The following is a 72,089-nucleotide window of genomic DNA, read 5'->3' on the forward strand; positions in this document are numbered from 1 at the left end:
CCCCAAGTAGCATTTTCACGACTTGCGACCACATGTTTACTAATCACAACGTTGGATTAGTTACAAAAAATAGTTAGCTCCCTACCTTGGGTATTAAAATAAATTTAAACGTTTTTATAACGTTGTGCCGACGTTGGACTAGTACTACAGCAAAGTAGGAAGCTTCTGCGACGTCGAATAAACGTTCTCTTGTAACCTTTTTTGCTTAAGTGATCTTTAGGTGATTCGGACAACGTAGTTACAACGTTGGACAATATAGAGTTTTCCGACGTCAGTTTCAGGACCTATTCCAACGTTATGCAAACGTCGTCTGTTTTACTAATTCCAACGTTGTTTAGATTTCCTTATTCTTACGTTGGTAGGACGTCGAGTCACTACCTTTTTGCAACTGTATTGAACCATAACCTTAAATTTTAAATTTTCATTTCATTGTTCTGTTCAGTCAGACAGTTCAGTGCTGTTTTTGTTTTTATAAAAAAAACTTAATTAAAATGGGACATAAGAAAGGTACATATAAAACTAAATTTAAATGAACAAAATTCTTACAGCTTTAGTGTATATTAATAAATAATATTTTCTTGCCTTTAGCTGTGTATTTTTTCTAATTTCGAAAAATCGAAAGTAGAGAAAAAATTAAAAAACTTTACTTTCGATTTTTCGAAATTAGAAAAAATACACAGCTAAAGGCAAGAAAATATTATTTATTAATATACACTAAAGCTGTAAGAATTTTGTTCATTTCATATATTTGAGCGGGCCGAAAAACGCTCTTTACCATCTTTTGACGAGAGATGCACTAATATCTCGCCGACACTTTACGACATCGTCTGCAGATATAGAAGAAGTTTTGCTTGCCGTATCGGTGAGAACCAGCCCTGGACAGCCCACCTGATGAAGGGTAGGCCCAGAAACCGGTTGTGGGAGTGGAGCTTGGTTCCCCTTTACGACAAGCAAAACAATTTTCTTTACTTTTATTTTTTTTAATTTTTTTCTCTACTTTCGATTTTTCGAAATTAGAAAAAATACACAGCTAAAGGCAAGAAAATATTATTTATTAATATACACTAAAGCTGTAAGAATTTTGTTCATTTCATATATTTGAGCGGGCCGAAAAACGCTCTTTACCATCTTTGACGAGAGATGCACTAATATCTCACCGACACTTTACGACATCGTCTGCAGATATAGAAGAAGTTTTGCTTGCCGTATCGGTGAGAACCAGCCCCTGGACAGCCCACCTGATGAAGGGTAGGCCCAGAAACCGGTTGTGGGAGTGGAGCTTGGTTCCCCCCTTTACGACAAGCAAAACAATTTTCTTTTTACTTTTTATTTTTTTTTTTTAATTTTTTCTCTACTTTCGATTTTTCGAAATTAGAAAAAATACACAGCTAAAGGCAAGAAAATATTATTTATTAACTAAATTTAAATATACATCGACATATATTACCGATAGTTTATCCACTCCCTCGTTTATTTATATTATAGAGGGCGGCACAAGCTAGACTCTAGGATGACTAAATTAGGCAATCTTGCGACTAGTATACTACCTGTTAAGGCCGAACTGCGACTTTATTAGTCCAGTATGCGACTACTCTAACTACTCCATCTTAATCTCCAAAACAACAAAGTGAAAGCCGCCATGTTGTTAAATAAGAAAATGTTTCGTTCCTAAAATAGCAATTCCTGCTTTTTGAATACATTAACTTGAAATATTTGACCCTAAAAACACGCGGAAACAATTTTTCAACTGCGAATAAATTATTCTCATTTTACTAAAAAAAATCAAGAAAATTTTTAAAACTTCTTTAATTTTAAGGCTCATTAGTATTTTTCAAAGTAGAAACAATACATTTATCAATAAAGTTGTTTGCGTTTAACTTTTTGCCTTGGGTAACGAGTTACAGAGTCGGTTAAAGTGTTTCAATAATTATGATCTTCAAACATCCTCCACACTTAAATACTTTTGTTTTGTTTTCCTTCACTGCCATCTGACATATGTCTCTAACTAAATCATAAAAGTAATATTTTTACTAAAATTATCCCAATTTAGGATAAAACGCGACTTAGACGCCATATTAGTTTTGTATTTCTGTGAATTAGGATTTTAAACAACGTTGCAGTTTGTACTAAATTAGGCTGCTAGCCAACGTCGGTATCCAACGTCGTTTCGACCCAAAAATTATTCTCCAAACTAGTGCAGACTAGGGTTGGCACGAGGTTGTGCCGACGTTGCGCCCCGACGTTTGGTCGCGTGACACAACGTTGTCCCGACGTCCAAATGCTGCTTAGGTCTGCTGATGATGCTAACATGGTTAGCGAAACGCGCGTCCAGTGTAAAAGTAAAAGTGTTTTGGTGTATTGTGGTGATTTAGTGTTTTTATTTTGCTGTGTAACACCAAAGGTTCCAACCCTCAACTGTAAAATATACGTGTTTAAGAGTTTTTTTCCGAAAAACTCACCGGTTTTAAATAAAAAATATTTTAATATTTGAGGGATAGTTTCACCCCCTTAGAATTCGGGTTTCGAAAAATCCCTTCTTATCGAACCTCTACACCCTAAAGTCAATCTGTTTTCCAAAAATCAGCTTTTTACGTCAAGCGCTTTAAGCAGGATCATGATTAATCAATGACCAGAATTTTCAAAACACCCTGTATACATTTTTAAAAAATCTTAAAATATGTAAAAAAACAAAATAAAATATACGTGTTTAAGCGTTTTTTCGGAAACTTAACCGTATTTTAAATAAAAAATATTGGTATGGTTTCACCCTCTTGGAACTGGAATTTCGAAAAATCCCTTCTTATCGAACCTTTCCACCCTAGAATCAACCTGTATGCCAAAATTGAGCTTCTTACGTTGAGTGGTTTGAGCAGGATCGTGATTAATCAGTATGTCAGTCACTTAAAGATTTTATATATTAGTATAGATTATCCCCAAAAATACATTTTTTTTTCTAGAACAGAGAAAATACCCCAGAAATACAAAAATAAAAGAGATTCCAAATCGATGAATCTTCCAGGCTTCCGAAAAATCTCCATTTTCACACAAAAAAAAAGAGTCTAACCGCATCGGTAAAAAAAGAATATTTTTCTCCAATGCTTGGGTCCCGAAGCAATTTGTACTAAGCGGACCCGCAACTGTCGATCGACTGTTCGACGCCCGTCGAAGGGCGACGACGTCGACACGGCTTCGGCCTCCGCCCTTTTGCTGTCGTCGCCCAAGATCCAGGGGGTATCCGTCCCCCCCTTTCCCCAGTGTAGGACAGCAGAAAAATGGGGGTTCTGTGATTGTCCGGATTGGATATTTCGAGGTAGAGGTTTCTGTGGGTAGATTTTCTATTTTTCTTACTGATTGATCTTTTTAAACTATCATTGGAATATTAAAATTCACATTTATAATTTAATTCCATCCAAAATATAAAATATAGAAAATGCCAAGTCTCGAAACAAAGTTCTTCCACTAAAAAATGTTATCTGACCTCTATACAGGGTGCTACAAATTCGAGGTACGAGCATTGGTATCTCGGAAACCGTAATAGATACGAAATACCTGAATATAACCTGAAATAAAAAATGCAGATCCGTATTTAAAAAAAATAAGTTGGCCTCTGTATCTCACAAATTATCAGCTAATTTAAAAATCTAAAAATACTATCAAATAGTCCTAATAAAGTGGCTATGAGAATGTGTAATTAGTTTTTTGATTTTCTAAAAAGTAACGACAGGAAAAAATAAATTTGATTTTCAAAAAAATCCGTTTTTTCCAAAAAACTTAGCAATCCTTGAAATTTTTAATACTTTTTTAATGGTATCTTGGTGAAGATCCAAAGAAGCAAGTTTGTCCCAATTTAACTATATTCGTATCTATTACGGTTTCCGAGATACCAATGCTCGTACCTCGAATTTGTAACACCCTGTATACCACCCTGTGGTCCGAACTGTACTCTGAGAACTTCGACAGCATATTCTGTACATTAAAATAAGTAAAAAAGTTCCTATAAATGTTTGTCCTCAAATGCTTAGTTTCGGAGATACAGGGTGTAGAAGTTTCATTTTGATTTCGATTTTTTCCAAATAATTTCTGAATTAACGTTATTGTTATTATTTATTGACATCAAAATCAAATTTCTCATGTCAAAAACCTTCCAGTCACCAATTTTCACCCAAATATTGACGTTACTTCAGAAATTATTTGGGAAAAAATCGAAATAAAAATGAAACTTCTACACCCTGTACGAACTTTTTTACTTATTTTAACGTGCAGAATATGCTGCCGAAGTTTCCGGAATACAGTTCGGACCACCCTGTATATTAAGCCCAGAACCAATCTCTGGCTCTCTAAAAGAAGACTTTCCATTGACATATTTCTTTATATCCAAATAAAACCCATATACGACCACTTTATTTTTCTATTAAGGCAGGAAAAAGGTACCACCTAAAGCGACCCAGCTCTGCCAGACCAGGTGTCTCTATCTCGAGAACTTTCGCGCTAATAAAGACGCGTAGCCCACCCACCTATCCCCATATTTCCCATTCACAACTGTTCTGATTTATGGTCTCCTACCGTACTATGGTACCACTTTTACGGGGTCTCGAGCCTGAATAGCCGCGTTGGCCAAAATAGCCCGGGTCGTACCGGGCATTGTGGATCGAGGTCGCAGCCTGACAAAATAAGACATAAATTTGGACGATTGTGCTCGCGGATGGGAAGTACCGTACCATATATCACGGGTATTGTCGTCGTTCGATATTCTTAATGAAAAACGGTCGTTCTCCGGGTGAATAATGTTTATTTATGGTTTATATTGGGACGGATACAGGTTTTGGGGCATAATTCTTCTTAAATTCCTTTTGAATTTGAGGGGTTTTGAGAAATATATTATTGGTGGGAGATTAATGGATAGTACCACAGTACTACTCAGTGTGTCAGCGTTTTAATATATTAGTTCAAGGAAGTAGGCCTTCAAATACGAAGTTTTGGTATAAAGTTGAATTTTTGAATAAGTTATTTTGAAAGAGCTAAAAACGAACTGTGAAAGATTTTTTTAAATTCACGACTAGGAAAAAAAAGTTCAAATAAAAGTTGTAGAGCGTTCAATTTTACATAAAAATGGTCTCTACACTTTTTTTACTCAAATCAAAATTTACCGAGGAAAGAAGATATTGAAACATTTTTTCCAAACAAACGAAAAGTTATTATGGTGCGATTCGAACCTCCTGAGTCTCAACATTTCTAAAACTAAAGCTTTGTCGTATAAAAACTCGCTGCAGCCTTTTGTACTTAACAACACCACCATTGACGTCGTAAAATCTGTAAAATTCTTAGGGCTTGTAGACGATTCTCTGAAATGGGACATACATATCGAAGCTTTATCGAAAAAATTGAGCTCTGCCTGTTTTGCATTAAGATCTGTTTCTAAGGAGCTTAACTTGTCAGTGGCTAGAACTGTTTATTATGCACTTTTTGAGTCGCACCTCAGGTATGCTCTTCTATTCTGGGGTACGTGTTGTGCGACTCAATTTGACCGCATTTTCAAGCTCCAGAAGAGAGCTGTTCGATATTCACTGCGACTAAACAGCAGAACTCATTGCCAGGACTTTTTAAAAAATTAAAAATATTGACTCTTCCTTCCTTATTTATATTTGAATCCGTTTGCCTAATACGTAAACATGTATCAGCTTCTCAAGAAAGGCCATCTCACACTTATCCACTCTGGAACGCGGAGCAAGATCTTTATCTACCTACCCCACGCTCAAATTAGTTAAAAGTTCAATATTATACAACTCGAAAAAAATGCACAATCACCTGCCATTTGAAATCAAATCCATAACATCATTTTCTCTTGTTTACTAGACTAGGCTTTCTATGCCGTAAATGAATTATATTTTGAAAATCGAATTTGATCTTGTAAACGCTGGTCTAATGTTTGCTATTGCTATATTTACTAATAACATCGAAATAAATTTATTTAGAGGTCATTGATATTTACTACAAACTAAATATTTTTAAATATTATTTTTATTTTTTTTGTTCTTTGACATTGTAAACATTTATAAATGTTTATTTTAAACAATAAGACTGACAATATTATTTGTATAATGTTTTGTGTTATCTTTTGTTTGTTTGTTTGTGTACCTTGTTTGTTTACTTTTTGTTTAGTTTACCTTTGTCTACAAATTGATTTTTTTTTTGACAATAAAGGCATTTATTTATTTATTACTCTTCAAAACAGTTAAAACACATGTAGGAGGCGCCCTCTACAAGTATCAAAATCAAATTGGTCATGTCAAAATGAAACTTCTACACCCTTTTTCTCCGAAAATAAGCCTTTTAAGACATACATTTATACGAACTTTTTTAGTTATTTTTATCTCCAAAATATGCTGCCAAAGTTTCCGGAATACAGTTCGGACCACCCTGTATATTATAATCATACAAAGTACAATCTATACTATAAAATAGAATTGAAAAGTAATTCAGCCTAAAAAAATCTCAGTTTTTCTTTCAAAAAGTCTAAAAGCCAGAGAAAAAACCCTCTAAGGGTCGTGGAAACGGGTCACGTTTACTTTTCTTTCCCTCGAATTGACAAAAGACGTTTTTTCCGGGGTTTTTCCGGGATCTACGAACTAATCGAGAGGCAATAATTAATTCAAAGACTTAAAGAATCGTGGAATCCGAACCGCTTTGACCAAATCCACATCAATTACTGCTAATGACGTTCTTAAAATCCGCCGGAATTAGTTTAAATTGCCCCCCGGGTCGGTCTAATAATTACTTTTTTACAGTGACGGGCTCGGGAAGAATTTAGAGAGAATTCCACCGTAGAATTTGAGTGATTTTATTTATCTACTAGCGTGTACCCGCGACTTCGTTTTTGCCAAAAATAAGCTTTTTACTTCAAGCAGTTTAAGCAAAATCGTGGTTAATCAATTAACCAACTTTTTGGAACACTCTGTATCATTTGTATGTCTGACTCACTGATTAATCAAGATCCTGCTCAAACCACTCAACGTCAGAAGCTCAATTTTGGCATACAGTTTGATTCTAGGGTGTAGAGGTTCGATAAGAAGGGATTTTTCGAAATTCCACTTACAAGGGGGTGAACACTCCCTTCAAATATTACAATATTTTTTATTTAAAAAACGGTAAAGTTTCCGAAAAAACGCTTAAACACGTATCTTTTATTTTGTTTTTTTACAAATTTTAAGATTTTTTAAAAATGTATACAGGGTGTTTCAAAAGATCTGGTCATTGATCAATCACGATCCTGCTTAAAGCGCTCGATGCAAAAAGCTGATTTTTGGAAAACTGATTGACTTCAGGGTGTAGAGGTTCGATAAGAAGGGATTTTTCGAAACTCGAATTTTAAGGGGGTGAAACCACCCCTCAAATATTAGAATATTTTTTAATTAAAAAACCGGTGAGTTTTTCGGAAAAACTCTTAAACACGTATATTTTATTTTGATGTTTTATATATTTTAAGATTTTTTAAAAATTTATACAGGGTGTTTCATAAAATATGACCATTGAGTAATCACGATTCTGCTTAAACTGCTTGACGTTTAAAGCTGATTTTTGACAAATGGATTGACTGTGGGGGTAGAGGTTCGATAAGGAGGGGTTTCTCGAATCTCAAATTCCAAGAGGGTGAAAAAAACCCTCAAATATTACAATATTTGTTATTTAAAAAACGGTTAGTCTTTCGGGAAAATGCTTTGACAAGCATAATTTATTTTGTTTTTTTACATATTTTTAATTTTTTTTGAAAAATCATACAGGGTGTTCCAAAAAGTTGGGTAATTGATTAACCACGATTCTGCTTAAACTGCTTGACGTAAAAAGCTTATTTTTGGCAAACGGATTTTTCGAAAGTCAAATTCCAACGAGATGAAACTGCCCCTCAAATATTACCAAGTTATATAATAATATCGCCATATTGTTTTCTCTCATGCTGACATAAATGTGAGAAAATTTTATCCAGTTTGTATGTTAATGGAAATTCTTGTTTTGTTTTATCATCGCCATTACAAATGATTAATTCGACGCGAACGAAGTCGCGGGTACACGCTAGTAGAACAATAATTGTGTGTCGTATGTTTATATAAATCTAAATACAATATTGTAGTCTTTTATTTTTAAGCCGCTCCTGTAAAAACACTAAAACCAGTCCGACCCGTTTCAAAAATGAAAACTACCATTTCTTCGCGGTTTTCCCAAGCTTTCCGCGGGAAAAGCAGTCTCCCCTCCTTTTCCACCCCCACAGCTCCCTTTAATTTTTTCTCGGTTTGTTCTTTCATCCCCCCGAGGCGTCTTCGAAAAAGTATTTAGCGCGGGCATTAAGGCCAGCAATTAGGGGCATTTTTCCGAATTCTCGCTGCCATTAGACGGCTGTTTTTACGACCCATTTGATTTAGAAAAGTCCGTAAAAGGGGTAGCGAAGGGGGTGGGAGGGGGCGGTAAGTGACAGAAGAAAGAATGGGGAGCTCTTTAAGACAAACCGCCCCCCGGCAGCGGTTTTTTTGTTTGATCTTTTGTATTAGGGTTTTTTGTTCTTGCGATATAATTTAAGGGAGGTCTCTGCGAAGGGAATTAGGGACTAATGGGGGTTAAATAATTTTATTTTTTGAACGTCGTTGTAGAAAAGGGAGGTATTTTTTTTATTTAAATCTTTTTAAGAGGTGGAAACTTAAAGAAAGAAAAAAAAATAGCTGTCTCTTTAACTGTCAGTTTTGAGTCAATATTTTTTAATTGTCTTTCGTGTCGATTGCTGATTGAATTGGAACCAGAAATGGCTCAAAACGAAATAAGTAAATTACCAATAGATATTCAGGCTGAGGCGACAAACACCATATCCAAACTACTTCCATCTAAATCCCGAATAACTTATGAAAAGGAATACAAAAATGCAAGCAATTAAAAAACGTGCGAGAAGAAATAAAGTTTTTAACCTGTCCTCGCTGTTAAAGTATCATTTAATCTACCTTTGCGGTTAAAGTACTATTTTATCTACTATTTTTGATAGATATAAGGCAATTTTAACAGTTGCTGTGGAATTTTTTCTTTAGGTGCAACATATAAACTACTCAAAACAATTATCGCATATTTTCTAAAAAAATATATTAATTTGAAAATTCCCTAACTTACAGTTTTAATTAGATTGGTTTTTTATCCTTACCACTTTTTTGATCGTTATCACTAGCTCGTGTGTCACGGCCTTGAATTTTTATTCCCAGCGCGCGTACAGAAGAAAAGAAAATCATTCTTTTCCTTGAAACACGATTTAAACAAATAATTAATCAGTCACAACCTCACGACGCGTACAAGTCACAACAGGAAAATGATGATAAACAACTTGAAACTCTTGTACAGAATCCTACACCACAAACTGCGGTCCGGTCCTGGCTGATGGGGCGCCAAAAGGCGCCTGCGACGAGACACGCGAACGGTTTCATACGGAAAAATGCGTGTAGGCCCCACGGGGGGCCACTGTGGCCCCCCAACCGCACTTACAAGGCTCGGGCCCGTGGCGAGATTAGATGTTTTAATTGGGACTATTTCTTAGAACGAGACATTGCTGCATGTAGTGGGGCTTGTTTTCGAGATTGGTACAAGAGTTGGACATGGCTTTTTCTGAAAATGATATATAAAAATTGGATTAATATAATATGTGGTTTGGTTTGGTAAAATATACACTCAATAAAAATTACATTCAATTGCATTAAGGACAGAAGTTTTAACAACATCGATCTGTAGCTGATGTTCTTCACTGTAGCATATTTATTAATGCCCTAGGCCAATGATACAAAGTGAAAATATAAATAATAGGAAGATCCCCATATGATCAGTCAATAACTCAAGAAAGGGGGTCAGAATAGATCTATAAGATAGTATATCCCAAGTAGCAAAAAGAAATTCTAAAAGGATTGAATTATTTTATAACAGTCGAATAGCGTTGTCTTAAGGACTTCTTGATTTTATTAAGCGTTTGGTTTCGACCATTCTGTTTTCTAATAAAAGTTGTCATATTAAACTATATTCTAGTGGTTTTTACAACGTATCCTATAACGCATTAAACGATAATTTCTTTTAGTATGATATAACACTTAATAAGACATATATATGATAACAAACATATTATTTTATTAGACTCTTATACCCACCATGTAAGAGTTCTATAATATTCATATAACTAGTAGTCACAAGATCATATAACAGTTACTTAAACTTGTCTTATTAAATCTGTATTACATTGTATGATAGAATGTTTTATTGCGTTAAACTACGGTGCTGTATACCAGTTATATAGCCTTATATGATAAAATTGTGATTAACAAAATAAATTCGCTGTAATATCTGCATTATAAAACTGGTAATAAAACTCATTTTAAATTAAATGGTATACCTAGTTATTTATTTTGTTATTGTTGTTGTTGCAAAAGTAATATCTACGTACGAGTATAATCAATCAAATCTAATATGAATTCTGGACAAAGTTGGAAAAAAGTTAACAAACGCAAACGCTTGTGTTATAACACAAATGTTATAAAGAGCATGTAAGAAAAAACTCCTCGAAATTACGGCAAATAATCCCGAGAATTCCCTGGGTTCTCAAAAGCCAAAATCTCCGGGGTTGTCTGGCGTCTTCAAAGCATTGTTGCCACGTTGATGTAAAAGTTTTACTGTAGTAATGTTTGTATTGTTTTATTGTTGTTTTTCCAATTCCTTAGGTTGCCGCTCACTCGTCGGACATGCATGAAATGCATTGCGTGCATGAATCCATTAAAATCTGATCATGTTTTTTAGTTTAAATACTAATCAAATGAGATTTGGCAACATCTATTTGTCACAAATCTCAATATGTCCAAAATAGTTCTATAGTGCCTGGAAATTCTGCGTAATGATAGATATTTATCCTATACCGTTTTATTTTACAACAAAGACTTATTTAAGGGATTCATTTATAATAAAATGGTTGCATTATAATGCGCCATGTTCAAGGCAGAATTTTTGTATGGCCTATGGCCGCCATTATATGAAGCAAAATTAAAAACATGTAAAATGTTATTTTTGAGAACTATTTTGTGATAAGATCCCCACATACAGTAATAAAGTGTTTAATTAAATTAAAAACAAGAATTTTTGAAAATTTTATTTTATTTTATTGTTTAAATTTATATGTAAACTTTAATCGAAATTAAAGCGCCTTTAATTTTTTGCCAAATACATACCTATAATCTACCAGTAAAATTTTCGGCGCAACAAAAATTGTCCCTACTTTTCAAACCTCATTAATGATTTTTTATATTACATATTTGTTGGACCTTCTGGCTCTACCCGCCAATTTAGTTGTCGAGTAGTCTCCTTTTTAACAATCCAAATCCTCTAGATACGTTTTACGACACGCTTAAAATATAATTTGCTCCTAATATTCTTCGGTAAAAAATAAAATACTCTTCTATCTCGCTATATGATCAATTGTTTTTATTGTTCTGTTTCTTATATGTGACCACGTAATACACAATAAAATTAGTTTTATAATAGTCATATAATGCTGTGTAAAATAGTTGCATAAGAGTTGTATACCCTTTTTATAGAACTTCTATACTACTAAACGGTTGTATAAAAATGGGCTTTTTTTGGTTGTAAAGCTATCATATTACGGTCATATAGCACGTTATATGAATTGAGGTATCCTATAAAAATTATCACATAGCTGTTTATACAGCTTTATAAAATAAAATTTGCTACTTGGGTATCGTATAGAATAATCCGGCTTTTTGCAAAAAGACTAGGCATATTATAAAACGCCGTTTACAGTAATTTTTTTCCCTGTAGCTGATAAAATTACTCCCTTATCTAGAGGGGAGACACACACATTGAATTTTTTTTATTACTTTTCTGGTCCTCTAAACTACGATTGTTTTATGTAAAATTACAGTTTGGAAAATCGATGCGAAGCAAGTTCGCACAGAAGCTTATGTAAGCAAGTATATGTAATAATGTTCCGTTGGGGATAAAATTTGCCACTCGCAACAGTTCACAGTGCTACAAGGTGAAACAGAAAAGTTACAGGTTATTTTTAAATTATTTTTTTTATTTTTGTGTAACTTTTATTGTAATTTTTTGTGTGTTTCTTTTTTGGTTGATCAATGTTTCCTTTATTTTTCTCTCTAGCATAGGAAAAAAAAATCAATAATTATCCATTTACTTTTCGTCACACTAAAACAGGATAATAATAAAAAATATTGTAGTTCATCTCATTTTCCGGATAAATATAAAATACCATGTGATTGATTACTGGTGGATTTCAATTTTCACAACTATTAATCAAATTTTTCGGGTGCACCCGGTAAACGAAACGCCGCATTATGCAAAGAGGAGAGGGCGCAAAACAGGGAGAGAATGTGGATAAACATTTTTATCAGCTGCTTTATATTCATAGGTTACTGCGATGTCATAATAATCCGACCCCTGTGCCCCCGCGCCCCCTGCTTCGTCGGTCTTTATTAAAAAAGTGCTCTCAACGCCCTGACGTCCCCTAGCCGTGTTGGACGGGGATGAAAAAAATATATAGAAATCCTGTGAGTCAAAGCTGTTGGCTTAGTATTCAGCAGAAAATATATAAGTGATTTTTTTATAGGAAAAAATAGAAGAGAAATTATAATATAGAATCATCATCATAATTTTAAGCTTATTCAACCATTTCCAATTATAGTGTGTAAGAGCGAGTAAGAAAAGTATAATATATTTTTTTTAATTTATATAACATAATATATGAATGGTTTTAATATCAATTTAATATTCAAACAACATAAACAAAAGAAGCTAAACTCACCTTAGATGCCGGGACACTTAATGTGAATAAGTAAGTAATACTTGAGCATCACTGGAAAACGCACATGATCACATCACCATAATCGAGTATATAAAATAATTAAATATTTTTGTTGTTTCGTAGCTAAGCGACAAGGCGTCTGTCCCACACACAAAAGGGATGGCCACAAAGCGACATAGCATAATGTTGTTGTTCCGCAGCTAAGCGACAAGGCGTCTGTCCCACACGCAAAAGGGATGGCCACAAAGCGACATAGCATAATGTTGTTGTACCGCAGCTAAGCGACAAGGCGTCTGTCCTACGCATCAAAGGAATGGCCACAAAGCGACATAGGTTAATATTGCTGTTCCGTAGCTAAACGACAAGGCGTTTGTCCCACACGCAAAAGGGATGGCCACAAAGCGACATAGCATAATGTTGTTGTACCGCAGCTAAGCGACAAGGCGTCTGTCCTACGCACCAAAGGAATGGCCACAAAGCGACATAGCTTAATATTGCTGTTCCGTAGCTAAACGACAAGGCGTTTGTCCCACGCACAAAAGAGATGGCGTCTGTCCCACACGCAAAAGGAATGGCCACAAAGCGACATAGCTTAATATTGTTGTTCCGCAGCTAAGCGACAAGGCGTCTGTCCCACGCACAAAAGGGATGGCCACAAAGCGACATAGCATAATGTTGTTATTAAACAATCTGGATATTAAGTAAAAATATAAAACACCAAAATAATAATACTAAACACCATTTGATAATTTGCTAGGTATTATAAATCACGCCCAATAAATATTACTAAAGTACTCTTTGATAAATAGCTGTGCATTACGTATCTATAATAAATAACACTAAAGCACTCTTTGATAAACATCTATCTTTTAACTAAACAATAGTAAAACGCCCTTTGATAAATACTTGTCTACTATAAAACACACACACACAAAAGTAATACTAAAATACCCTTCTCTATCTACTACTAAAGCTCAGTAATAACTGTTAACTAAATAATATTAAGCTACTCTTACACAAATCCCAGTAATGCCCGTGAGTGAACAAATACACTCACCTGTATAATACTTCATTCCTTCTATTCAGTCCCAGAAATATTTTCCACGCAGTTATAATCTGAAATTAATATTTTTTGATAAATGGCGACGTCAGTCAAAATAATCATCAACGACAACTTTATAATTTCCATTGTGATGCGGTCAAGAAAAGTCAATTAGAGATTCAAATAAAATATTATTTGTTAAAATAACACAACTTAATATAAACTATTTTTTAACGGAAAACAAGACTCTTACTAGTGTAACATCCCTCACATAATTTAGATACTCTCTTTGTAGTTGGACTAGACTCGCACATCATTCCTGTTTAAAGTACCATTTAAGCTCGTTCTATCAACGTTTCTATAACAACCGTTTAATCATCATCAACATCGAATACCGCTTCCTCTCTAAAAATACGTCCGTTTCGACCCTTGACGACAAAAACCGGAGAAATTCAGTTGTCACAACCTTACAAAAGCCCAAAACTCATAAAAAGATCCAACAAGAACGCACACACATACTAGCAGAAGAAGAAAACAAACCCATTGTGCCTATTTGGGGTTTGAAAGGACCACCAAAAACGCCATTTCGCACGTTGTCTTATTACAACTGACATCTTTTTCTCTAAACTATGCCATTAAAGAAAATTAATGTCGTCAGGGTACCGCCCGCTGTGGTTTTCACCAAGCAAAGTTACAAACTCTAGGGGACTCGTACAATGGAGAAACTTCTTTTTTATATATTCAGAGACCGCATGTGGAGAGAGCGTATATGCATGATCCAAAAGAGCGTTAGATACAGCTGTCCCAATTTTTTAAACATGAAAAATGGTGTCTCCCGATAAATAAGGCTCTTTTTTCTTTCAGAGGGATATAGAATGGGGTTAAGTGGACGACGCCATATTTGTTTGCCGGGCAAAATGACTGGTGTTTAGTCCAGATGGCCCGATGGGTCTAAATGACAATATTAATGTCGTGCGGTGAATCTGAACTGGGATAATTTATATGGCGTATTGTCGGGCGATAATGGTGGACAAACTGTGTGATTATCGGAAACCTTAACGACTGAAACGATCGGAAGTGTGGTTGGGATGGGTAGTTACGTAAATATTGTCCACATGGGGTAAGCTAAATGGTATAATATGGTATATAATTCGGGAAGAGATAAATTTTGTCACGATTTCAATATAATATAAAAATATTTTATGAATACTATAGTGTCGATAAATCATCTCTGTTTTGCAGATGATATTGTTTTAATAACAGACAACATACAGGAAGCACAGAATATTATGCTAAATGATGCTTCGGAAAAAGTCGGTTTGCAAATTAACTTGTCAAAGACACAATACACGACAAACCTAGTACTTTGAGTGGTAATTTAAACAATAATAACATACTTTTGGAAGAAGTGCATAAATACTTAGGGCATGAGATCGGTATTAGAAGAGATAATCAGACAAACGAAATTCTACGAAGAAGAGAGGTTTGTCGTGGGCGGCATTCGGTAAACGAAAGCATATACTGAGATCTGATCTTCCAATATGTTTAAAAAGAACGGTCTTTAATCAGTGTGTCTTGCCTGTCCTCACGTATGAAACACTCACTTTGACAAAAAAGAACATACATAGGATACAGGTCATGCAACGGAAAATGGAAAGGTCCATGTGGGGAGTTACACTTAGGGATGAAATACCCAATCATACCATACGAATAACAAATAAAAAACAAATAAAAAATGGCAAAAGCCCAGGAGAAGATCGTATTACACCTGAAATGCTAAAGATGGGCGGAAAACCATTAGTGGATGCGGTGGAAGTATTGTTAAATAAATGTCTGATGGAGGGTAGAATCCCGGACGCATGGAAAAACGCAGAAGTTGTGCAATTATACAAAAAAGGAGATTTTACAAATATAGAGAATTATAGACCAATAAGCCTTCTCTCGCATCTATACAAGCTCTTCACTAGGATTATCAACAACCGACTGTCTACGAAACTAGATTCCTATCAGCCATTAGAACAGGCAGGCTTTCGAAAACGTTTTAGTACCATCGATCATCTACAAACAATTAAAACAGTCATTGAAAAAACAACAGAATACAATATATCTCTACATTTGGCCTTTGTAGACTATCAAAAAGCCTTTGACAGCATCGAAACCTGGTCATTTCTAGCTGCAATGGAGGACGCGAGAATTGATTCCAGATATTATTCCATTATTAAAAATATCTATGATAGTGCAACCTTCCAAGTTAAATTAGATGACGACCTAAAACAGAAAAAATACCACTCGACAAGGGCGTGAGACAAGGAGATACCATCTCTCCCAAGTTATTTACACTGGCACTGGAAAATGTCTTCAAGAAATTAGAATGGGAAAATAGAGGTCTAAACATCGATCGGGTACACCTTAGCCATCTGAGGTTCGCAGACGATATTGTCTTGCTGAGCACCGACATTCAAGAACTAAACACCATGCTAAATGAGCTAAATGACCAATCCCAGAAAATTGGCCTTAAAATGAACTTGAAGAAGACCAAGATAATGAGCAACAATATCCATGACATTACCGGTGACAACGTTATTACTGAAAACGTAGACCATTATATTATATTTAGGTCATAAAATCAAGCTGGGCAAGGAATACCAAAATACGGAGATCAAACGCAGGATCCATTTGGCATGGGTAGCATTTGGAAACATGAGCAATATTTTCAAGGATAAAAAGGTGCCCATGAACTTAAAGAAAAAGGCTTACGACAGCTGCATTCTACCTGTGCTTACGTATGGCTTAGAGACTATGGCAATTACCCGAAAAACAGCAGAACAACTACGAGTAGCACAAAGAGCCATGGAAAGAATCATGTTGGGAGTCACCATTAGGGAAAAAATACGGAATACTCACATACGTCAAAAAACAAAATTAATAGATGTCGTTAAAAGAGTGGCAAGTCTGAAATGGCAATAGATAGGACATGTGGCAAGACAGGATCCAGATCGATGGCCCCAAAAAGTAATCCTATGGAGACCTTGGGGAACAACAAGAAGTGTGGGCCGACCAAAAAAGAGATGGGTCGATGACGTCAGGGCAGTGGCGGGAAGACAATGGATAAGATTGGCTAGAGATCGCGAAGCATGGAAAAACCTAGAAGAGGCCTATATCCAACACTGGATGGAACCAGGCTCAGAAAGAAGAAAGACCATACGTAATCGAACAGAAGTAAGAGATCTTAAATGGAATTGGGTAGAACATGTGGCTAGGATAACAGATGGACGGTGGACAAAGAGACTTGTGGAATGAAGATCAAGACACGAGGCCTAGATAGAGAATCAGAGGACGCCCTCCTAGTCGATGGACAGATCATATTAAGAGAGTGACCGGATCCAAGTGGCACAAAATAGAAAAAATGGGTAGAGTTGAGGGAGGCTTTTGTTCAGCAGTGAACGGAATAAGCTAAATGATGATGATGATGATGAGTGTCTGGCCAAACATCGTATTTTTGTAGTATTTTTATGTTATGTAACCCATTGTAATTTAACAATATAATATGTCCCCCAGTCTTGAGTTATAATTCATCATACAGTCACAGGCTTTGACAAAATCCAGTATCTGAGTTCTACCGAAGTTCTACCGAAGTTTATGGCATGAATGGTTGTCGTCTCGGCGCACTTAGTGATGAGGAGTTCTTGTGTTTTCCCATTTTCCTCACAGAATCTGCATTTGCAGTTGTTTCTGAGCTTCCAGCTACTGAGGAGTTCATTGAGGAGACAGTACCCTGTAAAAACCTCGTGACAACCCGAAAATTTTTCATCTTTATTCAAAGATTGTTATTACGAAAAAACCGAGCAACAAAATGTTAAAACTGGGATATTTTACAGTTTAAATGTTCTCATGTAACTCTTAAGAAGTGGCATGTCTGCATTATTAATAATTCTGAAATTATTAGCTTCAAAACAAAACTGACTACGCTGCTTTAGCCCTCGGCCACACAGAAAGCGTTTTTAGCGGTGTGCGTTTTTGCGTCTCAAGCGCTTTTTGCGATTTTACCGTTTTAAGTCGATTTGTGTCCATTAAAAACACGCAAAAGACGCGGCAAGCTCGTGGATTCCCGGCCCGTTCAACAATCAATCCTGTGCGAAAGAGATAGGCGAGATCGGCGCGGTTAGCGTTGAAGAGACGAAGATAAAAGATGCTGGGATTGAATTGTGGACGGGCCGGGGCGTATATTCGGCGCCAAACACAATCTACTGCTAGAGCCAGTGGTGTGTGTAAAAATAATAATTAGCCATTTATTTTACGAATTTTAGTTTATATGTGTATAGTTATTTTATGTTGTATTGTTGTGGTTACTTGTTATAGTTTTTTATGTTGTAGTATTGTGGTTACTTGTTGTAATTATAATATGATATAATATAATAAAGAATTATAATTATATAATAGAATAGTAAATATATATTACTAGTTGCTAACGCAATTTTAGGACATGATTTATAAAACTTTTTGGAGTGAAACTTCTTTACGCGCGCTGGGAGTAAACATTCAAGGCCGTGACATACGAGCTAGCGAGACGGCCCTGACACACGAGCTAGTTGTAACGAAACGTGTTAACGGCTTAGAAATACGTAGTGACGCGACGTGTATTTGTGAGCAATCCACGTGTTTATCGAAAATATTGATATTTAATACAAATTTTTTAAAAGTGAATCAAATTATTACGTGTAAAAAACCATTTGTTACACGTAAAAAACTATTTTTATTATTTTACGCGGTTAAAACTGTTATATGTAAAAAACTATTTTTTACGCGTATAAAACTATTTTTACTGATAGAAAACTATTTTTTACGCGTATCAAACTATTTGTTAAACGTAAAAAACTTTTTTACGCATCAAAAACTTATTGTTTCTGGTAAAAAAACTTTTTTACGCAAAAAGAAATATTTTTTACGTGTAAAAAACTATTTGTTACACGTAAAAAACTATTTTTTACGCGTCAAGAACTTATTATTTCAAGTAGAAAAACGTTTTTAACGCAAAAAAAATATTTTTTACGTGTCAAAAACTTATTGTTTCTGGTAAAAAAACATTTTTACGCAAAAAAATCTTTTTCACGCAAAAAAAATAGTTTTTTACGTGTAAAAAACTATTTATTACACGTAAAAAACTAATTTTTACTCGTCAAAATCTTAATGTTTCTGGTAAAAAACCTTTTTTACACAAAAAAATATGTTTTACGTGTAAAAAACTATTTCTTACACGTAAAAACTAATTTTTACGCGTCAAAACCATTTGTTTCTGTTAAAATGCGTAATAATATTTTCTCTAAAAAATTTTTACGCGTAAGAAAATATTCCCTTAATTTATTACTTTTTCAACATTTCATTAATAGAATCTTCCTAAACAGTAGATATTCTCTATAAAAATATTTTTAGATAATATCCTAAACTGAAAAAAATGCTATTACAATTTAATTTATTTTTATTGTATTATTGAATATTACGTTCGCCTATGACGGGGTCTCATAGAAAACGCTAAAGACGCTACAGAAAACAAACTGATTTGTTTTCATTTGCGTTTTTTGCGAGACACGCCGACCGCTAGACGCTTTTGGTGGGGCCACTCCTATATAATCCTGTCATTTTGTTTTAGACGCAAAAGACGCTTCACGCTAAAAACACATTTAAATCCATTTTTGTTTTTAACTCCCCTGTAATATTTAGAAATTACTTGTTAGGCCTTGTTTATGGTGTCTTAATACAAACGAATTCTCATTAATATGTAACACAACAGTCCCCAAACAATCTATACACCTCCAATACTGATCGCTCCATATCCTCAGCTATTTGTACATCGAGCTAAGCAAATAATCTCCGAACCAACCCCTTTGTGTCCCTTAGCACCCCCCACTCCCCTATCTCATCGGCACTCGACTGTAATTAATGTTCTAGACCACGCCAGTGCCGACAAGGCCACTCTCCCCCTCTCTCTCCCTTGATCCCCCGGGGTGTCTGTTTGCCCACCCCCTTCGGCACGTAATTGCCTCACGTTTCCTCAAAACCGTGTCTTTGATGTCCGCCATCTTGTGTTTGTACACGCTACATGAATGTTACATGAGCCGTCCTTGTATTGACAACCGTCCCCTTGCTCCGCTGCTATACGTTCCTCGTGTGTTGGTTTTGGTCCCTCAATACCCCACTTTGGTGGATACAGGGTGACTATACATTTCTAATTAAATCATAAAAAAGTCTTTCATCAAGTCCAGTCCGATCATCTTTCCACCTATGAGATATAAAGTAGCGTGTCTTTACCTTTTTCTTACTTTACCGAACCTGGATTTTTAGTCTCGACCGAGACCGAGACCGAGACCGAGACCGAGACCAAGACCGAGACCGAGACCGAGACCGAGACCGAGACCGAGACCGAGACTGAGACCGAGACCGAGACCGAGAGAGAAAAAGAAATTCTCGGTCGAGAACGAGACCGAGCAGAAACCTGTCGTTGGAAGTCAAGAAAATGAATTTACTGTAATTGTCTCTTTTATAGAAAATCCATATATCTACAAGTCATCGTAGAATAAATCAAAGAACTACTTCTTTCTGTTTTTCTTGGATAGAATAATAAATACATATTTAATAAATATTATTTATTAAACTATTGAAGGTAAATTAAATAAAATTAAACTGGTATAAATTTAAATAAGTCCAGAAACTAATTTCGATTTTGAAAATAGCTACTAACTGTCAATAAAAAAAACTGCCATGACGACACTAGCCCTCTAGGGTTGCCATTTTATTGAAAAATTGCTCTTTATTCAAAATCTGAGCTAGAAAGCTATAGGAAAAAATATAGTTTGAAAGATCATTTGAATCTGCTTCGATTTATTATAAAAAATACAGGGTGTTGTATTTGAAATAACGAAGTTTTTAGGTAAAATAAATCCTCAAATTAAATCAGCAATTTTGATACCCCTGTATAAATTTAAGGAAGTAATAACATTTTGCAGTAAAGTTCATTTCTTTACCTTTAAACTCAGCACAAAATTAACTCTGAAAAGTAATATACAGGGTGTTAATAATCTATTCTATAGTAGCATGCAAATTTAAATATCTTTAAATATGTCAAAACCAAAGATTTTAAACATATTTAACCCTTATCAAAATAAAAACACTAAATCACCACAATACACCAAAACATTTTTACTTTTACACTGGACGCGCGTTTCGCTAACCATGTTAGCATCATCAGCATCGCTCAGTGGGCACCGAGTGGGCGTGACAAAATCTAGCCAACCGAGTCAGAGCCCACTGAACGTAACAGTTAGATTTCCGCCACTAGAGTAGTAGGAACAAAGAACTTAAAGGAATTGGACCGTTGTTTCTGTTCATACTATCTTTACATTTATTAATTCTGATGCTTTCATATGCATCTAATTGCCTGTAATTTGAGACTTGTCTAATTAATTTTAAATTATTAAGATCTATACAATGTTCTTTATCAACAATATGTTCGGCAACGCAAGATTTATCCGGTCTACCATATCTTATCTGAGCTAAATGGTCTTTAAATCTAGTTAATATTGATCTTCTAGTTTGCTCAACATATTTCTGATAAACTTTACTAGAAATTTCATAAATACCCGACCTTTCCAGTGGAGGTGTTTAATCCTTTGGATTACCTAATAATTGTTGTAATTTATTATCAGCACTATACACAAGTTTATAATTGACATTCTTAAAAATTCCTTTTAGACCACGGGATAACTCTCTATCAAACGGTATCGAAAAATATTTAGACGTATCTTCCTCCACTTGAAAAGTCGAATTTTCAGAAATCATTAACCTATACCTACGTTTTTCTAATTAATTTATCAACTAGTGAAGGAGAATATCCATTACACTCAGCTACATTCCTAATGTAATCTCTTTCTATTTCATATCTTTCGTTGGAAAGTGGGAAACTAAGTAATCTATGAACTAAGAAATTTAAACTAGCCATTTTATGTTCAACACTTCATAGTGTTGAACATAAAATGGCTAGTTTAAATTTCTAGTGATTCATTAGGAATATAGTGATTCATTAGGAATATATCTGCGTGTGGTCGTATTTTTCCTATAGATATCAAATTCCAGGCAATTATTAGTATTTCTAATAACTAATATATCTAGAAATGGTAATCTGTCGTTGTTCTCAATTTCATGCGTAAATTTAATGGAAGGAAAACGATTATTTAACTTAGAAATTACGCGCGTCCAGTGTAAAAGTAAAAGTGTTTTGGTGTGTTGTGGTGATTTAGTGTTTTTAATTTTGCTGTGTAACACCAAAGGTTCCAACCCTCAACTGTAATTTAACCCTTATAATAAAATCCTTTTTTTGGGCCCACAAATCCAAAAATGAAATAAAATACCGGGTGTTTTGCTATGGATCTTAGTTCTGAAACACCCTGTATATTTCAAAATAATTTTAAATTGTGCACATTGTCTCCTCACATCTACCCATAAAATAGTTTGTTTCTACATCTTTCCGTTTTCGTATAATCAACCGAGGCGAATGAGGTGGGCCACCCTGTATAAAATTTTAATTCTATTCAGCTTAACCGTCGCATATAGAGTATCTTTTCAACACCGAAAAATCCCCACATTATTCCTTCGCCCGATACAATCCAATCTCCATCCGGACTTTAACAAATCGACTTTTCGCCGGAGCGTCCGAAATCCGGCTCCCCGGAGCATTCCCGATTTCCGGGGGGAGACCGGGAGACGTGCGGGGGGATCCGGATGATGAACGGGGTCCATCAGTCACCCGGAATTGGTATTAATGCACGGTCCGAGGCTGTGGACTGGACCGGTCAACGCGCGGTCGAGGAATTGATATTAATGGTCGGTCTGGACGTCTCCCTCGGTGTATTTAGGTCCTTAGAAGGTTCAGATATGCCGTTATTCCGGGGATTCCTGATGATGATGATGGTAATGATAACGGGATAAAATTTAATGTAATTCTGATGCGCTTTACTTTGTCAGTCAGTTTCTTAACCTGTGGTCCCTGGGGGTCCGCGAGTATGTGTATGGGGATATACGTAATATATCTAACATTTGAATTAATATTTAACGTTATAAATTTTTTAAAACGTTTTTAATAAGAACGTTATTAAGAAAAAGATAACAACATCTTCCAAGTTAAAGTTGTGAACTACAGCCATTCGTGCCAAAAACTTTGAGATGGAGAACTAACCTCTGTAAAACCGTCTCAAATACTGGCATTTAACAAAGTCCTGAGACTGTATGATAAGTTATAATTCAAGAAAAGAGAACACAATAGATCTATAAGGTCTCGGTGAAAAATACATTAATATTATTATTTTATTAAAAAAAATAGGAAAAAATATCTTCACCAAATTATTTCTAGTTCCGCCTCTGTAAACCTCATATATTTCTCCACCTCACACCTCCGTTCTAACCTCCTCCTGACGTTTGGTTTATCGTCGTTTTATTCATACGTCCGGCCGGATCCCCCAAATTGATTCACCTCTATCGGTCTCCATGATTAATACTCTACCTTGACCGCTTGCCGGACTGACGGACACTGGCGCGATTACTCTCAATTATGCTGGACGAAGCGGTCAGCCTCTCCTTCCGCTGACCAGCGGTTCGCTTTAATGCAGGTACTTCCTATGGCTATTATGTGGGCGTCTTTATGTATTGTATCTTTTAGGGAAAATCTGACACCAACGAAAATTGGGGTAGAGCCTTTTAGAAAGCAGGAATATTCTGTTAAACTGTTCATTGTTTTACTATATTTGTTATTTAACTCTATTTAAAATAATTTCTATGGTTAATTATTCATATAGTGTGTTCAGTTAAATCATGCTTAGAGAATGGATATTTAGATTTTGAAAACTAGTAATAAAATTTTCTATTAGCGAGCAATTCATGGGCGTGCTGTAAATATTTTAAACTAGCGTGTACTTCGAATTAATGATTTGTAATGGTGATGATAAAGCAAAGCAAGAATTTACAATAACATACAAACTGGATAAAATTTTCTCACATTTATGTCAGCATGAGAAAATGTATAAATATGGCGATATTATTATATAACTTGGTAATATTTGAGGGGTAGTTTCATCTCGTTGAAATTTGACTTTCGAAAAATCCGTTTGCCAAAAATAAGCTTCTTACGTCAAACAGTTTAAGCAGAATCGTGGTTAATCAATTACCCAACTTTTTGGAACACTCAGAAATTTCAAAATATGTAAAAAATAAACTAATCTAAAAAAATTGACTAACCTAAAAAAATCAATTTGCTGAATTCAAATAGAAATTCAAAATGCTTCAATTTATTTGGGGATTTTTAATATGGGCTCTCCGGCTGCAGTCTTCTCAAGTAATATCGCCTCCCCGGGATGAATATTTCATGATAGGGAGTATCAAATGAGTGATTTTCGTCGACCAAATAAGTTGTTCGTGCTGGCGGAGAGGGAGTAGAGTGAGGAGGAGTGGGAGGAAGGACGGAGAGATGCTACGAAATGAGAGTGTCGAGTCGATTTTCGAGGATCTGCAATAAGGCAATCTCGAAGGTTTTATTATCGCCGAGTTACATCGGAAAATGTAGATGTGGGACTTACGAGGGAGAGTTAAATAGTACACATACCGGAAAAATCTAGGGATATCATTTTATTAAAGTTAAAATTAAATATTTTGAATAAACAACCACATATTTGTAGGCCGATTCTTTCTACTTCGATTGAAACGAGGTAGTCACACTAGTTATTTCTAAATTTGGGATATTTACAGAAGTGTTTGTGCGTTTTTTGTCAAATGTATAAGATGCACCTAGCATCAATTGTTCGCATTTAACCTGTACTGGCTATGTTTTTATGATAACTGGCCAGAATTCATTCAAATAACTCTGTTTAGTATTAAACGACTTTATGGAGCGTAAACATCTCAACAGAGACGAAATGCTAAGGGCCATGGGTATGTTTGAAGCTGGAATGCGCCAAATCGACATAGCTAGAGCATTAAATACAACGCAAAGTGTAATATCACGATTAAGTGCACGCTACCGTGAAAGTGGTGATGTTGCTGAAAGGCACACAGAGCGACATCGCATTACTACCCCTCAGCAAGATCATTTTTTACAATTAAATGCTCGACGCCGACCGACTCTTACAACACCAGAGCTTACTTTAATTCTCCAGGAAACACATAATGTAACCGTTAGTCCTGACACTGTTCGCAATAGATTAAGAGAGGTCAACTTAAGAAGCAGACGCCCCTGGAGAGCTCAACCCTTAACGATAGGAAATCGAGAGGTACGATATTTGTGGGCTCAAGATCATGTTCAGTGGTCGAATGAACAATGGGCCAATGTTCTCTTCACGGATGAGTCACGTTTTAGAATTCATCCGGATTCGAGAAGGCGTTTTCGTTAAAACTATTCGTTTCCGTTAAAACTATTGTCTAAATATTCCCGAACAACCAGGGTACTATGTGTCGGGCAGCCATCCATTTGGTACCAAACTTCCTGATTTTCCCTAGCGGCATCGTGTAAAGCAGGTAAAATATGATTTTCGAGTAGTTCCAAATAATATTCTACATACACAATTTCTTTGGTTATGAGTCTCACTTCTTTTATCTAAAAAATATTCACAGCTTGTAACATCTGAAAAACGGTCCAGGTAAAGCATCTAGCTCATCAAATTTGACAAAAAAAATTGTATTCTATTGCCTTGGATCGACATGAGAATTGATATCTACTAAATAATCAAGTAAACCAACAAGATTTGTTAGTAGTTTCTAGAAAAAAAAACACAAACATTAGTTACCTTACTCTACAGTTTACATTCTCTACAGTTTCCTCGATAATAAAATGACTTTTTATCTTGAAAATCTCTTGAGAACATTTCATACAACCCTCGTATCATCTCCACTGCCGGCAATCGCCAATAAAATTTAAAACGTATTTTTCTAAAGCACTGTAATGCGATATCTCTGGGAGGAGAGGAAAACCGGGGTCCAAACTACTTAGACGGAGGAGTAAAGGGGGACACACACGTCTGTACCCACTCCCCAACCCAATTCATCCCCCCGATCGAGAAAGAATTGAGCGTCTTAGGGGCTTGTTTGGAAATCACACATTTGGCCAACAGTGACGTCGTTGACGGTGTTTTTTTAACGGTGATAAATGGTTATTCAGTGGAAAATAGGGAGAAAATCGTATTATTTTTTTGTAACCACAGATTGAGAGAAAATAAATGGATTTTTTTGGAGGAATTATACTGAGAGGTAATTTTTTTTGAAAACTTTATATTGGGCATCTTTTATTATGCGAAAAACGCTAATCACCCACGCATTGAGACTCCCACCTGTCCAAAAAACTTGGATTACAGTACCTAGTACGCATCAGTTTCAAGTCACGTAACGTGGCGTCATTTTTTACTAAATATATTATGCTAAATTCACACAAGTTTTGCGAATATGTTTAGAGACATGCAATTTTACCGCAAGATTGTATTTCTGATTTAAATTCAATTTTTAAATTCACAAAACTCATTGTGAAAATTATATCCTTTAGTAATGATCACTTAATATTAATAAATTGTTTTGTAAAATTACATTTTTTTGTGAAATTATGCAAAAATATCTATTATTTTCACAAGTTTCTTAATTAAAAATACTCTCATTTTGTAAAATTTCTTTCTCAACACACAATTTTTTCTTATGTTATTTTCTTGTAAAAAATTAGATGCTACGGCACTGGCGCGCCCTCTATATCCCACTTCATCTCGTAATAAAACAGTTCGGCGGACTTTTTCCCAATGTTTACACTCGCCCGGTTTGTCGAAATGTAGATTTTTCTCTCGGCGCGGCGCATTTGCAATATATATCCTCTCTTCTCTATATTCCCGCATCCGAATCCATTCCCGTTCATTGCCATGGATTCGTTTGAATATTTTAGAGCCGCTCTCTTAGAGAGCCATTCTCATTTCTTTTACTATACATCATCATTTTTTCTTAGTCCTATTTGATATTGTCTTATAAAAAGAATGGAAAAGACACCGTATTTTTTGCTGTTATTAAAATTTTGTGCTTGTATATTGCAGATCTCAAAGAGATATGGAAGGATGTATGCTAGGGTTACGTATGTTTACGAGACAAAATTCGTAATAAAAACATCAGGAGGCAAACAAGAGCTACATATATAATTCAGGAAATGGCTAAGATGAAATGGCAATAAGCTGGACATGTTGCTAGACTGGATAAAGACAAGAGGGGAGAATATAATAACAGCGTGGAGACCAAGGTAAACTAAACGAAGTGTAGTACGTTCACAGAAACGTTGAGTAATTCAGAAATTCAGAAGAAGAAGAAGAAGAAGAAGAAGAAGAAGAAGAAGAAGAAGAAGAAGAAGAAGAAGAAGAAGAAGAAGAAGAAGAAGAAGAAGAAGAAGAAGAAGAAGAAGAAGAAGAAGAAGAAGAAGAAGAAGAAGAAGAAGAAGAAGAAGAAGAAGAAGAAGAAGAAGAAGAAGAAGAAGAAGAAGACAACTGTTCGCCTGAAGAATATTAAATTTATTTATTTTGCAGGATCTTCGAGATCTTTGCTAGCTCTGGCAGCTGTGGCCATTAAACTAATATACTACTACTACTTATCATTATTTTCACTATTACTAAGTCAATAAGTTAGGTTGTTTTTCTGATAAATACTTAAAAATCAAAGAAAACACTATTAATAGACAATCTGAAGTCAACAAATCCCTTAATGACGAAAACGAATGTACCAATGAACCAATTTATATCTAAAATTTGAAATATTTTCAGAGATAAAATGGTGCAAGTCCAAAAAAGTATAAACAAACATTTATAAAATCACCACAGTTGTATTTTGAGTTACTGTAGTTTGCAATTATACAATTTAAAATATAATAAAACATTGTGTTAAGTTTTCTTCTTCATCTTGTTTAATTTTAATTAAGTAACATTAAAAAACGTTAACTCATATTTTCTCCATAATTATCTTCTACGACTTGATCCAGTTCATTCCTAAACTCCCCGTATATTACCTTCTGTATCTTGGTGAGCAGGCACTTAGAGTAAGAGGAATTTAAATTTATTTGGAGCTTCTTTAAAACACTCGAAAAAAACTTCGATATAAAAAGAGCTGAAAGAGGATTGTAGCCACCTCAAAAATCTAACCTATCATTAAAATCAGAACTAAAAGAACCCCGAAGACGGTGGTAAGAACTAAATAAAAGAAGATGTGAAAAAAAGCGTTTAAAGTTCTCTGCTGCTGTCAGTTTAGTCATGATTAACTGGCAGGGCATCTCGTGAAACTAACAAACAACTGTTCGCCCGAAAAGAAATATAATTGATGACGTTCAAATGAACAGAGCTACGCCCATGTCTTTTCAGCGACATATTCTTATTTGTTGATTAAAAGTGTATAGTTTATGGCGTGAGGAAAAACTTAACAACTGTGTTCGCAAATTATGTTATTATTCTAATCTCAATTCACATGTAAACGCGCAAACTGAAGACGTTCTCGACGATTTCTTGGAAGTAGCTGGGGTCCTGTGGTAGACCTCCTTGCAGACAAGCTATTTTCTTTTAGTCTTCGACGGATTGTTCTCTCACTGACTTGAGTTCAACGCACGATGTAGCAGATGTTGATTCTGAAACACTATAATTCTATGATTTCGTAAAGTATACAGGACAATAAAGCGGTTGTCAATTGCATTTGTCTTCCGTTTTCTTCCGGAACCCACTCGTCTGGTGAAATTTTACGTTTTCATATACCGATTCCAGGCATCCAGGACTGTTGTTCGAGGTATACCCAGGGTATCGGACACACAACGTTGTCTACGGCCATCCTCAATTAAAGCTACATTACGAGCAACATCCGTCACAGATAATGGCATTTTTTAATTAGACAGCCATTGTTGTCATATTGCAAATACTCATAAATCAGTTTTCGTTTATGTGTCGCCTTGATTATTTATACATAACATTTTCTGCCTGCGAAGCATTTTTTCGAGACGTTCGTTTTAAAGAAGCGTATCTCCAATACAAACAGACATAATGTCGTGATTAAAAAAACAATGTGCTTACAAAAGATGAGGCTACAATGTGATTTGATTTAGCATTGGCTGCTACAGCTACTGCACCCTACAGGGTGTTACAAAGTTCGGGCAAAAAACATCGTCTTATTGTTGTGCCCAGTATATGCTCAAAATAAATTCGGAATAGAAATTTCTGACGTAACATCCACTAAGAAGAAATTCATTTACAATTTAATAAAAAAATCGTCAAAATCTAATGAGCGGTTTGCGAGAAATTCAACTTTGAAATTTATTTCATTTTCAAATTTCAAAACGAAACCGAGTACAATCCCCGATCGTACATACTGGAACGCAGTCGTCTCCGAAGCCAAAAATATCACGTCATTTGTCTGATGACAACCGAAATTTCATAAAGCACACAGCCAGAGAATAACTCATTGTCATTAGTAGCTGGAAGTGTTGCCGAGGAAAGATATTAATTATGCCGGAGCCCCACGCCTAAATAAAGACATTCTCTCCCAAATAGGCCAGCCAAACAGTCCTCCCGTCTTTTAGCTGCTCTGTCCCCAGGGGAAAAAGGGGCTGTAGGGGACAGGGGGAGCTGAGAAGAACGGGAGTCCTTTATTGTGCTCCTCGACAGACAGTCCTTTCCTTCGAGAAAAGTTTTTGAAGCAGCAAGTCAAGTAATGATGTGTCGGAGAATAATGACAGAAAGTGGTAATTTTAAGGAATATTGTTTCAAAATTAATTATTTTAAGTATATAGACATGCAAAAAAAAGAAATAATAATCAATCGTATCAACATTGACATTAAAGTTTATAAACCTTTACTTTATAGAGCAAATGATTGTAACAGATATTTTATTTAGATTAAAGCTGCAAAAATTAGTTTAAACCGGATTTTATTATCGCTATGTTGGTCACATTGCGCTGTGTTCAGCAATGTTGTCCTTTATTATTTGACAATTATCCTAATGTCAGTCATCATTTTGTATAATACTGTGTTGTTGTTGAATCTTTGTGAGCAATTCTCGTTTTTTTGCCTATTTTTAAAAATTGCACTTTTAAGAACAAACAGTTCTTTTCGGAACTAAATTTTCGAGTTTCTGTATTGCATTTCTTAAAATTGTGTGTCGAAAATCTGCCGAATTATTTAAACAGTCGAAGCAATGAGCTTGTAGCTTCCTTGATTAACAATGTGAATGAGAACGTGACAATAAACGTTCTTTATTACCCTTGACTATAGTCTGTGATTATTATAGTTTGTGCAAAAAGATATATACGGATTTATGATATATAAACCAAGTAAATTATTTCCTTTTGGCAATCGCATGATTGAACGATATAATCCGTTTTTATTTTCCGAAATCCGTGACGTGTAAAATAAAAATCCGCGTTTATTGTCCATGCGTCCGTCCTCTGCTCCGGACAATATTGTCGACTTTTTGATCCGATTTGTCACACATTGTTGTCCCGCGGGATCGCTCCCAAAAGGACACTTCGATGCCTTTCCTATAGCCCACAGTCGACCAGCACAAATCGTGAACCTTCCTGATTGAATAAAAAATATATTTATATTTACTGCATAATCCAGGAGGTTTTACCAGGCTTATTACTGTAAGAAGAGACTAATAACATTATTAAAAATAGGCTACAACTATTAATAGTTATTTCTTATACAAGACGGTAAAACGATAATTTCGGGAGATGATAATGCAATTTTAGCGTCTTGTTTAAAACAATATTTTTTTTTCATAGCGAGTTAAACGTTTTAAAAAATATTCAGAAATTATTATTTCAAGGAATTTACTACGAGTAGAAAAAATTTTGTGCTGGGTTGGCGTTGGTTTCTATGTAATTTGACAAATAAACAAAGCTGTCTCTTTAGTTGTCAGTTTTGAGTCAATATTTTTTAATTCTCTTTCGTGTCGATTGCTGATTGAATTGGAGCCAGAAATCGCTCAAAACGAAATATGTAAATTACCAACAGGTATTCAGGCTGAGGTGACAAACGCCATATCCAAACTACTTCCATTTAAATCCCGAATAATTTATGAAAAGGAATACAAAAACTTTCAAAAATGGAAGCAATTAAAAAACGTGCGAGAAAAAATAAAGTTTTTAACCTATCCTCCCTGTTAAAGTATCATTTAATCTACTCTTGCGGTTAAAGGACTATTTTATCTATTATTTTTGATAGATATAAGGCAATTTTAACAGTTGCTATGAAAAAAATAATTTTTTGTCATACGCTCCCAAAAACAGCTATTTTACGGACTCATTTCAGTCCGTAAAATGTTTCTTTTTCGGCCTAGGCCGTAAAGGTCGTCATGGCAACCTTTATGGACTAAAATGTCTAAATTCGTTATTTGGTTGTTTTATTTTGTCATTCGAAATTTGTCACAAAATCACATAAAATTATACATATATTTATAATTAAATTATTAAATACTAACAATATCAAAAGCTAAGTTATTTGTTTAAAGTAAGTACCTAGGTACCTATTTAAAAGAGGCTTTTAAATTAAAATATTCTTAAATTACAGTCACAAACATTCAAACCATCGTCAATTTGGTCGAAATATTCCATGCTGAGAGCAGTGTTAAGTGTTAAAGAAGATATTTATATTGACAAATTTCCAAAACTTTTGCTTTTTTGAAGAGGAATTCGGTTGGTTACGAGCCTAAAAAGTCTAAGGTTTTGTCCATAAAAGAGATCGGTGATTTTTTGGCCACGGCTAGTGATGAAACTTATTTACTTACTAAGGTAAGTTTGCGATAATGATTTTTAAAATATATAGATGGTTTCTTATTCCATTGTATTTGATTTTTAAATTATTAAATACTAACAATATCAAAAGCTAAGTTATTTGGAAAAATAAAAATGAAATGAACAATTTTGTGCATTTTGAAAACTTGCATCTGCAATCGAAACGACTCCTCCATTGGCAGGTAAATTTACTTTCTGATGAGGTGGAGTAAATGCGAACGATGATGTACTTGGTAATACATCCGTGGAAGTGGTCGCGATTTTCTTTTCCCCCATTAGCAGTTTGCAAACTTTCTTCTTTTTCTCAATAGATTCTTCTATGTAACCTTCGGCCACTGTGGACGACCTAAATAATTATTGTTGTTTAGAACAAGATCGGAAAATATTAAAATTTTTACCTCCAACCTCCTAGGCGTTTCAGCGATGTAAAATCCACATCTGCATCTGCAGCAAGAGTAGCAGAACTACGTCGGAAACAATGACCTGTATATTCGTTTGGGTTCGACAACTTTAAAAATGCTGCTACAATCGATGGCATCTTCCCAAATGAATGAATGCCGACTCGTTGCACGGTGCATTTTCCTTTACGATAAGAGATGAAGACATAATCATGTGGTACATTTTTTGGCCTAAGACAAGCATATTTTCTATACAACTCAACTGGATTGACAACGTTCCCTTCGTTCACCACCGGAAACACTCTTTTGATATTAGTTTTTGTATCCGCAAGGGTAACTAAAAGGCAGCTGTTGTCTTTTTCTATGATGTCTTGCACTCGTAGAGAGTACAATTCTTCTCTTCTACATGCTCCACAAAGGCCAATGACAAGAGCTACCTAAAAATCAAATACAATGGAATAAGAAACCATCTATATATTTTAAAAATCATTATCGCAAACTTACCTTAGTAAGTAAATAAGTTTCATCACTAGCCGTGGCCAAAAAATCACCGATCTCTTTTATGGACAAAACCTTAGACTTTTTAGGCTCGTAACCAACCGAATTCCTCTTCAAAAAGCAATAAGTTTTGGAAATTTGTCAATATAAATATCTTCTTTAACACTTAACACTGCTCTCAGCATGGAATATTTCGACCAAATTGACGATGGTTTGAATGTTTGTGACTGTAATTTAAGAATATTTTAATTTAAAAGCCTCTTTTAAATAGGTACCTAGGTACTTACTTTTCGTGGAAATAATTTAGCAATACATCTTCATTTACAACGAATACGCCATTTTTGTCTTTCCATTCATTAAAAACATCATATTCTTTCTGGTAAATGGCACGAGACTTCACAGGAAGTAAATCCAACACGATTTCTTTGGCCTTATTAGCAATATGTTCGGGATTTTGGAACATTTTAAAATTGTTGATGAATTTGTGTGATTTTGTGACAAATTTCGAATGACATGTCAAAATGCGATGAAATAAACAAACTCGTTACTAAGATATGAATTTATAAGCCAACTTTTTCAAACATTATAATTTCAAATATGGAAAATTTGCAAATATGCGTTCTAAAAACTGTAAAAAGCGTATGACAAAAAATAGTGTATGTAACACGTACCTAAATTATGTTTTTTAGGACTCATCTACTATTTCGGACTCGGCTAACGCCTCGTCCGCAAACAGTAATGATTCGTCCTAAAAAACATCATTTTAGGTACTAGTTACATAAATAGCTATTTTAAACGGTTTTATTTAGCTCGACCCGTACGGTATTTATTTATTTGTTTGGGTCAAAATTAGAAATTGAAATTTAAGTACCTTCCTGTTGTCAGATTGATCTGAAATTTGGTACACACCTTTAGTTCCGATGACAATACAATATAGTAATATCAATAACATTGTAAATCTAAGATGGCCGGCGGTACAAAATGGCGGATTTCATATTTTTCCACAACCCCCTCAATATGGGTATCAAATGAAAGGGCTACACTAGTAGAATACTGCGATTATGACAAAATTTAAAATCCAAGATGGACGTCGTTACAAAATGGCGTATTAGGTGAGGGCATGAGTAATCGTGTCCAGAACAGTTGTGTCCAAGATTGTGTGACGTTAGAAAGACAGATAAAAAAAATAGGTGATGAATTTGTGAAAATGTTGCGGTCCAACATTGACGTTACAAAAGGATTGGTAAATGGTGCTATAGGCCACATTACAGAAATTGTTTGGCCTCAGTTCCGTCGAACCCAAATGTACGAAAAGATGTACCATCAGTTTGGATTGACTTTGGCAGAGACGGCATGCACGTTATACACCCGAAAGCCATACAGTTTCCAGCAAAATTCAATTATGGTACGGCTGAAAGAAGGATGTTACCCTTAATTTTGTCATGGGCATCCACCGTCTATAAAATGCAGGGCAGCACAGTCGACCATGCAGTAGTGTATTTGGGCTCAAAATTGTTTGAGGAAGGGCAAGCATACGTGGCTCTAAGTCGAGTCAAGTCTCTGGAAGGGCTATGTGTTGAGGAATTAGATTGTAATAAATTATCAGGTAAAAAACCATGTAATAATGATGTACTAAATGAATTAAATAGAATGAGGAATATTCGGTAGGCATTTCCGTTAAATACTAAAAACTAGAAAATAAAAAATAAAAAATCGGTAAAAAACTTTTAAGTTTAACGGTTTTATCTTATGTGCACTGAAAACTAGAAAATAATAATAACAATTAGGTATTTTGAACTTCTAGTTCAGAAATATTTTAGTACTAGGCAGAATAGCTTTTAGGCATATTAGACTAAAATAAAAACGTGAGGCCCCTCTGAAATCCTACCTATGGCAAAGCATATCTTTATACTTTGGTATATGAGCTCGGCGTTCGCTGATGAAGCCGCCACGGCTGGTTATTGATTGTCAAAATCTCCAGTTACGATTATAGTAAGTCGATGCAATCCACACTTAGTATAGAAGAAAGTATTACAGCAATAATTAATGGGCCCCACGTTTTTATTTTAGTCTAATATGCCTAAAAGCTATTCTGCCTAGTACTAAAATATTTCTGAACTAGAAGTTCAAAATACCTAATTGTTATTATTATTTTCTAGTTTTCAGTGCACATAAGATAAAACCGTTTAACTTAAAAGTTTTTTTACCGATTTTTTATTTCTTTGTGTTTTTTTTGCGTTTAGATTAACGCCAGCATTGTTTACAAAAAATAACTGTTCTATTTTGTAGATTTTCTTACAGTACAAGTAGCGAAATACCCATAGTACTATTTTAAAAAAATATATCCTTTAACAAATACATTCTTGTCTACTGACGTGTTCTGAAACGACAGCCAAAATCACACTGACCGACTGGACTGGCACAACCTCAAACTTAATCCTCTTTGGCCCGAAAAATAATGACGCCAGGACATGTGTGTGTGGACCCTATAAAAGCGTCTTACTGTCATCGAGGCACAATCGACAGGAAAAGGCGTCCTCGTTCGTCCTCAGGCCCTATTATGTCCCTAATCGCATTAAAAACCCTGCAAAGAACCAGAAAAAAAGTAGTGAAACAAGTCGATCGAAAGAATAGTACTAATCCTACGGGGTTTAATCGATGTTTTGTAGTGGTACCGGGCTACCGAGACTGTTTGTTAAGGCGGGTTAGAGTAGCGTCGGTGGGTTCGATGATGTTTGTATCTGACAGGTGAGAAGAGAATTTGAGGAACTTGATCTGAGAGAGATTTTTGAGAAATACTAAACAATGTCTTACAAAAGTTACTTGAGATTTCTGCAGATAGAACATTTGAAAAGTTCTCTTTCTATCTCTTAAATAGATTCATTTTATTATCCTAATTTATTAATAAACTTTTTAATACAGTTATTAAAAAGAATTTCTTCCTCACATATTACTACTATCCTTCTCATTTCCTCCACTATAACGTTCACAGCGCCCTCTCCAAGAGATTAACTATGTTGTGCTGACGTGTGAGCTTTCTGTCTCCTGTACTTAAAAGGAAAATGATTAATTACCGAAGTATCCAAGACAAGTTCTCCCAACACTGATGACTTTTTGTCTCTCCCCGTAGTCGATAGCGATGTCAAGTTTGTTTTCTCGACTTTACTTTGGTTATTATCGAAAGTTGGGGGAATGTAGGGCAAAGATGACTAGAGCAGATTTTGAACGAAGTGGAGCTCTGTGTGATAAAAGGGTAAAATTACATAGAAAATTCCACACCTGTAAATCACCATGGCAACGGATAAATTTTATTGAAATTGTTTTCCTTGTGGGCACCCAACAGCGCATTATACTGGAAATTTTTGACGTTTATAATGACAGAATATCTTTTTGACAATCTGGTTTTTTTTGTTTACATGATAATTTTGATACATTTCAATTACAAAACTGAGATGTTTTCTATATTCTTTGGACACCTCCTTTCTTCTTAATGGCGAAAATATAGGACTTGGAATGGACTGAATTAAATGTCTATGTCTATAATGAAAAATATATAATATTTAAACACTATTTTATTCACCTTTTTTCAATTTAGTACTTTGAATTTTGAGTAGTTTAGAGGCAAATATTCGTGAACAATTTGAAACAAATTTTCTTTCTTCAAGTAGGAGCCACAATCCTCTATTAATGCGGGTAAATAAGTCATCGTACGATGATTGATCATTATATCAGACAATGTCACGCATATTTTGCATTAGTATGATTTTCAAACCGATTCATTTTTAAAACAAAGAATTTTGTTGGTTTTTCAAGCTGCACAATATTCTTTGTTACAACAAAACGCGAGTTTAAATGTAACGTTTATGAAAAGTTAATAAAAACTCAAAAAAGCTACTTTCTACCACTTGTAGTTACTCAAAACTTATGTAAAATTAAAGAATATATTGTGTTATGTCTTGAGATGGTATTTTCGTGCAACTACAACGAGTAGAAGTCAACAATTTAAAGGTCTAAATTGCTGCCAAAACTGTGACGCGCTGTAAATCTGTTCATATTTCAAAACCTTTTAAATTATGATTTTCTATCACTTGTAGTAAGCCCACGTAATTATAAAATGAAAGAATATAATATTTTAGGTCCTAAAATGGCACTTTTGAGCTACTACAATCACTAGAAATCAACAGTTTATAGTAACTAAATAATCAAGTCGACCAAAAATCGAAAAATACATTTTAATTATTTGATTTTCTAACATAATTTAGTGTGGAATTTTCTTACCGAATACCACACAAGGTCAAATTATCAAGGAGCCTTGGAATTCACTCTACAACCTAACCTAAACACCGATTTATTTTGACCAGGCTTCTATATTCGTACAAAAGCATTTGCTGTTTGGTACTTTCCCTCGTTTTGCCCCCAAAGACCGATAAATCATCCATCGAGCGGTGCGCGTCGGGACGCTGCATGCGTCCGTCGCGACGGGACGGCACAAGCCCCGAAAATTTAGCGCCAAAGACCGAAAACAGCGTCGGAAAACACGTTTCGGCGTGGCCGGCGCTCATCATCAATTTCCGCGGCCTGTACTACACGCTGTAGAGCACGGGCCGATTATTGTTGTTGGTGAGGAGGCAGAGAGAGGAGGAGGAGAAAGCTCTTTGTACGGTGTTCGTGTTTGAGAGAGAGAGAGGGAGGAATCTGATGATTTGCGAGGGAGTTCGTGCTTGGTATTAGATGGGTTATGTTGGTAAAAATAAATTTATTTTCTTTTTTTTTTCCTCCCAGACATTGGAAAATAAGAGACTACTCATTTTTTTGTATCCCGAATTATGGAATAGACAGAATGGACAAAATATGTATAAAACCAGTCTTTTAAACGCTTTCTGGTACTTTTATTTGTATTTCTCTTTAAGAAGTGGTTAATTATTTGGTTCGGCTAAACTGTTGGTTTATTTTAACCAGTATTTTTCCAGGAAAATCAAAAAGTTCAAAAATTGAAAAAATCAACAACGTCAAAATCCGAGAAATCATGGGAATGACACATAGAGTAATTGAGGACATCACAGAAAACCAGATAAGAACTAAACTATCCAAGTAGCATTTGGACGTTATCTAACGTCGCGTATACGTCGCGTTCAATAAACCCGACGTCGGGTACCAACGTCGGTTCGACCGCCTGACGACCCTTATTTGCACCTAAATGGGGAATACAGATTCGGGTCGCCTCGACGTCGGTATCTCACCTAATAGGGAATGTAATCCTACCAATTACCAACGTCATATTACGTTGGATTTTAGTCACTTAAAATTCGTCGCTAAACACTTACGTTACGTTTGGTTTCATATTCGCTACCAAGAATACATAAAAACCTAACCAAACTACCTAATTACAAATGAATTCATAATCACTCCTCGAATATAACTATAAGTGCCTATCTAATTTCATATTATAATAATTCTGAAACATTAATCCAGACATCAGTTTTGTCAACGGAAGTAACTTTTTTGATATACCTGATTAAAATACTCCGGAAAACAACGAGCGCCTTCAAAATAAGGTAGATTTATAAAATAAAAATATCTATAAAAAAGTAATTCGCAAAATATTTTTTTAATTTTCTAGCTGGTTTAATCATAAAACTGTACTGTGTTTCCCCCCAAACTCAACCTTATCAATATTATTCTACTAGAAATCGAAATGTGAATATAAATTTTAAAAACAAAAAACTATTTTAAAATGGCTGACAATCGGAAGCTTGTTAAGAATGGCGGATTTCTGTGTCCGACTTAATATGAACTACCAATATACCAATTCCGACCGGGTATCCAACATTAGTCGTCTCACACGACCGAAGTCATCAAACCGGACGACCGGCAATCGTATTATGACGTATATAATTCCAACGTACGCCACGTAACCTCACTTTGCGTATCAGTGATTTGTGGATTTGTGCAACTATATTTTAGTTTTTGTTTTCTCCTTAAAAAAAATGAGCAGCCACTTTTTTAAGCCTAACCTCACATGTGGGGGGAGGATGGGGTCTGCTGGGGTTTCCTAAGCTAAAAAATGAAATTGAGATGCACCAATGTAATGCAGCATCTCTTCCGGATAAAAAGCATTTATGGGTGGAGGCAAGACATCACTACTACTATTATTATTTTGCAAAAGCCCCCACCTCTTTCTGTAAAATGTAGATGAATGTCTAAATGCTTATTTAGTGTTTTTTAGGCATAATAAGAAAATTAAGTATGTTTACAAAAACTTTTTATTAGGTTATATTCATGATGTTCATTCGGTCGCAAATGCTACTTAATGGGTTGTATTTACGGACGTAAATAGAGATACGTATAAATTAAGGTTATAAATATGAACATAAACTACAACTAAATATAATTGGACGTTACTTTAGGGATTATCAGTGAGACGTATCCTATTCGGACAACGGGTAGACGTTGGGATAGTTCAAGTATATGTACGTCGTGCAAACCAACGTGGGAACGACGTTGGGAAATTAATAAAAATGGTACGTTGTTATTTTGTACGTCGACAGATCGTTGGATTTACCGACTCGGATCCAACGACGTCGCTTTTAATAGGAAAGCGACGTCATCGGTCGTATCACCAGCACCCGACCTAAATTTGCACAAAGTCTGACGTCGCTTCAGGTCAGATTTAGTTCGAAGTCAGATAGATGCTAATTGGGTATTGAATCAAAATAAACTAAATTTACAAAAATCTGCATTAAAATACACATTAAAACAAAACAACCCTCTCTTTTCTGAGTTGATATATATTTGTCACTTCCGAACAAGACACCAATCCCCCCCTCCTACGCTCTGCGAGGTCAACAACGGCTGCCCCCCGGCCCAGATTAATTTATCCGCCCGTCCATCTTGATGATGGGGAGTCGCGGCAGAGTGCGAAACGTTGATAAGGGCGATAGCACGCGTGCCGCACTCGCCGTGTCTATATTAGCTCGACGAATTTATAATTGAATTTTGCGGGCCATCGTCGGAGTATCATCACCGTGGTCCCTGTATAGTGGAAAATGAAAGGGTGAGTGAAAATATAAAGGGTTGATTCGGTTTTGTAATATGGTTAATTAATTTTGATCGTGGTTATAGTGAGAGAGATTTTTTTACGTTTATTATATCGACTTCTTCTGTGATAATATAAATAGTTCAAGAATAAAGTAAATGCGGTGATTTTGTAGTAATTTATTGTAAAGTTTCTGTTGTGATGGATTTTATTCTAGTTGTAATTATAATTATTGTTGTATGTACATTTAAATGGCTGGTCCGTAAATATATTATTTTATTTTATTTTATTTATTATTTTTAGAGTTCCGTACCCAAAGGGTAAAAACGGGAACTCTATTACTAAGACTTCGCTGGAGGAGGAGAAAGCTCTCCGTCCGTCCATCTGTCACAAAGGTCTATCTTATGAACCGTTATAGCTAAAGTCATCTTCAAATTCCCAAAATAGGCAAAACTGACTGGGCGAACCCCAAATCATTTAGGCCTATTAGTCTCACATCGTTCATATTAAAAACGATGGAGAAAGTAGTGGACAACCATATTAGAGTAAATCATCTACAGGTTAAGCCACTGCACGATAGTCAGCATGCATATAGAGCGGGCAGATCCACAGAAACTACTCTGTACCAGTTAACTGAGCTAAGACAGGCAAGCCTGGATAGCAAAGAAACAGCACTTTGTGCCTTCTTGGACATTGCAGTGAGGTACATTTGACAATATACCTCACAACGTGGTCAAGCGATCTCTTGAAACAAGAGGGGTGAACAGTACGATAATTCGCTGGTTTTGGGAAATGCTCTCAACACGAACAGCAGTTGTACCAAAACTGTAGTTGTTAAAACAACGCAAGGAACTCCACAAGGTGGAGTGACCTCCCCCCTACTGTGGAGCTTGGTAGTGGATGAACTAATGGAAGAATTAACTCTAGCGGGAATACACTGCATATGGTATGCAGATGACATAGTCATCATTGCACGGGGGAAACATGAAGGCACCCTGTGTGATATTATCCAAAGAGGACTCCGCATCGCTGAGAGATGGTGCAGGACTGTCGGGCTGAGTATTAACTCAGATAAAACAGCAGTAGTGCCATTCACCAGAAAGCGAAGTTTGAAAAACTTGAAAAGAATGTATCTAGATGGAAAGGAAATACTGCCATCGCTGGAAGTGAAATATCTGGGAATAACCCTGGATAGTAAACTTCTCTGGAACAGGCATATTAAGAACATTACTAGCAAAGCCACAAAGACTCTCTGATATGCAGAAGACTGGGGGGAAATAGGTGGGGCTGCGCCCCTAACATTTTGCGCTGGTTGTATTACCATGATAGTAAGACCCATGATTACTTATGGAGCAGTTGCTTGGTATACAAAACTAGAGCAACGTACAGCAAGGCAAAACCTGTGCAAAGTAAAGAGACTGGCATGTATCTGCATCACAGGTGCCATGAGAACATGTCAACAGCAGCAATGGAGGTCATTCTAGACCTAACACCACTGCACATCGTCGTCGGCAGTTATGCCAATGCGACAATGATTAGAATGGTCATTGACGGAAACAGTACTGGGAGAATTTTCAGGTCGGGGGCTTGGAACACCCTCAAAAATAAAATTCCACTTCTCCACCTCCCAGTGGATGACATACCAATAATTTACAACTTTGAGAAACACCTCACTGTAGTATTGAGTAATAAAAAGAATTGGAAGAAAGAAACGCTTACTCAGCATATAAAAGACCATACCATCACTTGGTATACTGATGCTTTCAAAACCAAAGCAGGGACAGGGATAGGAGTATTTGGGCCGAAAACTAAATACTCCGAACTAATGGGCACCTACCCCAGTATCCTTCAGGCAGAAATTTACGCTATCGAAAGATGCGTACAATTTATCTTAGATAGAAACTATCGAAAACAGGAAATTGCCATCCTATCCGATAGTCAAGCAGCACTTAACGCGATCAACTCAGTAACCATCAATTCGAAGTTGGCCAAAGAATGCCTAGAGAAGCTTAACAAATTAGGCAAAGAAAATAAAGTCGGTGTAGTTTGGGTGCCTGCTCACCAAGGGATAGAAGGCAATGAAAAAGCAAATGATCTAGCTAGAAAAGAAGCGAACACTCCACTAACTGGACCAGAACCGTTCTGTTTTCCTAACGGGAACCAACTGAAAGCGGAACTGAAGAATCTGGAAGACTCCATCCGTAATATAGAATGGGTGTCCTCCAACGGTCTAAGACACTCGAAAAAGTTCCTCAGAACTTACGACCGAGAAAAATCAAAGGTTTTCCTTGATTTAAGTAAAAACAATCTTTGGATTGTCACGGGGTTTCTAACAGGACACTTTCTCCTCAACGAACACCTCAGTAGATTGAAACTGAGAAACAACGGCGAATGCAGATTCTGTGGGGAAAATGGTGAAACACCAGTACACCTCATCACTGAGTGCGCCGAGACGACAACCATTCGTGCCATGAACCTTGGTACGTCTGATGTCGAGGATGGAGAGCTGGCCTCTGTGGAGCCGTCTCAGATACTGGCTTTTCTTAAAGCCCTGAGACTGTATGATGAGTTATAACTCGTTATAACTCAAGAAAGGGGAACACACAATAGATCTATAAGGTCGCGGTGATTAACTCCCCTTTTAAACATTCTACATTCTACAACCGTTATAGCTAGACCAGTGGCGGCCCGTCAGGTGAGGCAACTGAGGCGCCGCCTCACCTCGAAATTCTATCTTTTAGTAGTACACAAATTTATTTCCAGCTAATCGTATATTTATATTATAGCAATATTAATATTGAATAATTTTATTAAAATATACCAAGCTTTTTACTTTTCGACCGGTCTAAACCAACCGATCGCGCCATATCGTTTCTGTTTTAACTGGACTACAATGCATCTTTTCGTTCTGCGTTCCTGAGGTGTAATTTTTGCCGCCTCCACCGACCTTTTTTTATCAATGAACTAAAACGTCACACATTGAAATCAGTGGGTCGGGGAAGCGGAGGGAAAGCGTGAAATTAGCTGCTGCAGAGGCGACAGCCAAATCGCTTAAGTGCAACGCTGTTGCCAGATTCATGAAAAAAAATCCATTCTTTACAAACTTGATTGTTAAGTTCAAAAATAGTTCGTGCTTGATATGGCTGGATAATGCGATATTATAATGCTCTTTGTAATTAAAATTAATCTATTAATTGATCTTCACGAAATACCCCATCAATAATTATGGAAATAATATCGTATATCGAAGAGAGTATAGAATAAATTTGAATAATATGAACTCTTGGCATCCACGCAATACTGGTCAAAATAATTAACTTTAGAATCTAAAGTTAATTATTTCTAGCTGCTAGACAGTTGAAATTTTTACAGATAATGTATCTATGTTGTGAACGCTATAAGAACAAATACTAAAAACAGAATTAAATAAAAGTTTATAAATAAAAAAGTACTTTCACTAAACATTATCTTTTAAGTAAGAATTTTACATAGAATCTTTTTTACATAGTCCTCGGTGGCCGTGTGGTTAAAGCGATAGGACTTTACGCTGCTATGACGTTGGGGCCGTAGTAAGGCAGGTTCGAATCCTAGTCAAGGTGACTTTTTTTAATCTTTTTTTTTTAATTTTTACATATCTATTTTTACTTTTTACATATTTGTGTTTGTAAAATGTGTTTCAATAACTTACAAAAGAAGAATAAAAATGAAAAATTTAAAAGAATAGCAGTATAAACAGTTAAAAAATAAAGAAGCAATTTTAAATAAACGACTTAAATAGTCTTACTTTCCCTTCTAAATAGCCCCAATTGAGTTTATTCTTGCGTAAATATGTTATAAACAAATCGGCATCGCCACAAACGAGCCACAATAAAAACTGATCCCGCTCAAGCCCCAAAACCAGCTCATTTCCTTAAGTAACCGCTGTTCGCCAGAACGAAAACCGTCCAAATCCCTTACTCTTCGAAAGGAAAGCCCTTTTCCCATCCCTTTCGCACCCTCTAATGCAATTGGTTTTTCTATATTATTCCTAAACGAAGTAGGGATGATGCAGTACCAGTAAATATCGGTATATAGTCGAAACTTTTCACGAGTAGAAGAGCATAAAACACACTTCAACAGCACCATAATCAAAAAAGAATAAATAATCTACAATCTCGATTACTAAGTTAATCTAAACAGTGCATTTAAAAATAAAGTATTTTAATTAGAACAGAATATCATATCGTGCAAGTGCCAAGTCATTATATTTATTACAGAAATACAGATGACTAATATGGATACTAATAATTTATAACAAAATTGTTACTTGGTTTTACATGAGATTAAAGCTACCTAAAATTCGAAATTTTAAGTTAGTGACACATCTAGAAGTACCGTAGAATTTTGATGATCTGTCAGTGAGTCAATGTCGAAATTAAAGAAATTTGACAGGCGATAATTCATAAACTATGAGGTAGAATTACTAGATATTTTGGTAACCACCCAGCTATAGTATGTCTTCATATGTAGTGAAAATTCATATTCTTGCTTTATCCACAACGAAGATTACACGGGATTGGTTAAAAAAAACTCTAAAAGAATGTAACACCCTTATTGATCTTTCTTTAAAGAGGAAATTGCCAGTATCCAATCCCTCATTACCAAAATTGTATGCTTTGCCAAAAATTCATAAACTCGACAAGTCTATGCGCCCAGTTGTTTCGGCTGTAGGTTCTCCGACTTATAATTTGGCAAAATGGTTATCAAGGGAGTTCGAAAATTTACCTGATCATGAACCTTCTGTCGCAGTTAAAAATAATATTGAATTCATTAACAAAATTAAAGATATAACATTGCATGAAGGTGAAATTTTGGTCTCCTTTGATGTATCTTCGTTGTTCCCAAGTGTTCCAATTCCACATATTTTAGGCTACTTAAAGGAATTACTGAACGCAAATGGTCTCGACAACAAAACTGTGAGTGAATATATTGAGCTTACATCGTTATGTATGAAACAAAATTGTTTTCAATTTAATAACAACTTTTTTGAACAGCGGGAAGGTACAGAAATGGGTAATCCATTGTCTCCATTTTTGGCTAATTTATTCATGAGCAGGTTTGAAGTGGAGGCTAAGAATCAGTTTGGGTATTTTCCAAGAGTATGGTTTAGGTATGTGGATGATATTTTTGCTGTTTTTGACACACATTCAGACACTATAGATAATTTTATTTCTAAGTTAAATAATCGTTTTCCTTCCATTAAATTTACGCATGAAATTGAGAACAACGACAGATTACCATTTCTAGATGTATTAGTTATTAGAAATACTAATAATTGCCTGGCATTTGATATCTATAGGAAAAATACGACCACACGCAGATATATTCCTAATGAATCACATCATAGTGTTGAACATAAAATGGCTAGTTTAAATTTCTTAGTTCATAGGTTACTTAGTTTCCCACTTTCCAACGAAAGATATGAAATAGAAAGAGATTACATTAGGAATGTAGCTGAGTGTAATGGATATTCTCCTTTACTAGTTGATAAATTAATTAGAAAACGTAGGTATAGGTTAATGATTTCTGAAAATTCGACTTTTCAAGTGGAGAAAGATACGTCTAAATATTTTTCGATACCGTTTGATAGAGAGTTATCCTGTGGTCTAAAAGGAATTTTTAAGAATGTCAATTATAAACTTGTGTATAGTGCTAATAATAAATTACAACAATTATTAGGTAATCCAAAGGATAAAACACCATCACTGGAAAGGTCGGGTATTTATGAAATTTCTTGTAAAGATTGTAATCAGAAATATGTTGGGCAAACTAGAAGATCAATATTAACTAGATTTAAAGAACATTTAGCTCAGATAAGATATGGTAGACCGAATAAATCTGGCGTTGCCGAACATATTGTTGATAAAGAACATTGTATAGATCTTAATAATTTAAAATTAATTAAACACGTCTCAAATTACAGGCAATTAGATGCACATGAAAGCATCAGAATTAATAAATGTAAAGATAGTATGAACAGAGACAACGGTCCAATTCCGTCAAGTTCTTTGTTCCTACTACTACTCGGTGGCCACTGTAGATTGTATTTTAGTTTATAGCATTTTTTATGATTTATTAGCATCATCTGCTGATGATGCTAACATGGTTAGCAAAACGCGCGTCCAGTGTAAAAGTAAAAGTATTTTGGTGTATTGTGGTGATTTAGTGTTTTTATTTTCCACAACGAAGTTACAAAGTGGTCAAATATGCCGCTAATACCTTGGAGAAAAGGATGGTACGGCTGTGCTTGACTTGGTGAATATAAATAAAAAAAAAACAAGTAAAATTATCGATATCGAGATCGTATTGTATCATCCCTAGTTAGGTGGTGTATTCGACGAAATTTTACCACTGGAAGAGATTTGGGGCGTTCTTTCAATTTATTTCCAGTTTAGACGGAATTAGGGCTTTTTCGCTTCGGTCCTCACTCTCCCCCTCGCCCTCACTCACTGTTTCCGTGTTTCGCGCGCCCCCAAAATTAATTAAAATATATAGAGCGGACCGAAAATGGAAAATCGGAGAAAATCCACGTTATTAATAAAGTCGAACAGAGAGTTTCGGCGTTATTTTACTCGGTTGTTTGGCCTAATGTCGTTCCTTTTCGTTAATTGAAAAATAATCTTTATTTGAAATCGACTCTTGATTTGAAAACATAAATAAACTTTAGGTTTCAAATTTTAGTCGCTTCTAAAAATATAAAGAAAACTTAAAAAAATAAATCACCTAAACAATTCTAATATTTTCTGCACTCGAATTTTGTTTAGTATTTTATTATCTATACTAATATACAGGGTTGTTCACCACATACGACACGGAGTATTGTACCTAAACGATTAGATTTTTACAAATTGTAAGTTTTGGGTTTGTTGAAGGCCTATTAGAGCTACAATTTAAAAATATTTTTACAAGATACAGAGTGTCCCAAATAAGTAAAAAATATTATAGTTGTATTTTTTTAAATGGAAGACCCTGTATATTATTCTATTTTTGGATTCTACTATTGAAATAAAGGTAAATTTTATTAAGGTTTATCACACTTAAACCTTACCGTTTTTGAAATATTTTCAATTTTATGAAATTGCTGTAAAAATTTTAAGGCTTTATTTCTCCTAGGGTATCAAAGTTTTTAATACTAAATATTTACTGAAGATTATTTATTGATCAGATATTCTGTTGCAATAATAAAAATTTTACTACCTTATACAGAGTGTCCAAAAATTTATATTAAATAATTACTAGCTTTAAACGGCAATAACTTGTTTCATTTAAATGGAACACCCTATATGTTTTACGTGAATCAGATGTACAATGTAATTGTCTATCAAATTGTATTATACCATTTTTTACCCATCTCTTCAAGTTTTCGTCAAAATTGCATTTTGTTATAATTTAGACCTCATTTATCACTATACCCATGGAATATTGACATTTTAGATTTTTTTATAGCACCATAATATGTACAAAATGTACAGGTGGTAAATATTGCATGCCCATTGGCATACAAAAAAAACTATTTAAATCTTTGTAAAAGAGTATACCAATTAAATATACCACCATTATTTCCTACCAAAAACACCAAAAATTAGTTAATTACACTAATCATACTTTTAAATTCTTTTAATTAATAAATTATTCTAAATAAATGTGAATTTGGCTCAGAAATCAATATAATAATAAGTTATGAAAATGAATGTCTCTGTTTTTATAAATAAGCATTCGTCAATAAATGAAATAAAATTTATATGGTGTTACTTTTTACCACACTATCTAATACACACACAAAATTCAGTTTTTTAGTATTTTGAACAATTATTACTACAACGTAAACAGTCAATTAATGTAGTTTGAATACTGGGATCATATTAATTGGTCCTCTTTAACAAAAAATATTTAAACAGTTTTTTTTTTATTTTTTAATTAAATAAGCGAACTATATCAACAATATTAGTATATGTACCCTTTGAAAATTTGTTACATCTTTAAAAATAAGCTAAAATGTCAATATTCCATGGGTATAGTGATAAATGAGGTCTAAATATAAGAAAATGCATTTTCTATGAAAACTTGAAGAGATGGGTAAAAAATGGAACAATACAATTTGATAGACAATTACATTATGCATCTTATTCATGTAAAATATATAGGGTGTTCCATTTAAATTAAACAAGTTATTGCCGTTTAAAGCTAGTAATTATTTAATAAAAAAAATTGGACACTCTGTATCAGGTAGTAAAATTTTTATTATTGCAACACAATATATGACCAATAAATAATCTTCAGTAAATATTTAGTATTAAAAACTTTGATGCCCTTGGAGAAATAAAGCCTTAAATTTTTTTCTGCAATTTCATAAAATTGAAAATATTTCAAAAACGGTAAGGTTTAAGTGTGATAAACCTTAATAAAATTTATCTTTATTTCAATCGTAGAATCCAAAAATAGAATAATATACAGGCTGTTCTATTTAAAAAAATACAACTATAATATTTTTTACTTATTTGGGACACTCTGTATCTTGTAAAAATATTTTTAAATGGTAGCTTTAATAGTCCTTCAACGAACCCAAAACTTACAATTTGTAAAAATCTAATCGTTTAGCTACAATACTCCGTGTCGTATGTGGTGAACAACCCTGTATAAAATCCTTAAGTGACTGACATACTGATTAATCAGGATCCTGCTCAAACCATTCAACGTAAGAAGCTCAATTTTGGCATACAGGTTGATTCTAGGGTGTAGAGGTTCGATAAGAAGGGATTTTTCGAAATTCCAGTTCCAAGAGGGTGAAACCACCCCTCAAATATTACAATATTTTTTATTTAAAAAAAAGTTTTTTCTTTATTTTTTACATTTTTAATGTAAAATTCCTTAGGATGATGTAAAGTTATCTGAAAGGAACTATATTTCTGAGCAATAAATATACCATTACTACTAAATATTTCTCTTTTTTCAGTAATTTCGGTTTATTGTTAATTAAAAGCGCACATTTCCTGATGAGAGTCGAAAGAGACACGCTCGAATCGTGCTGTCGTTTAGTTACAATCACCCAGCGAGCGCCCTGTACATATAACGTATATCGGCGACATCTGGTGAATGTAAATACCTCAATTTTCTTAATTTTACCGCCACCCATTACCTTATCTGCGGCTGTTATCTCGCGACGGCGTTTACCATCGAAATAAAATTAAGAGCCTCTCACTTCCCGTCTCTCTTTCTCTCCCTATCCGGCTCTTTGTCTCTCCCTGTTCATCTCGGGAGACATTAAAACAAAGAAGTGTCGTTGGTATCTCGATGTGGGACGACTCGAGATAGTGGAGTTTTTGCAAAGCTTAACCTAACATTTTTCTGGATAAAAAAGTAAATAATAAATATTATAACATCATATTTTACACAGCGTACTGTAAACTTGGATAAAGACCACCAAGAAGAGGTTGGGGGAGGCGTACCCCAGAGATCGGTTTTGGGTCCTATCCTTTGGAACATCCTTTATACAATGACGTAATGGAAATAATGGTGCCTCAGGGAGTAAAAATAATCTGCTACGCAGATGATCTGGCTGTATTAACCATAGCTGAAACCTCCGAAGGAATGATACGCAAAACCGAAGAGGCTTTACACTATATATACTTGTGGATGAATCAAAACCAGTTGGAAGTTGCGCCAGAGAAAACAACTGCTATTCTCCTAAACCGAAAGACAAAGATAGGTGGTATAAAATGTAAAGTCGGTGGGAAGTGCGTTAAACCAACTAATACAGTAAAATATCTCGGAATAACACTAGATAGAGGGCTAACTTACAGTCAACATGTATAAGATGCTTGCGGAAAAGCAAACAGAACTGTCAAAGCATGTATGCGAACTACTTCCGAACCTAAAAGGACCGTCCTCAAAAAAAAGAAAAGTTCTTGCGGTATGATGCAAAATATAATTCTATACGGCGCTCCTGTATGGGTCGAGGCACTAAAATTCCAACGGACGAAAAATATATTGCTTTCCACACAGAGAAATATGGCCCTAAGGATCTGTTCAGCGTATCGTACGATATCAACAGATGCAGGGTTGGTTATAGCTGGGCTGATCCCGCTGCATTTAGCAGCTGAGGAAAAGCGAGAGTTATATGTCAAAGCAGAGATTAACGATGAGGTGAAAAACCATCAACGACGAGGTACCTATTAAAAATGCCAAGAGGAGTGGGATACATCCGACAAGGGAAGATGGACTAGAAAGTTAATACACAACGTGGAGGACTGGACAAGTAGGAAACACGGAGACGTGGACTATTACATTACGCAGTTTCTTTCCGGGCATGGAGTCTTCGTGGACTTCTTGCACAGAATAAAGAAAATACCCAATGGAAACTGCATGTACTGCGACCAGATCGACGATGCCGAGCATACGTTGTTCTGCTGTCCAAGATGGGAAAACGGAAAGTCTGCCTTATTATCGGATGTAGGGATGTTAACTTCGGACACCTTGATTATGAAAATGACCAGAACTAGCGAAATATGGGGAAAGGCAAGGGCATTTATGAAAGAAATAATAATAAAGAAAGGAAAAGATGAAAAGGCAAGGAACGTAGAAGTATCCTAAAAATAAATAGAATAGAATATAGATAAAAAATAACATAGATAAGATATAAACCACAAGATCACGTACGAACCCGAAGTAATGCCATGCGGCGGTTCCGGATAAGGGGAGAGGAGGAGCTGACTCCTCGGAGGTGGACTCTTTTAGTGGGTAACGTCTCTCTCGAGATGGTGATGGGAACGAACACTACTCGCCTATAAAAGGTTTTTACCACCCCCTCAAAAAAAAAATATATATATATATATAAGTTGTCTAAAAATGTGTTTGCTTTTTTCATTGTCATCTAATCTTTGATAAGTAGTAAATAAGCGCAAAAATGCAAGAAAAAATATATGATTAGTTAATTTTAAGTGAATTTCATAAATGATCGGTTTACTACACGTATGTATATTATATAGTCACTTACTAACGAAAGGTTATTCCATTATTTCCATCGATTTTTGACCGAGATCTACCGCACGCTACACAACCAACTATTTTAGAGTCTTTTTCGATAAATCGCGATAGTGTCACTGTTAAGTTAAGTTCTGCCATAATTTCTTTCTTGATTTACTACCTTAACAACTATCAGTAGTGGAATAAATAATAAATAGCATAAAATAAGGTCAGTAAAGACTGTCAAATACAGAAAATTTCAGATCAAATTCAAATGTGCCAAATGAATCGTCGAACAGAACTGTCAAGAATCCCCACCCTAGGACCCTTTGTTCTTTGTTCGTATACCATGCATGAATACATGGATAACATTATCTCCTTCCTTAATATTATTTTACACTCGACTTGAGTCAGTTTTATGCTAAAACTGACCAAAGCATTCACAGGGCCATACGACTCGAAAAACTAAACAATTATCTCTGATAAAAATCTTCTTTTTCTGGTCTTCTTCCATCCATTGCTGCTACCGGTGGTAGCAGTCGTTGTCAGGCAGAAGACTGAAATTGATTTTTAAAGATCTGTGTATTACCATAACTTCTTAACAGCACGCGATGCGGGGGTTTTAACACCGAACCCAAACGACAGCTGCTACTGTGTCATTCGTGTCTTCGATACAAAGTTGAATACGTGGTGTTGTGTAGGGAGATAACAAGAGGGCAGAGCATGGCGTCATCTAAGTCAGTGTTAAAGAATAAAGGGTTTAATAACATTTAACCGATAACGGCAGAAAATGGAACATAACTGCTAAAAGTACTAACGTCACAACGTGCTGTCTGCTGTTTCAGAATTATACACCGATATACCAGGGTGGTCCGAACTGTATTCCGGAAATTTCGGCGGCATATTCTGCAGATAAAAATATGTAAAAATGTTTGTGTAAATGTATGTCCTAAAATGCTTAATTTTGGAGATACAGGGTGTAGAAGTTTAATTTTTATTTCGATTTTTTCCAAATAATTTATGAATTAATATAATTTTGGATAAAAATTGGTGGTCTGGAAGTTTTTTGACATGAGAAATTTAATTTTGATGTCAATATGACTCCCAATTGTAGGGGGCGTCACCTACATATTTTTTACTGGTTTGAAGAGTACCTAATAACTTTTCGTCCGTACCTGTATAAAATTACTGAGTAAAAACATATACATATGCGACATCTACATAAAAAAGGTCTCTTGGTAAAAATCGTTACGAGTTATGGTTCTCGAGATATTTGGAATCGAAATTATCAACACCCTTGTCACGCGTTTTGGCCTTAGCTCGGCTCTTTTTAAATTAAAAAAAAAAGAAAAAAAAATTTAGAAAAGAAGTAAAAAAAAAATACGAAGAAGAAAAAAAATATTATTAAGTTAGCGATTAAGAAAAATAAATATTTATGGAATTTGCAGGGGTCTAGTCGCGAACAAATTTATGCCCTAGCTCAGAAAATTCGGAGAGTAGGGGCGGGTTAAGAGCGCCACTGACTTTAGACGGAAAAAAAAAGTCAGAAATCCCCCAAGGTGTATTTAGGGCCTTACAAGTTCCACAAATACATAAATAAAAAAAGTAAATAAATAAACAAAAAAAGTCAAGATCTTAGAGAATTATGCAGACATAGGGCCAAAGGAAATATAAAAAATAATGCAAACTGATTAGTTTCAGTACCCTCTATTGAAATATAAAAGGAAAATATAGGAAACAGTAAATAGAAAATACCAAATAGCAAATAGTAAATTAAATAAATCAATAAAAAAAATTGTGCACCAAGAAAAATATATCTCACAATACGCAAGTAACAAAATTACGTAAATACCTAGGTACCTTTCGTGATCACGTAAGATTTACAAAATAAAATATATATGTATATATCAGCGCAACTAAATTCAGCTAAGATATCAAATTAATCAACAAATTAATAAATCAAATAAATAATACTAAACCAATTCACTAATAATAATAATTAATAATATAATTATTAAATAAATAAATCAAAATAATCAACTAATAATTATGAATTCATCAGTTCAAGAAATTTAGATATCGATAAAAAAAAAATGAATAGATTTAAATTTTAAATAGAGACAAAAAGAAACTGTGTCAGCTGTATTAAATTTACAAAAAAAAATTAAAGGAAAGAAAAAATGAAATATTATTTTATCAACAGAATTAAGTATGTGAAAATTTATTCTAATTAAATTATAATGTTAAAAAAAATTATCTACGTTCAGTATTCGTACCCACCAATGAAATTCAAATCGTAAGATAGGGAAAAAAATAAAAATTGAATTGTACGATACCAAATAGTTGAAAATCTTCTAAATCAAATCAATCTTGGGCAGACACCGTCGGCTGTCAACTGTCAACCGTCGACTGTCAACTCCTCCAGAAAAGTAAAATGGATACAGCGAAAAAAACTGCTCCAACAAAAAAACTGGCTCAGAGAGAAGTCTTCAACACAGAAGAAAAACTTCTTCGGCCCAGACAAAAAAATTTCTTCGGTCCAGACAAAAAACTCTTCGGCTCCGACGAAAAAAAAACCCCTACGGAGTATATTATAGTTTCTCCATAGTACGAGATACCATAAAAAAAGATAGTTTTTTTTAAAGAAGAAAAAAAGTGGAAAGAAATGTATTAATTTAAAAAAATAGGCTTTACCTGCTAACTCAGGGTTTTCTACGAATCCTCAGGTGATTAATATTATTTCTTCCCCTGGATGGAATGGGGTGCTCAATAAAAAAAGGCGGGCTGCTTGGTTGACCCACGTCAGCTTTTTGAGGTGAAAATCCCGTCACCGGTAAACCGTAGCACCGTCCAAAAAAACAAAAGGTAAGATAGGATGCTGCAGTAATTTTTGAGGCACACTCGAAAATCCCCACAAGGGTAAAAATCAAAAACTTGACAAAAATGACCGAGAGGCCTCTGTACCTCACACTAGCTGAACATAAAGTGACCAAACCAAGGTAGTTCCAAGAAAAACGAAAACCTTTTTTGCAACAAAGAAATAGCCAGATAAAAACACGAGCCCTTGATAAAATATGGATTGCCAACCATGAGCTGAATAAAGACATGAAGAAAAAGTTATATATTAAAGGAAAATAAAGTTAATATCAATAATTTATATAATTAATAGAATAAATAAAGTTAACGAGATTAATGAAAGTTATATAGAAATTTGCTTATCAAAACATTCAAAAATTAATAAATAACAACAATCTAGAGATATTGCGCATGACTCACTTGCCGGATCGATACGATATTTTTAAGACAATTATGCTTAGAAAATTCTACCTAAAAATTAAAATAGAGCAACATAAATTTAATGAGTTTAACTAAGTGACAATAGGCTCAATAATTACTGTTGATTAAATAAAATACAAAAATATATAATCAATTTATTAAAGTATATTTTGGGTTGCCTAATAGTTAATGTTAATAAAAATATAAATAAATATTTGACAGTTCAATTCAAAAATTTCTAACCTACGTATTTAGTATATAAACAGAATTAACGGCGGAAAGAATTATTTTATCTATTTCGGCTAAAATAAATATTAAATTGTATTAAATCAAACTATTTTGTGCTGCAAAAAAAAATGTTATTAAGTGTGAAATATGTTTAGTTAAAAATAAGGATGGAATAATTACTTTTGTTAACATGTAAGTACGATTTATTTATTCTTGGTTTACTGAATTGAACTGATCGATATTTCAGACTAATAATAATATCAATTAGCGTTAAATTATTAAAGAAAAGAAATAAAATAGTTTAGTGAAATTTTGGCACGTTACACCCTGTCATCATTGACATAAACTAAACGTGTTGGCTAAATAGTTATTAGATTGAAATCATAAATTTGAAATGTTTTTCTGCCAAAAGATCACCAAAAACTGTTCTATCATAATTTTTTCGCAGAAAAATTTATGATTAATAATTGAAAAAAAATAAAAATCACTATCTACTCAACGTGTTTATTTTTTGTCAATAATGACATATACATTCTATTCTAAAATATCTTGTGAACGGTTGCTCGTAGCGAATTTTACCAAGAGACATTTTTTACGTAAAATATTACGGAAATGCATATTTTTTTACTCAGTAGTTTTATGCAGGTACAGACGAAAAGTTATTACTCTTCAAAACAGTTAAAACACATGTAGGTGGCGCCCCCTACAACTATGACTCATATTAACATCAAAATCAAATATCTCATGTCAAAAAACTCCCAGACGCCAATTTTTATCCAAAAATTGACGTTACTGCAAAAATTATTTGAAAAAAATCGAAATAAAAATGAAACTTCTACGCCCTGTATCTCCGAAAGTACGCATTTTAAGACATATATTTATACGAACTTTTTTACTTATTTTTAGCTGCCGAAGTTTCCGCCATACAGTTCGGACCACCCTGTATAAAAAGGGTCATCCAATCGATCAATTTTTTTTGGTAATATCAGAATCGTTTGACGCCATTATAGTCCTAATTAAACAAGTAGGTACTAGATTTCACGGGCGTATTTCACCGTGAGGAGTTCTCCTCTAAAGGGCTCGGTTGTTTCGAACTGTAAAACCTCAACCCCCTTAAATAGGATAGAGATATAGGGAGGGAGGGGAGCACCTACGTCACGCGGCGTATGGGAGCGTAAAAGTGGCCCATTAGAGTGCGCCGATCTCCTTATTTAGTGTCAACGATAGCGCCTAATGCTTCCGCCATTAGTCAGATGGCGTTAACGAGGGTACGAGATCTGTCGATAGGCGATTTTCTATACTAACGAGCCTACTATGCTTGCGTCACGTTCGGGGTACCTTAAAACGTCTTTAAAACAATACCTATACGTTTTTTATTTGGTTGTTTTTTTGGCTGTTGATCTTGGTCGTTTCTGATGTTATAGCGTAATGTGGAAACTGCTTTTAAGTATAGAATTACTCTAAGAAGCGTCTCAACAAAAACAAGAGCTTCTTGGGTTTATTAGGTTCAGATAACTGGAGAAAATTGTTCTCTTCTTTCACTTTCTCATTAAATAACATTATTATCACCAAAAGAATATATTAACACCCAAATTTAATGAGAAAACTTTCCTGGACTGGGTCCTTTTGAACTGGATGGCATATGTCCATCAGCAGTTTACCATAAACTGAAGAAGTAGGATTCTTGAGTTGGAAGGTTTAAATTCATTATTAAATACCATTTTTATCACCAAAAGAACATATTAACACCGAAATATAATGAGAAAACTTTCCTGGACTGTGTACTTTTGAACTGGATGGCATATCTCCATCAGCAGTTTACCATAAGCTGAAGAAGTAGGATTCTTGAGTTGGAGGGTTTAAATTCGTTATTAAATACCATTATTATCACCAAAAGAATATATTAACACCGAAATATAAAGAGAAAACTTTCCTGGACTGTGTACTTTTGAACTGGATGGCATATGTCCATCAGCAGTTTACCATAAGCTGAAGAAGTAGGATTTTTGAGTTGGAGGGTTTAAATTCATTATTAAATAACATTATTATCACCAAAAGAATATATTAACACCGAAATATAATGAGAAAACTTTGCTGGACTGGGTACTTTTGAACTAGATGGCATATGTCCATCAGCAGTTTACCATAAGCTGAAGAAGTAGGATTCTTGAGTTGGAGGGTTTAAATTCATTTTTAAATACCAATATTATCACCAAAAGAATATATTAACACCGAAATATAATGAGAAAACTTTCCTGGACTGGGTCCTTTTGAACTGGATGGCATATGTCCATCAGCAGTTTACCATAAGCTGAAGAAGTAGGATTCTTGAGTTGGAGGGTTTAAATTCATTATTAAATAACATTATTATCACCAAAAGAATATATTAACACCGAAATATAATGAGAAAACTTTGCTGGACTGGGTACTTTTGAACTAGATGGCATATGTCCATCAGCAGTTTACCATAAGCTGAAGAAGTAGGATTCTTGAGTTGGAGGGTTTAAATTCATTATTAAATACCATTATTATCACCAAAAGTATATATTAACACCGAAATATAATGAGAAAACTTTGCTGGACTGGGTACTTTTGAACTAGATGGCATATGTCCATCAGCAGTTTACCATAAGTTGAAGAAGTAGGATTCTTGAGTTGGAGGGTTTAAATTCATTATTAAATACCATTATTATCACCAAAAGTATATATTAACACCGAAATATAATGAGAAAACTTTGCTGGACTGAGTACTTTTGAACAAGATGGCATATGTCCATCAACAGTTTACCATAAGCTGAAGAAGTAGGATTCTTGAGTTGGAGGGTTTAAATTCATTATTAAATACCATTATTATCACCAAAAGTATATATTAACACCGAAATATAATGAGAAAACTTTTCTGGACGGGGTACTTTTGAACTAGATGGCATATGTCCATCAGCAGTGTACCATAAGCTGAAGAAGTAGGATTCTTGAGTTGGAGGGTTTAAATTCAGTATTAAATACCATTATTATCACCAAAAGTATATATTAACACCGAAATATAATGAGAAAACTTTGCTGGACTGGGTACTTTTGAACTAGATGGCATATGTCGATCAGCAGTTTACCATAAGCTGAAGAAGTAGGATTCTTGAGTTGGAGGGTTTAAATTCATTATTAAATACCATTATTATCACCAAAAGTATATATTAACATCGAAATATAATGAGAAAACTTTCCTGGACTGGGTACTTTTGATTTGGATGGCATATGTCCATCAGCAGTTTACCATAAGCTGAAGAAGTAGGATTCTTCAGTTAGAGGGTTTAAATTCATTATTAAATACCATTATTATCACCAAAAGTATATATTAACATCGAAATATAATGAGAAAACTTTGCTGGACTGGGTACTTTTGAACTAGATGGCATATGTCCATCAGCAGTTTACCATAAGCTGAAGAAGTAGGATTCTTGAGTTGGAGGGTTTAAATTAATTATTAAATACCATTATTATCACCAAAAGAATATATTAACACCGAAATATAATGAGAAAACTTTCCTGGACTGGGTACTTTTGATTTGGATGGCATATGTCCATCAGCAGTTTACCATAAGCTGAAGAAGTAGGATTCTTCAGTTAGAGGGTTTAAATTCATTATTAAATACCATTATTATCACCAAAAAATATATTAACACCGAAATATAATGAGAAAACTTTCCTGGACTGGGTCGTTTTGAACTAGATGGCATAATATGTCCATCAGCAGTTTACCATAACCTTAAGAAGTATGATTCTTGAGTTGGAGAGTTTAAATTCATTATTAAATAACATTATTATCACCAAAAAAATATATTAACACCGGGAAAATATAATGAAAAAACTTTTCCTGGACTGGGTACTTTTGAACTAGATGGCATATGTCCATCCAGCAGTTTACCATTAAGAAAGCTGAAGAAGTAGGACTCTTGAGTTGGAGGTTTTAAATTCATTATTAAATAACATTATTATCTGAAAGAATATATTAACACTGAAATATTAACTGGGTCATGTGTCCATCAGCAGTTTCCATAAGCTGAAGAAGTGTGATTCTTGAGTTGGAGGGTTTAAATTCGTTATTAAATAACATTCATGCAATACAAAAGAATATATTAACACGAAATATAATGAAAAACTTGCCTGGACTGGGTACTTTAGACTGGAGTAATATATAGCAGTTTCATAAGCTGAAGAAGTATGATTCTGAGGTTGGAAATTCTAAATTCATTATTAAGCACATTATTATCACCAAAAGAGGAAAATATATTAACACCGAAATATGACTGAGAAAACTTTCTGGACTGGGTCCTTCCCAAGACTAGATAGCATATGTTCTTCAGCAGTTTACCATAAGCTGAAAAAGTATGAAAATTCATTATTAAATAACATTATTATCACCAAAAGAATATATTAACACCGAAATGTAATGAAAAACTTTCCTGGGCTGGGTACTTTTGAACTAGATGGCATATGTTCATCAGCAGTTTACCATAAGCTGAAGAAGTAGGACTCTTGAGTTGGAGGTTTTAAATTCATTATTAAATAACATTATTATCACCAAAAGAATATATTAACACAGAAATGTAATGAAAAAACTTTTCTGGACTGGGTACTTTTGAACTAGATGGCATATGTCCATCAGCAGTTTACCATAAGCTGAAGAAGTATGATTCTTGAGTTGGAGGGTTTAAATTCATTATTAAATAACATTATTATCACCAAAAGAATATATTAACACCGAAATATAACGAAAAATCTTTCTTGGACTGGGTACTTTTGAACTAGATGGCATATGTCCATCAGCAGTTTACCATAAGCTGAAGAAGTATGATTCTTGAGTTGGAGGGTTTAAATTCATTATTAAATAACATTATTATTACCAAAAGAATATATTAACACCGAAATATAATGAAAAAGCTTTCCTGGACTGGGTACTTTTGAACTAGATGGCATATGTCCATCAGCAGTTTACCATAAGCTGAAGAAGTAGGATTCTTGAGTTGGAGGGTTTAAATTCATTATTAAATAACATTATTATCACCAAAAGATTATATTAACACCGATATATAATGAAAAAACTTTCCTGGACTGGGTACTTTTGAACTAGATGGCATATGTCCATCAGCAGTTTACCATAAGCTGAAGAAGTACGATTCTTGAGTTGGAGGGTTTAAATTCATTATTAAATAACATTATTATCACCAAAAGAATATATTAACACCGAAATGTAATAAAAAAACTTTCCTGGACTTGGTACTTTTGAACTAGATGGCATATGTCCATCAGCAGTTTACCATAAGCTGAAGAAGTATGATTCTTGAGTTGGAGGCTTTAAATTATTTATTAAATAACATTATTATCACCAAAAGAATATATTAACACCGAAATGTAATAAAAAAACTTTCCTGGACTTGGTACTTTTGAACTAGATGGGATATGTCCATCAGCAGTTTACCATAAGTTGAAGAAGTTGGATTCTTGAGTTGGAGGGTTTAAATTCATTATTAAATACCAATATTATCACCAAAAGAATATATTAACACCGAAATATAATGAGAAAACTTTCCTGGACTGGGTCCTTTTGAACTGGATGGCATATGTCCATCAGCAGTTTACCATAAGCTGAAGAAGTAGGATTCTTGAGTTGGAGGGTTTAAATTCATTATTAAATACCATTATTATTACCAAAAGAATATATTAACACCGAAATATAATGAGAAAACTTTCCTGGACTGGGTACTTTTGAACAGGATGGCATATGTCCATCAGCAGTTTACCATAAGCTGAAGAAGTAGGATTCTTGAGTTGGTGGATTTAAATTCATTATTAAATACCATTATTATCACCAAAAGAACATATTAACACCAAAATATAATGAGAAAACTTTCCTGGACTGGGTACTTTTGAACTAGATGGGGTATGTCCATCAGCAGTTTACCATAAGCTGAAGAAGTAGGATTCTTGAGTTGGAGGGTTTAAATTCATTATTAAATACCATTATTATCACCAAAAGAATATATTAACACCGAAATATAATGAGAAAACTTTCCTGGATTGGGTACTTTTGAACAGGATGGCATATGTCCATCAGCAGTTTACCATAAGCTGAAGAAGTATGATTCTTGAGTTGGAGGGTTTCGATTCATTATTAAATACCATTATTATCACCAAAAGAATATATTAACACCGAAATATAATGAGAAAACTTTCCTGGACTGGGTACTTTTGAACTAGATGGCATATGTCCATCAGCAGTTTACCATAAGCTGAAGAAGTAGGATTCTCCAGTTGGAGGGTTTACATTCATTATTAAATACCATTATTATCACCAAAAGAATATATTAATACCGAAATATAATGAGAAAACTTTCCTGGACTGGGTCATTTTGAACTGGAAGGCATATGTCCATCAGCAGTTTACCATAAGCTGAAGAAGTAGGATTCTTGAGTTGGAGGGTTTAAATTCATTATTAAATACCATTATTATCACCAAAAGAATATATTAACACCGAAATATAATGAGAAAACTTTCCTGGACTGGGTACTTTTGAACTGGATGGCATATGTCCATCAGCAATTTACCATAAGCTGAAGAAGTAGGATTCTTGAGTTGGAGGGTTTAAATTCATTATTAAATACCATTATTATCACCAAAAGAATATATTAACACCGAAATATAATGAGAAAAGTTTCCTGGACCGTGTCGTTTTTGAACTAGATGGCATATGTCCATCAGCAGTTTACCATAAACTGAAGAAGTAGGATTCTTGAGTTGGAGAGTTTAAATTCATTATTAAATACCATTATTATCACCAAAAGAATATATTAATATCGACATATAATAATAAAACTTTCCTGGACTGCGTACTTTTGAACTGGATGGCATATGTCCATCAGCAGTTTACCATAAGCTGAAGAAGTAGGATTTTTGAGTTGGAGGGTTTAAGTTCATTATTAAATACCATTATTATCACCAAAAGAATATATTAATACCGAAATATAATGAGAAAACTTTCATGGACTGGGTACTTTTGAACTGGATGGCATATGTTCATCAGCAGTTTACCATAAGCTGAAGAAGTATGATTCTTCGGTTGGAGGGTAAAAATTAATTATTAAATAACATCATTATCACCAAAAGAATATATTAAAACCGAATTATAACGAGAAAACTTTCCTGGACTGGGTGCTGGATACTAAAAAACATAGAAGATGTTCTTAGGCCGGGAATGGCTGAACCAATACCTGTAACAGTTTTCCGGCCTGATATCTACAACGTACGCCCTAGTTTCGTTTGGTTCGGCTCTGTCGACAAACTTATTTAGATAAAGCCGAAACTGGGTCTCTTTTTTCCTCTATAATTGATTTCGATAATTAAGACTTGGGAAAAAGAGAAGTGCGATAGGAGACCCTACGGCCGTTCTTGGATGAAGATACGAACGGTTTTGGTATTAGAGAGGCATTAGGGGTAGTTTTGGGTTCGTTGACAGGGTGGAACATGTCGCGGACGGGTCTGGGATTAGACGAAGGGCAGCTGTTGTCGATAGGACCCTTTTTCTAAAGCGATTAATGAATTAATTGATATGTAATAATTACTTAGATTATAGTTTTTTTTAAACGTCAAAAAAATATTAATTTTTGCGATGTGATTGGCAATATAAAAACGTCATTTTTAAGATTTGAGTAAATATATATATATATATATATATATTTCGATATTTTCAGAGATATTAATAAATAAATAAGAAATATATATACTTTTTGGCCTTTCTTAAAAAAAATACTAAAAATACAAGAACTGTCATGAAATCAAAACTATATTAGGTATTTACTTTTAGATGGTCTGTACCTACTTTGCTTCAAATACGGTAATGGTAAGTCATACAGGATGTTCAAAATTCTGCGTCAAACTTTCTAAAATATAAAATAATTTTTCTTGTTTCTAAAAAAACCGATTTTTTTTATAAACTATGATTTTGTCATTGTTGAAAGTAATTTAATTTTAATATTCAGGAAAAATTAACCGAAATATATCAGATACACTGTCTAAACTCTTTCCCGCATAGTACCATTTTATCATGCTCACTTTTTCTTTATGTGTATAACCATAAATTATTCCTAGTACTGAATATTAAAATTAAGTTACGTTTGAAAATGACATTGACAGTTTAAGGTATGTTGGTGTTAGATTGGTGTTTGATTGTTACCTGTTCAGTTTTAATTTTAAAATAGATGCAGTTTTTTCTCGAACTACTCAAAATCAGCTTGCCCAAAATTGTTTAAACTTGGCATCTGTAATTACTAAACTTAGACCTTTAAAAAATCTATTAGTGCAATGACAAAACAATTATTATTTTTTTCAAAATCGTTTCCTTCTCTTCAATGTTAAAACAAAAACACATTAACAAAATTGACAAAGGTTTTTTAAAATTATTTTTGGCGTTTAATATACACCCTTTCCCACCTCATCCCCCTTACCACTCGCTAACCATCCCTCGAACCTTGTTCCTCAGACCCATTCATATGCATAAGATGCAAATATTTGCCGATAAATCAATAGTTAAACATGGAGCTGGCGATTCAAAACCCTTCTCGCTTATTATTGTTAAGATTATACGATTATTATTATTCACATTTATTCGGACGATGGTCGAGAAACACTGAATGCGTGATATTTATGAGGTGGTAGCTGAGAAAACGGGCTTGTAACTTCGCAGGACGGGTGTACGCGTTCTTCTCCGCAGGTTATAATTGATATTTTTCGGTTTGAATCCATCGACATGAGAAAGAATAGAACAGTTTTTACATAATACAACAGAGAACGTGTCTTGAATTTGTTTTTTGTGAAATCCACATTTTTTTCGATGTAAAAACCTAATCACCTTTTAATTTTTCTTGAATATTAGAAACGTGTAGATGGGGCTATTTAAAAATTATAGTAACCAATATGGTAAGTTCTTAGACAAGGAAAGAGAGGGGACGGGTAACACGCATATTCTCCAGCGTGGCTAACGTCATATTCAAGGCCTGACAGTTTTGACAGTTCTACCGAAGTGGTCCAGAATTAGTAGTCGAAAACAAATCAATTGTTTTCATTAGTTTCGCAACAAATCTGTGTTTTTTACGCGTTTCTATGCTAATAAAATTATACTAAATAATTTTGAGTGAATAGTGAACTATCTAGATCCGATTCATAACATTGTACCCGCGAAAAAAACCATACTTTCGGTAAAAATTATAGTATCACCGGTGATGCCGGCTGTGTGTCTGGACTAGGAAAAAGTTGGGAAATTTATATAAAAAACATAATTAATAGCGTTAGTGTTAGTGTAGAGTGTTAAACCAACATAAGTGACGTGTATTTTTATGTAAAACAGTTTTCGTTTCTTTATTTTTACTTTGTGAAATAAAAAATTCCGCGACATTGTTCTGTGCCTGTGCCTTGTAGCAGCAATTATAATAAGTACTCAGGATCTGTCTACATTCTCTTTCCCAACAATATTAACTGTAACTAGGTCACGTCCAAAACCTACAGAACATGCTGTGCCTACAATTTTTCCAAATCAACCCTCTTATGAACCCTCTGTGCATGTTCCCATGAAGAGAAAACGCCCCGATGAAAGAAAACAAGATTTGGAAATTCAGGATGAAATAAATATTGAAAAGTATTATTATTATTATGAAATGGCAATATATTTTAAAGAAATTAAATGAATTTGTACTTTATTTCAGTATTTTATATAAAAAAAATGATATCTTTATCTTTTTATTTACGATTTATGGAGTTGGTTACTTGATGAACATCGAACTACAAATTACTTAATGTTAATAGTTAATTCTATCTGATATCCACATTTTTTAAATATGTTAGGCAAATTTACACAATTATTTTTAATTAAACTTTAAAATATATTCTGCCGTTATCATATACAATACATTTTCTTAACTTGTCGATAAACGTATAGTTTTCCAATTTTTTTATATTTGGAAACTTTTTATCACAAGTATATTATTACTAGTTGCTAAATACTCGCTAACGCAATTTTAGGACACGCTTTTTATTATCTAGATTTTATTTTGTTCATCTTATGCTGTAGTTTATTTCATATTAATATTCGTGCTTTAGATCTAAATTTTAATGCTATTCAATTAATTTAACGCGATAAAAAGTTAATGTTATTTTTTAATACCTTTCTGTATAATATTTTTCATATTTATATCTGGCAAAACTATCAATAAATACTATTATTTATGCAAAAACTATATGCAGTACCATATGGCACAATACAAAAGCCGGACTAGTGCGGTGACGTCAAAAATCGATGTCTCTGGCCTGTATGTCATGTTGGTTATGTCCCCAGTGATCTATTTTTGATGCCAACATTCGATCGGCGACCATACTTTGGTGACAACATTTCGAGGTGACACTAAGCGAATTTTTATGTTTTTTGTGACTACTGTTTTGTTTTAAATTTATAAACTGTGTTGTTTAGTGTGGTAAGATGTTCAGCGTATGTTTGCAAAGGCCGAAGCGAGAAAAAAGTGGCTGGAATTACATTTCACAGGTAAAAATCGATACACATCTTTTGTTATGTAGTCAATAAAATTAATTTTTTTATTAATTTTAATATGTCTTGTACCACATCCAAACCAAACTATTTTTAATAATTCCAAGTAGTATTTTCAATATCCTGTATCATAATTAATGTTTGAAACTATAAATAATGCTATTCAGACTGGATTTCTCCAGTGGCGTAGGGAATGATAATCAAAGAAATACAATTTCTGCAATAAACATTTTTTAATATATTTTACATGTAAAAAAAGTATTGTTATCAAATATGTAAAATAATTGTAAACAATAAAAAAATGAAATATGTAAAAAGAGGACTTTTTCAATACGTGAGGGAAAAGAAGACAATGACGACGAGACTGTATGACGAGTTATAACTCAAGAAAGTGGGACACTATAGATCTATAAAGTCTAGAATATCATCAATATAGAATCATCTTAATCACAGACAATTTACCTTTGTATAGCACTTTCAAACAAATCATTTCGTGGTGTTACTAGACACCAAAAGACTTTTTTTCATTCTTTTTAGGCAGAATACCATAATGGTTATGTTCTGTACGTGTGTTCTTTCATCCTCAGTTTGTTTATGCGCCCTCCTGCGACGTTTCTTCAAAAGGTGGTCCCCGTTCCTCATTCTCTTCTATTCTTCCTAGGAAATCAAGATTAAACGGGCATTACGTATGTCCAGTAGCACGAAAGACTAGCCGAGAAATAAACGAACTTGACTGTCGTACCATCTAAACACACACAGCTAGGGTCGTAAAAAAGGAACAATATAAACGAATAGCCCACCACCCACTAGAGAGAGTCGGTCTCGGAATAGGATAGAAGAGATAAGGAGACGTAAAACGGCCATTATTATGTAGAACAGTACCGCGACAATGCGGTGGGTACTGCGTACGAGGTACAGGTGTATTTTAGTAGAAAAATGACGGATTAACGTTATAAAGCTGAATGTGAGGTGAGATTGAGGCATGATAAGATTATAACCAGGGCTGGACTAGCTCAAAAAACGTTCAGATAGTCAATAAACTCAAATATAGTCAAGAAACATTTAGATAATTGTAACAGTCAAATTCCATTAAGTCAAAAATCATGTTTATTATAATTTTATCGTCAAATCTCATTTTATTTAGAATTTAATAATTATGCAACCAGATATACAACTTGATTGACAACACAGCTAGACAGCAACTCTCTGTATCTTTGACCATTACACATCATTGACGGGACAGCTAATACGCATATACTTCAGTGAAAAATTTTTGAGGCCAAAATTTGATCGGCGGCCATACTTTGGTGACAAGGTTTCGAGTTGGTTTCGAGTTGACACCAAGCTAATGTTTATGTTTTTTGTGAATACGTTTTGTTTTAAATTTATAAACTGTGTTGTTTAGTATGGTGAGATGTTCGGCGTATGGCTGCAAAGGCTGAAGCGAGAAAAAATGACTGGAATTACATTTTACAGGTAAAAGTTGATACACAACTTGTGCTATGTAGTCATAAAATGTACATGTTTTTCATTATAGCGGTAAAAATATGTAAAATGCTTTTAATATGTCTTGTACCACATCCAAAGCAAACTATTTTTATTAATTCCAAGTAGTATTTTCAATATCCTATATTATAATTAATGTTTGAAACTATAAATAATGCTACTCAGACACGATTTCTCCAGTGGCGTAGGGTATTATAATCAGAGAAATACAATTTCTGCAATAAACATTTTTTTATATATTTTACATGTAAAAAAAATGTATAAAGTATTGTTATCAAATATGTAAAATAATAATTGTAAACTATAAAAGAAACATGAAAAATTTTGGTTATAAAAAATCTATATGTATAGTTGTTACATAAAACTTAAATTTACCTGCCAAAAGATTTGCTGGGGGTGGACAAACTTGTGGTGGGCTACTTGTTACAATATTTTTTTAAATATCCTTTCAAAAAATTTGCTAGTTTAGGTGTATAATAATAATTTCAGTGAGTAATTAATAAAAATTTAAAAATAAATAAATAAAATAACACAAAGCTTCTAGAATAATTGTTTATTTTTTTTGGGGAAAATTAGTATATTCTTATGATTGAAGGTAACAAATATTAAAAATTACATTATTCATTGAATCCGTAGGCAAGTGTGAAGGGGATTGGCTAGATTCATTATTATATGATGATATTTAATATTTATTATTAAATGATCAAAAAAATCGGCGTCTAGTTGGCTTGTAAATGACTGTCGATGACATTCCTCTCAGTCTTTTTTCGATGTCATTTTATATAGTTGTTATGTCATTTTATATGTAGAATTATATGGGGAATGTCATCCATCGTCATTTCCAAACACACAGGATGCCGTTGTTTTCGATCATACGGTATATATTATGTATATACACCTTTAAAACATATATATTTACATTATTTTTTATTTAATTATACATTATACACACGTTAATAAATAAATAATCGTCTTGATGATCAGTTCACTGTAATATTATAAAGGTGGGACTATAAAATACAAAATTGTATATGCATTACTCAAGAATAAACGATATATTAGTTAACGTTTTAATAAATATTTTTTATCGTCTAGGTACAAGCTAATTTCTGATGCTATGCCATTGGAGAATTTCGCCTGGTGACAAGAGGCCTCACTTTCAGCTGCCGTGTTACCTATCCCCTCTCTTTCATTGTCTAAGGTCCGTCACTTGTCACTGCAAAGTCAAATCAGCTGTCCGTTCTTTTGTTTTTGTTTTAGAAATTTAAATTTAATAATTTCTAATTGAGTTTCTGAATTAAATCGTTGATTTTTTGTGTTGTTTGCGGGGTACAAATTGTTCGAAATATGAGTTTATTTGTGGGTTTACTCTGTTAAGTGTGAAGAACTTGAGAAGGACTAGGTATGTCTCCCGGGGCATATTTGGTTAGGACTCCGCGTGCCCAAGAATTCCAGGAATAGTTCCAAGGTATGTTATAATACTTCTGCCTATTCTAAATAAATGCTCAATAACTGGTTAAAATATTCAATAATATTATGCGTTCTTTCTAAATTTGTTTTATACTTTTTTCTATAGCTGCAGTTTATTGGATTATTTTGATCTTTTATTGGATTACCTTCGATTGAAAGTGACCGTGTAAGGTTGCACTCTGCCCTGCGTTAAGCGTTTTGTTCCCAACATTTTTTTTCCTTTTTAATTAAATTGAACATGACATTTTAATTCATTTCAAATAAAAGTGGACAAGAAAGTATACACTTAAATTAATGGAATGGTTAAGTGTACGTATATTTTTCATTTTATTGATTTTATGGAAAGCACTGTTCATTAAAATGTTGTATCCTATGTTATAGGGCTTGTTTCTCTCTACAATTTCCTGTCTCACAATGTACCGTTTGTGTCCGGGAAGGGATCATATAGTTCCATAGTTGTCGCTTTTCGAAAGAAATCAGTACATGTATATTATTTCGTATATTTTTCATTTTATTGATTTTATGGAAAGCACTTTTGATTAAAATGTTGTATCCTATATTATAGGGCTTGCTTCTCTCTACAATTTCCTGTCTCACAATGTACCGTTTGTGTCCGGGAAGGGATCGTATATTTTCATAGTTGTTGATTTTCGAAAGAAATCAGTACATGTATATTATTTCGTATATTTTTCATTTTATTGATTTTGTGGAAAGCACTGTTCATTAAAATGTTGTATCCTATGTTATAGGGCTTTTTTCTCTCTACAATTTCCTGTCTCACAATGTACCGTATTTTTATCCTAGTATCTTTCTAGAATTGTTTACTAATATTAGAAAAGTAAAATAAGTGAAATTATTAGTAGTTTCGTATTGTAATTTAGAGCATTTTTTAAAAATATACTAGTTCTACAGGGTGTTGTACAGAGTTCTAAGTACAGGGTGTCACAAAAAAAGTTACACATCAAAGTTGTGCTTTTTGTAATGGAACACCCTATATTTATATTAAGTGGTTTTCGGAATCTAGGAAAAAATTAAAGGTGAGTTTCATTAGAGCAGCATATATTTAAAATGTAAAGTTTTTGACATATTTAAAATTTTCTAAAGTTGAAAATACATTTTGAATTTCAAGCAGTTGCCTAAATTGGAATTTACCCAGTACAGTCTAACAAGTAGTAAAAATAACCATTGTATACTTTAAATCAAATTAAAACTTGACTCGAAAAAATCTGCAGGGTGAGACAAAATAAAAAAAATACTCTTTTATTTCATATGGAACACCCAGTGGATTATCCCGACAGTCAATGAAGAATTCATGCATCTTTAAAATATTATTAAGGTTAGATAAGATAAAGATTTTCTTAGATATTTTCATTTTTATGATTTACCTAGTGTCAGTGGATCTTTATTATTTGATTAAATCTAGGTGGCTGTGATATGCCTGGCTTTACTTTAACATAACTGTCAAATTAGTTCAAATTAGTTCTCAGAAATTTGCCGAAAATTAAAACTTCCTACAGCAGAGAGAAGTGATATGAGGTTTGTTCTCACAGCCTGTTCCCAACATGTTTGTGACATGTTTGTGACTTCTTCCAAACCGGTGTTAATGCGCATGTTTCAAATAATGCAGTTTCTTGTCGATTTCAAACTGTCTGTGCGAACAGCGAATCCCCTACTCTTCTTTTTTGATCTAAAAATACCACTAATTTTAACTCCTACGTAATACCGAATAAAGAAGAAAACGAACAGGGAATTAACCAAAGACATCTTTTAATGTTTTTGGTTTTGTTCTTTTTAATGTTTTAATGTTTTGTAATTTTGATTCTTGGGCCTGGCCCGTTCCTATCAGCTCGTCTAGGTCTGTGTCTGTATCCGAGATTCAGACGCCTCAGATTCCCTGTTCAAAATCGCTCATTTCTTTTTCTTTATTTTTTGAAGAAAAAAAAACACAAATAAATAAATAAATAAACAAAAACAACACCCGTTTTGTATGTTAACTTTAGCAATTAACGAAGTCGGGTCGCAATACGCATGCGCCGGACACTTTACTTGCAAAAGATCCGCGAACAGGTCTGACTGTCAGCTAACAATCATAATTTTCTGTGCGAACAGCGTTCTGTTGGTTGGAAACCAATCAAAAATTTCTGTGCGAACGCGTTTTACCCTATTGCGCATGATTATCTGTTGGAAATATGTTTCTTACAGCTATGAGAACAAACCTATCTTCTTCTTCTTCTTTTAGAAGGCGTATCGCCTGTTTAGTTCCGGTTTCCTCCTCGTCTGAGCAACTCTTGCGAGGTTGACTGCCAACTGTCTTGCCAACGTTTAGGTGGTCGTCCAGTAGGTCTGCCATGGGAGATGCGTTGCGAATTATTATGGCCATTCTGTCCGGGGGCATTCTATTGACATGCTGGTTCCATTCTCTTCTTCTCTGCCTTATCCATCTGACAACGTCGTTTGTTTGGCACTTTTCTCTTATGTCTACATTTTCTGTCTGTCCCTCAATGTGTGGCCAGTTATCATTCTTAAGGTCTTCATTTCAGTAGTTCGTAGGATTCTCTTTGTAACTGATGTTTCAGCTCTGGTTTCCGCACCATATGTCATCACTGGTCGTATGCAGGTTTTGTATATTCTTGACTTACATTCTGTACTCAAATGTTTGTTTTCCATATGGGATATTTAAGATGTCATGTTGCGGCAACTTTATTGGTTTTGTTTCCTTACTTCTTCTTCGAGGAATCCTGAGCTTGTAATTTTTGCATCCGAGGTATTCGAATGACATTATCTGATCAATAGTTTGTTTTTTATTACCAATTTGCACCGTAGAGGCTCCTTTGTAATGGTCATGCATTTGGTCTTGTTTGTGGGAATTTGCATGTTAAGTTTTTCTGCCCGTCTGTTAAAAGCTTGTAGCATTCTTTGGAGTCGTCCTCTGACTCTACAATAAAGTACTGCATCACCGGCATAGCATAATATGTTTACTTTATGCATTCCCATTCAAATATCTATCCAGTATTCTGTACGGTTTTACTTGATCCATGATTGTGTTTCAGAGGGCTGAGACTGTCATGGCGAATACCAGTTGTAGTTCGAAGATGCTGCGTTAAAGGTAAGTTTGTTCTTATTTGGGTTGTTGTGTTTGTGTTTAAGTCTTGATAAGTTATGAGGTTCTTTTCAGTTTCTGCTTTCCAGGTGATGATGTCTTTTAGTTGGACTCTATCAAAAGGCCTTTGTTAAATCATCTATAAAACATAGATAGGCTGGAGAGTTATATTCTAAGGATTTTTCAACTAGTTGCCTGAGTATGAATAGTGAATCGGTAGTTGATCGGTTTCTTCGGAATCCTTGTTGTTCCTCGCTTATTGGCACTATTGAGGAGATTTTGTCCGCAATGATCTTAGTCAGAAGTTTTAGCGAGGTGCTCAGTAATGTTATTCCTCTATAGTTTGCTGGGTCTGTTTTATCACCCTTTTTAAAAATGGGTATTGTTATACTTTGTTTCCATTCTTCTGGTATTTTCTTATGTTGTAATATAATGTTAAACAGTTTTGTGTATTCCTTTATGATAGTCGTGCCTGCCTGAACAAACCTATGATCCCATTAAATGGTGTGAATGCAGTCTGCATTTACTAATTAATAGAATACTTAAATTCGCTTAGTTCTTCTGGACTTAGTTTATCTGGACTTTTTATGGGATATCTTAAAGACATTGTCGAATTGACAACAGCAACAATGTTTTCTTGAACTCTATTTTCTTTACTATAAAAGCTTTTTAGTTTTTCTGGAAGTTGTCATTAGATTCGATGTGTCATTAACCATTTAAAAAATAATGACTTTTGTTAGTTATTACTGTCCTGATCTACGTGAAACAAGAACAGTACTTACTCCAGCTAGGGTCGGAACAACACGATCAAGATCTGGGTCCAGCAGAACATCAACCGACATCAACGCGGATTTGAATAAAAAATCTTTTCTCTAAACTGCCTGTGCGTGGGGCCATTATTTCTAAAGCCGTGTTCACATGACCTTTTTGCGTTTGCCGCACCGAGCGGTCACTCTAACGTTGGACGTGGTCAGCATAACGATGTCCGTTCTTTTCTTCTTTTTGTTTTTATTATTGTCATTGTTTTCGGTGATCGTTAACGACATGCTGGACCAGATTTACATACAGTGTACACTGAAAGAAAAAATAAGTTTAAGTCCTTAAATCAAAGGAGAACAACAGTTTGTCTTGAAATGAAATTTTGTGGTTGGTTTGTTTTTACAATCATTTTATGCAGTTAACAGGAAAGGAAGCATTTTGAGCGTTTGATTTCATCTAGCTAATTTTTGTCGCATAATTATAGGTTTATATCTAGTTTTAATTCTGTAATAATTAAAATATGTTTTAAA

This window comes from Sitophilus oryzae, unplaced genomic scaffold, assembly GCF_002938485.1.
Source record: "Sitophilus oryzae breed Bouriz unplaced genomic scaffold, Soryzae_2.0 scaffold_1115_pilon_pilon, whole genome shotgun sequence".
NCBI classification, from domain to species: domain Eukaryota; kingdom Metazoa; phylum Arthropoda; class Insecta; order Coleoptera; family Curculionidae; genus Sitophilus; species Sitophilus oryzae.